This window comes from Rhodamnia argentea, chromosome 11, assembly GCF_020921035.1.
Source record: "Rhodamnia argentea isolate NSW1041297 chromosome 11, ASM2092103v1, whole genome shotgun sequence".
Lineage (NCBI taxonomy): Eukaryota > Viridiplantae > Streptophyta > Magnoliopsida > Myrtales > Myrtaceae > Rhodamnia > Rhodamnia argentea.
In genome coordinates, this window is record NC_063160.1 from 9,475,639 (window position 1) to 9,547,727 (window position 72,089).

The following is a 72,089-nucleotide window of genomic DNA, read 5'->3' on the forward strand; positions in this document are numbered from 1 at the left end:
TAAGCACTCTAGACGGTTACACTTTGTACAAGGCTATATAAGTCCGCAAGATGCTCAAAAATCAATTAGACTTATCAAATTTCTTGCAATTTTATCAATTCTTTATTTGTACACGCGATTCTTTATTCATTATCATTTTAGCAATTGTAGTCTAATAGTTTCGTCCCATATTCATCTCTTCCTTTCCGAGTCGCCATATAACATAATTCACTTTAAAAAGCTAGAAATCCATCCGGATGAAGGGTCTTTCGTCGACGATTATTTTCGGCTAAACAAATGTAGTTTTTCTCCACTTAATAGATTGAACTTTTAAATTGGACTTTCTATTCTAAGAAGTAGGTTTTTAACTGCTAACAAATGGAGAAATAAGATGACTTGAAAGCATTTGGAGGGTTCAATCAGACACATGAGACGCTGACTTAGTTACTTCACCGTCATTTTACCGGGCTAGTTAGCACTTAGCAGTTTCCACATTAATAGTTCTCGGCAACCTGTCGACTGAGATTGAGAATAAGTTGAAGAATGAGAAAAAAGTCCACAGAATTATGGTGTCATCAACCTACAAAATTCCCTAGCTCGAAGCTCTCACATGAGAATTCCAATACGTTTATTGTAAAGTAAAAATTGTACACCTAGTATTTGTGGCAATTCAGCCTATCTAGTTAATTTTGATCGAAAAATCATTGTCATGAATGCCGGTTGTCCTATATGGGACAACCGATACCGATATAGACAAATGTTACATTTTTTTAGAATATTTCTGCTAAAATTTTTAATTTTTTTTTCTTTGTTTTTTTTTCCCAACTCGGCCAACGAAGTCACTAGTCGACCATCGCTAGCCATAGGCGAGAGCTAATGACCCTCACTTGGTAGGCCAACAAGCGAGGGTGTCAACCCTCATCTAGATTTGTTAGGAATCGCGCACCAATTTCAGAATAATAATTCAAGTAACCAATTCACACTAATAGAATATAATCATAAAAAGAACAGAATCAGAAGAACACACTAGAGAATTTGTTATCGAAGTTCACCTAAACTTGGGCTATGTCTCTGTGCAGAAGCACTCTACGAATCTGCTAGTCTTCAAGAAAAGTAGGAATACAACTAATGATCTTATCACAAGATCGGGGTAAAAAAAAAATCAAGAACACTGAAGAATACCGTCACGGCCTCTCTTTTCTTTTTTCTCTCTATTCGCTATTTTGCGCTTCTCTCTCTCTCTCTCTCTCTCTCTCTTTGCTCTTATGATGGCTACTACCTTTTACGTCGTTAATATAAGAGGTATAGCTTTCAACTTAGGAGCAAAAAAGGACAAAAGACAAAAAGGTCCTTAATGAAATGTTTTGGCTTCACACGCTAACAATCTCCCACTTAAAGACAAATATATCCGATGCACCAAGCAATTTTGCATCCATCCTTTTCAAAAGACTAGTAACTCAAACTTGTGTCTTTGCGATACTCCTCATCAATTAACATGGAGTAATACCAATAGGAGTACTACAGAAAGTATGCTTCTCTCTATCTACTACATTGGTAAACATGTCAGCTGCATTTTTTGAGCCATCAATCTTTTGTAGCTTTAACTCGTTATCTTTCAATGCTGATTTCATGAAGTGATAACACTTCTTGATATGTCTAGTTCTTGAGTGATAAGCTGCATTCTTTGCTAAGTGCACTGCACTTTGACTATCACTCCATAGTATGCTCACTTGTTGCTTTCGATGTAGTTCCTCCAAGTAATCTTGTAACCACATGATTTCCTTAGACTCTTCTTGACTATCACTCCATAGTATGCTCACTGGCTGCTTTCGATGTAGTTCCTCCAAGTAATCTTGTAACCACATGATTTCCTTAGAGTCTTCCATGATCGCCATGTATTCTACTTACGTCGTTAATAGAGCCACTATTTTCTATAGTTGAGATACCCAACTCACTACTATACCGCAATCTGTAAATACATATCCAGCGATACTCTTACCACTATCTCTATCACTCGAGTGATTTGCATCCACGTAACCTTGCAATTTTAGAGATGTACCTCCATAACAAAGAGAGTAATTTGATGTACTTGCTAGATATCTCAATATCCATTTTCTTGCATGACAATGCTCTTTGCCCGAGTTTTCCAAATATTGACTCACAACTCCCACTGTTTGTACAATGTCCGGTCTCGTGCTCACCATGGCATACATCAAACTTCCCACTACCGATATGTATGGAACTATCGCCATCTCATCTTTCAAAGCTTGAGTACTCGGATACACATCCTTGAAAAGTTTGAAGTGAGTTGCTAGAGGAGTCATAATTGGCTTTGCTTTATTCATGTTGAATCTCTTCAACACCTTGTTCACATAGTCTTCCCGCGATAACCATAATTTCTTATTTTTCCTATCCTTGATGATTTTCATGCCTAAAATCTTCTTGGCCTCTCCCAAGTCTTTCATAGCAAACCGCGATGCTAACATCTTCTTTACTTCTACGATTCTCTTCATATTATAACTGGCCACTACCATGTCATCAACATATAAAGAGAGCTATACAATATCACCATCGCTATACTTTCAAAAGTAAATACAATGATTAGCCTCATAGTGTGCAAATCCTTTTTCTTCCCAAATTTTAAGTACCATTGTCGCGGGGCTTGCTTTAAGCCATACGAGCTTTTCTTCAAACGACACACCATGTGTTTTTTACCTTTGACCACAAAACCTTCAGGTTGCACCATGTATAACTCTTCATCTAGATTAGCATGCAAAAATGCTGTTTTTACATCTAATTGCTTGAGATGAAGATCCGTCGCTGCAACTATACTCAGCAAAACTCTTATTGATGTCATCTTCACTATTGGTGAAAATATCTCGGAGTAGTCGACCCCTTCTTTTTGAGAAAAGCTCTTTACTACAAGTCTCGCCTTGTATCTAATACTACCATCTGCTTCACTTTTGATCGTATACACCTACTTGTTTAACAAAGACTTTTTACCAATGCGCAACTCGGTCAACTCCCAAGTTTTGTTTCGTAGTAATAAGCTCATCTCGTCTTTCATAGCACGCACCCACTACATGTGAGATGTATCTTTCTTTGCCTCATCATAAGTCTCCGGCTCTCCCGAATCTGTATATAAGATATGGCTCGGAACAATATTAGCTGATGGATCAAAAATTACCTTTGGCTTTCTTACAGGTGTAGATCTCCTCAAAACAGATACTTCGGGGTTGTTAGTTTGTTTTGGATCACTACATTCCTCTTAAACTGCCTGCTCATTGATAATATGTTCATCTTGAACCTCCCCTTTAGGTGCACTCTGATCTGTTCGAATCATCTTCACAAGAATGTGTCTAGCTCAACATATTCTAGTTCTACCGTGGTCTCATGCTCTATCCGACGATCTTTGTACATCTTTTCTTCGGGGAACGCCACATTCTGACTTCGAATGACTTTGTTATTCTCATAATCCCAAAGCCTATATCCATATTCATCGCCACCATATCCAATAAAGACATACTTTTGGGACTTAGCATTAAGCTTCTTACTATTCTCTTTGCCAATCAAAGCATATGCAATGCAACCAAAAACTTTTAGATGTGAATAGTTGACCTTTTTACCCGACCACTGCTCTTACGGTATTCCTCCATCCAGCGCACTAGATGGACTCTTATTAATTAAATATATAGCTGCATCAACTATAGCATCCCATAAGTGTAATGGGAGACCCGCTTGTAGTCTCATGCATCTTGCACACTTCAAAATAGTTTTGTTCATCCTCTCGGCTATGCCATTCTCTTGAGGAGTTCTAGGAACAATCTTCAATTCATGTATGCCTTCTCGGCTCAAATATTCTGCAAATTCATTACTTGTATATTCACCTCCATTATCGGACTTCAGAACTTTAATCCGATAACCTGTTTCTTTTTCTACCATGGTCTTCCATATTTTGAAAACCCCAAATACTTCTAATTTTTCTCTAAGAGCATAGACCCGAGTCTTTCTTATCGCATCATCAATGAAAGTGACAAAATACTTCTATTGACACCTAAATTTTGATTTTTTAGCAAATCATTTATTTAAGCATAAAATGAGAATTAGTCATAATTCTTGAAAAAATGACTTTTCATGCATTGCATATTTATTTTCTATTAGTCATACATGTCACTTGCATTTAGGATGAGTCAATTGAGTTTAATTTGGCAATGACTAGACCGGACTCGGCTTGAGAATCTCGATTATCGCAAGAGGAGGTGCCGAATTTTAATGGGCCAATGGGACTTAGTTTTGAGCTCAATTATGTCTATTCGGTCAGAATTTGATAATTAAGGTTTTCAGTTAAATGTTTGTTATTCGGAGAAATCTTAATTGGAGCCCAACAATTTGAGATGAACCCATAACGTGATTGAAAATTTCGGTCAAGGCTACCTCATGGGGACCTAATTTTAACTTCAAATTAGCCCATTCTGAACATTTAATTGAGTGAAGCCTCCAGTTAATTATCCATTTAATTAACTAGAACCCAATTAGGCCCAAAATTACACTCTAAACCCACAAAAGAGGCCATTTTCGGCTATTTCTTGCCCCATTACTCCATTTGGCCGAAAATTACATAGAGTCCTAGGAGATTTGGACTCTTCCAAACTTCAAGATTAATTACGAGTTTCATCAATTAAGGATTCTTATCTTAAAGAGTTTTATCGGATCATGGAACTTATCTAGCTAGAGTTCTAGTAGATGTGGACTCTTGTGATCCAATGGCTAATGACAAGTCCTACTCTAGCTAGGGTTAGTGATCCAATGGACCCACTTAATTCCTACTCCTACTAGGACTTCAAGGACCAAGCTCTATATAATAAGCTCTTCACATTAACGTAGGGAGGCTGGACAAACCCTAAAAAATTTCGACACGTATAGAGCAAGGGCTGAATCTTGGTGCATCCACTCATCAAATCCGTGCATTAAGGCTGCCGTTTGAAGCTCGCACGATCAGCCCCATTCAGCCTTTGTGCCGTGCCCGGTTCGTGAGTTTTTTCAAACTCATCCGAAGCCACCCGAGTCCTCCACCGTTCATCCAAGCTGCTTCCTGTTCCAGCTTTTTGTTTGGATGCAAATCAGCCCTCTTTAGTGGTAAAAGAGCTTCCTTTTATTTTGATTCTCGAGACCTCACAAAGTACCTCATATTGTGTTAGAATTTTGACGATTTCAGAGCCCGATTCGAATCAAAAGGGGACTGTTTCAAGCGGATATACAGCTTGTGCGTGTGCAGAATTTTAGCTTGGGAAAAGGTAATTTTTCTTGACCTTTGATTGCAATTTATGCTTGTTTATTTGGAAACTTGCATATATGTTCTAACACTTTGACGAACATACTTGAATTGCAATTAAAGACGAAACTTGAACCCTTTTCAATCTAGTTTTGCTCAAAATCGAAAATCACCAATGGTAGGATGAAAATCTGATTTGTTTGAGAAGATAATTCGTTCATAAGATAGGTTGAATTGTCATGATGTTCTTGAGAATTGCTTGACATCAATTAGAGAATATCTTTTCTCAAATAAAATTGTTCATCATTGTGGTGATCTAAATTGGATTGGGAAAAGATCAGATTTTTCTTTTTGTTGAATTAAAAAATCAATTTTTGGTAATAAATTCTATCATGGCCGAATGTCACACGTTGGAAGTCCTTGCTTGAAATTCCCATGTTGGTTGGTTGACTGGAACTTATCCATTGGGTGCTCGATCATAACCTCGTGTTGTTGATAGGAATTTGTGATTGTTCGACATTATCTCCTGGCGTGAATAAAGATTCGATCAAATTGAAATTTTATCTGATTTAGCTAAATTAGATAATTTTTTTTTACTCATGGATACAATTTTTTTTTAGCTAGTTGTTATCTTTAGCACATGCGAAACGATTTGGATGTTATATGTTGTTATCTTATCTTATCTCTGGTGAATTTTCTGAACACATTTGATTAGAGATAAGGTTTGGTTGGATTGGATGTCTATCTATTTTTTTTATGAGGATTATCTAAAATTAAATTTTCAAATCTTAAATATAATTTCTCAAATTAAAAATGAATTGAATTTTTGGATGAGGAAAGGTCGGTCCCCAATCTCATAATTTCGGCCACCCCTCTCTAATTTTCGAAATTTCAAGTTCAATTGATTCATTTTATTTTATTTTTGTCGTGCTTGTTTGTTTTGATTTGTTATAAAATTTGCACATCTTTAAACAAACATGCCCATAATATATGCTCCCTATGTGCCTAGACCCTTCAGAAAAATTAAATCACACGCCTTAGCCACGATTTTGTGGAATGGGATATGATTTAGTACAAAAATTCGTGTTCTACCATTTGGCGAGAAGGGACGTTGTTTTTCTATACATATATCCGCATACCGGCTCGAATCCTCAAGGATGTAGCGGATAAAATCTCGCTCTAGCCCGGATCTTTGGGAATGAGATGATTTTCAAAAAAATCGGAAGCTAAAAGGTATATTATGGGTGTTTTTGTTTATTTTTGTTCAAATTTTTGATTGCTTGTGAATGTTTTATTTTATTACCAAAAATACCAAAAAAAAATCATCCTCTGGGCGCTTAATATATGGTCTTCATGTCACAATTTTCCAATTAATCATCGGATTCACATCGATCAATCGGAAGGGCTTTTTCATGAAATTGGTATCGAAAGGGCGTTAATTTTTCAATTAGCGTAACCAAGTTCCCGGACTCATTTTCTTTGGTTCGTAGAAATAAAATAGTTCTCCCTCTATTTTATTAAAGTTTCTGATCAATCTTCCGTAAATGATTAGTGGCAGCTCCGATTAAATATTTTTTCATGAATAAACCTACGTTGCGATTCGGTAGGACTTGGGAGGGTCCGAATTAGGTTAGTTGATTTAATTAACCCGATAATCCGTTAGCCTAAATTTTAGGTCGCGACAACCTCTTACCACAATAAGAGAGTTCTTGAGTTGGTCCGCACATATCGGTATGGATCAACTCTAGCTTTTGGCCTTTATTCTGTCGCCCATTTAATTGAAAACTAATAGCCTTTTGTTTTCCATAAATGCAACTTTTATAGAAATCTAATTCAATTTTCTGTAAATCTGGAAGCAATTTTCTTGAGTGTAACTGCTTTACACCCTTTTCACCAAGATGTCCCAAATGATAATACCAAAGAATAGACACATTACCTGTGGCCACTATAGTTGCAACCATATCACCGATATTGTTTCCCTGGAGAAGGTAAAGTGTACCCGTACGCTTTCCCTTTGCTACTACTCTTGCCCCCTGAGATTATCTTCCACTCTCCATATTCCAAAGTTGTTACCATGCCTTCTTAGTCAAGTTTACTAGTTGAAAACAGATTTTTCTTCAACTCGGGAATATGTTTAGTTTCACACAAAATTAGATGTCTTTCACCCGATATGCTCACAATCACAGTTCCTTTTCCTACAATTGGACATATGTGGCCGTTTCCCATAACCACTTGTCCAAAATCTCCACTAGCATAATTAGCACATATATTTTTTTGCGAGGTGCAATGAAAAAAAGCACTAGAGTCAAGAAACCACTTATCTGTTGTTAAGTCAAACACTGCGGATAAACACAAATTCTCTAGCAAAGGTTCATCGCTTAACACATTAGCTCCATGATTCTCTTATCATTGCTTCTTTTTATAGGCTTCACACTGAAATTTACAATGTCTTGTCTGCTGACAAAACCAGCACTTATCTTTTGCAACCTCTCTTTTCCCCCCGCATTGTAACCCGTCACGCCCGCTGAATTTTCCTCTGCTTTTACTTCTCCCACGGTTCTCTACTGCTAGTGCCATTGAAGATGCAGATGCCGAAAAATTATCTCTACATAAGACTTTCCTTCGCATCTCTTCATCCATGATATCGCTCACAAGCATCATTCGAGTGAAATCATCCTTCATGGTGCTCGAAATTTCCTGCACCGCAGTATTGTAACTTTCCGAAAGGGAACATAAAAACAATAAAGTTTGTAGCTTCATATCCAGATTTATGCCTGCGGATTCTAACCGACCTGTAACTTGTGTGAAACTGTTAATATGCTCTGCAATAGAACCTCTGTCGGATAATTTCATATTAACCAACTTCTTTAGCAAAAATATCTGATTTGATGTGGATGATTTCTCATAGATATTTGTTAGAATATCCATGACTTCTTTTGCAGTCTTCACTTTCGCGATGTGATATCCTAACTTTTTGGTCGGCCCTAGACGAATCGCACCTAATGCCTTTCGAACAAGAATTTTCCATCCCGATTATGCTATCGGATCTACTTCCACGAGTTCGGGTTTCCAACCCTCAAGTGGTGCATAGAGATCTTTCTGATAAAGATAGTCCTCTATTTGGAGTTTCCACCATCCGAAATCCTGCCCATCAAACTTATCGATTCTGATTTTATCTTCTACCATACTGTTTGCTTTCAATCTAATGTCACCGAAAAACCCTCAATGTTTTCGATTGGCCAACCAAGCTCTGATACTAGTTGTTAGGAATCGTGCACCAATTCCAAAATAATAATCCAAGCAAACAATCAACACTAGCAGAATATAATCATAAAAAATCAGAATCGGAAGAACATACTAGAGAATTTGTTATCGAAGTTCACCCAAACTTGGGCTACGTCCCCACACGGAGGCACTCTGCGAATCCGCTAAATTCGAGAAAAGTGGGAATACAACTAGTGATCTTCTCACAAGATCGGGGTAAAAAAGAAATTTTGAACACTAAAAAATGTTGCCACGGCCTCTCTTTTCTTTTTTCCCTCTATTCGCTACTTTGCTCCTCTCTCTCTCTCTCTCTCTCTCTCTCTCTCTCTCTCTCTTATGACAGTTGCTACCTTTTACATTGCTAATATAAGAGGTATAACTTTTAACCTAGGAGCAAAAAGGACAAAAGACAAAAAGGCTCTTAATGAAATATTTTGGCTTCACACGCCAACATGATCTGGGGGAAGCCCTCGCCTATGGCTAGCCATGGTTTGCTAGTGACATCACCGGCCCATAGTTGGGAAAAAATAAGGAAGGAAAGAAAAGAAAAGAGAAGAAGAAGGAAAAAACAAAAAAAAGGGAATAAAAAATTTAGAAAAATTAAAAAATTGTCTGCGTTAGCTGGTCATGCCACGAGGACGACCGATATCCATGTCGATGTTTATTGGCCAAAATTGATCGAATAGAATGAGATAATACAAATGTAAAAGGTATAGAACAAATTGGTCCAATTGAAAAGTTTATGACTGAATTAGTATAAATGTAATAAATTTAGGACTTTTTTGGTACATTCCATGCTGACTAGAAGACTAATAAAGATGTTAGCTCAATTGTATCCGAGTAGTAAAGGTGGTAAAATGGGTCAAGAACCTATATTCTAACCCACATGTAAATGTGTGGGTCAAATGAATTAACAAACTTAAGTGGGGCATAAATGGATCACTTAACAATTTAATGAATCTTAAATTAGTTTTAAATATGTCATAAATGGGCTACATATCTTAGCCATAAAAATGTTTTCTAATTTTTTATTTTTTAATTTTATTTATTTTTTATTTTTTATTTTTTTCGGATTAGCATGGTGAGAGTCGCTGGCAGACCCTCGCTAGTCACATACCGCTAGTCACATACAAAGGCTGGCTGACCTTTGCCAACACCAGGCGAGGAGGGCCGACAGCCCTCGCCTGGGACCGGTGAGTAGGAAGGCAAACAATGTCTACTGTCATAAAGTTGATTAACTTCTAAATATTGGACGGACTTAAAAGGTGGATGCAGGTACGGTCCAAAGGAAGAAAAAGCCTGCTTGTTGGTTGATGACTTGGTAATTACGTCTTTGGTTTTTCTTCGTCCTACTCGTATTATAATAACTAAGGTGAAGTGGAAAACAGGGCAATACATAGTTCCAACTCATGTACGCGTTTTCTTGAAAGCAACTTAATAATTAGATAATTACAAAAATTAAAATATAAAAAAATTACATAGTTGAATTCCAACCGAGAAACACATTGACACAAAAATGACATCGTTGCGAGGGGATGCTCGTAATGTGCAAATCCAATTTCTTACAAATCTATAATGCCAATTGTTTTATTTATGACATCGTGATCTTTAGCTTGAATTTTACGTGTTCATTAAAGTTATCGTGGTACTACTTATTTGCCTGGTAAAGCCCGTATCTTAAAAAAGAAGGGGCTACGGTGAAAAGATCCGACAATTTAGGGCCTGCATGGTAACCATTCTCATTCTCTGATTCTGATTCTGAGAACAAAAAAAGATGAGAATCACATTTGGTAACGCAAATAAATTTGATTTTGATTATGTTCCTAGAATCAATTTTTGAGAATCGGAATCAGTTTTAGAACAAAATCCAGAACAAAAAAAAATTGATTCTGGAAAAAAGAATCACTTTAGAGAATTATAAAACAAAATGAAATCTCATATCTCTCATTTTTCTCTTTCAGTTCTCTCATCACTTTTCTCTCAACCTAATAAAATAAAATAAAATTTAAAAAAATAACTTTTTTTTTAAAAAAATCACAAAAATTTAGAAAATCCCTAAAAATAGAATAAGCTTATATTATGCTAGTTTGACCTCATTTTCATCAATTTGGGCATAAATTTCCTAGATTTCACTCTTACGCAACAAATGTCATAGAAGATGATGGCATCCAACATGTGGATGATAACATATATACTCGTAACCGTGCATCGCAAAATGTAGACATCTGCACGTGGAGTTGAAGCTAACAGCCACTTGAATTTAGGACAAAAGCTGCAAAATGATAGTGAATGACTTGTACTTAATGACCCCTATATATTTCACGAAATCGGTTAAGTTAACGCGTTTGGATTGTACAAGCAACCCTGGGAGGAAAATTGTCCCAAAAAATCTCAAACCTATTGTAATTTTGCCAATTCAATCATATATCTTTTTTGTTTTGCCAATTGAGCCCTCACCTTTTCTACATTTTGCCAGTTCAGCCCATTTTGTTAATTTTAATCGGAAATTGCTGACGTGAATGTGTGTTGTCTTACGTGGCACGACCGGCATTGACGTTGACAATCTTTAATAATATTTTTATATTTATTTGGAAACTCTTATTTTATTTTTTTTCTTTTCTTTTCTTTTCTTTTCTTTATTTTTTGTCCTTATTGTGGTCAACGACCCTTGCCTAGATCCGGGCAAGGGTGCTTCATCCGCAGCCGTGATGGCCCTTTCCTAATCTGGATGAGGCCGAGCAAGGGTTGATGGGGCCTCGCCCATGGCCAGCGAGGGCTCGGCAATCCTCACTCGGTGGCTTGCGAGGTCCTTGCAACCCTCACCGACAACATTAAGAAAAGAAAAGAATAGAAAAAAGAAAAAAGATAATAATCAATAAAAAATTTGAAACAGATCATAATATTATTATATTCGTCCACGTCGTGATGGCCCTTTCCTAATCTGGATGAGGCTGAGCAAGGGTTGATGGGGCCTCGCCCATGGCCAGCGAGGGCTCGGCAATCCTCACTCGGTGGCTTGCGAGGTCCCCGCAACCCTCACCGACAACATTAAGAAAAGAAAAGAATAGAAAAAAGAAAAAAGATAATAATCAATAAAAAATTTGAAACAGATCATAATATTATTATATTCGTCAACGTCGGTGCCGGCTGTGCCATATAGGTTGGCGGGCATCCACGTTAGCTGTTTTCGGCTAAAATTGACTAAATGAGCTCAATTGACAAAACTTAAAAATGCTTAGGACTATTGGCAAAATCAAAATGTTTAAGATTGAATTGGCAAAAATTCAATATGTTGAAAACTTTTTGGACAATTTTCCCTGACCCTGGATCATGATACCTCGTATGCAATGGATGAAATTTGAACTTGCGATCTCTAGTTCCCATGCTGGGAAAGTCCCGACGCCTCAGCTAACTATGCCATTGTTAGGGTTTTATAGTAAATACAGATGCCTAGCAAAGTCCTCTTTCTCGTCCTAAAACAAAACAATGCACAAAGAGTAATGCTTAATACACCAAGAGCCATTTATTTTGGGTGATGCCGCAGATTATCATCTTACAACCAAAGCCTGTCTGATGGTCTTGGATACTCATTTTTGTAAACAGAGTCTAAGTGTATGCATCTACCAATTCTCGAATAAATCTCCAAAGCATTAAATGGCGATCCGTTTTCGGCTGCGACGCGATCGCATCTTTCCCAAAATCTTTTCCCTTCCCGCCACCGACAAGCCCGACTCCCACCCCAACAGTTGACATGTTTCTATGCTTTTAACAAAAGAAAAGGTTTGAATCGGACGCAACAAAGTCAAATAAACAAAGCATCTGATCGGGTGTGGAATCAAGATTCCCAGGAAAAATCCAAGTCAAACCCTGCTTAATTTAATCTTTATGAGCTGAAACTTAGGTTAAGTTAATCAAGGGTTTTGCATGAGCCTGAGTGAGCTGTGGTCCGAGGACGTAAACAGCTTGAGCTTGACCATGAAGTGCGCCGCCAAACGAGTGTCATGTGTCACGCTCGTCAATCCTACGCTTCGAGCTCAATTTTGTTAATTGCACTTGTTAAGTCTCCTCCTTCTTTGATGCAAGACTCGTTTTTATATAAAGACGTGCATAGGTTTAACTCCTGGCACTACAGACTGACCTCGCGCATCGTCGACCTCGTACCCTTTACCCCTCCATTTTCCCCTCTCCATCTGGTGGGGGAGGCTCTGATTAGTTCTCTCTACATCGGTATGTTTCGGTACTAGAGTTTCTGAGCTTCTCAGTTGCGACCTTTTCATTTTTAGTGGCTTTTCTAAGCTGCTTTGTTTTAGTAATTGATGCTGCCGTCACGACCGCCGCACATGTGTGGAATGTCATGTAAGGACCCATAACGAACATGGGTTATACTCAAAAATGTAACTTTAGGTGATGAATGCAAATTATTTCGGTGTTAACATGTATGGAAATGTCTCACTACTGCTACTGTGCAGAAATCTGAGAGCTGAGGAGACAAACGCTTGGCCAAAATGAGGCAGACTCAGTTCCTGCAAATGTTTCTTGTTGTGTCCTTGGCATGGCTAGGCGCTTTCTTGGCCGATGCTGAAGACGCGTACAGGTACTTCACTTGGACAGTCACTTACGGAACAATTTCTCCTCTCGGTGTACCTCAACAGGTATGTTTGATTTCTCAACTTTCCAATGCAAACCCTAATGTTGTGTACTTTAGATCACGCCATGGACCGGAGCTATTTAGCCTCCACCAACACTAGGATGGGCTGTCATGAAGTCAAAATTAGACAACTATGCTCATACGAAAAATATAATATCCGATGTGAAACAGCAACATCTAACTGTGATGAGCTATCATGGGTTCGACATGGCGAGTCGAAGTTTTGCTTCGGAAAGTTGATAAGTTGGCCTTTGCTCATCAGTTTATTTGAATGGTTCGTGCAGGGCATCCTAATCAATGGTCAGTTTCCTGGGCCCCCCATTGAAGCTGTCACTAATGACAACATGGTCATAGACGTCATCAACAAACTAGATGAACCTCTCCTCCTTACCTGGTAACATAGCGATTAATCTCAAGTTTGAGTTATATCTCCACAATTGGTAAAAAAGCGACCATGACTACAATCAGGAATGGGATCCAGCAGCGGAAGAACTCGTGGCAAGACGGAGTGCTTGGGACTCAGTGCCCGATCCCGCCAGGCACGAACTGGACGTACAAGTTTCAGCTGAAGGATCAGATAGGGACCTTCATGTACTTCCCTTCGACTGCACTTCACAGAGCAGCCGGAGGTTTCGGAGCTTTGAACATCGCGCAGAGGTCGGTCATCCCCATTCCATATCCTACGCCCTTTGGAGAGTTCACTCTTCTTGTTGGTGACTGGTACAAGAGCAACCACACGGTATGTTGCTTTGTTTATACCTTTCATTCTTTTAACGGCAGAAAAATGCATGAATTGGAAGCATATGTTCCTACTCATTCCATGACATTCTAGGCCCTACGGCAAAGCCTCGACGCCGGCAATCCCCTCCCTCTTCCCGATGGTCTTCTCATCAATGGACGTCCTAATGGTTTCACCTTCACCGGTCAAAGAGGTAAAACATTTGCATCATTTGATGTTATGCACCTTTGGAAATGGAAAATATCTACTCACATCCGAGTGAAAAAGAAAGTATATGGTTGGAGTTTATGAATGTTCAATGAAAATTTCAGGGCAAACATACAAGTTTAGGGTTACCAATGTCGGAATCGCCACTTCGATCAATTTCAGAATTCAAGGCCACAATCTCACCTTGATTGAAATTGAGGGATCTCACACTTTGCAAGAGGAGTACGAATCGCTCGACGTCCATGTTGGCCAATCCGTCACTGTTTTGGTCAAATTGAACGGGTCGCCCAAGGATTACTTCGTGGCTTGCTCGTCCCGGTTCACGAAGCCGATCTTCAATGTCACCGCGTTGCTTCGTTACGACGGATCTAACATCCCGGCCTCGTTGCCTCTGCCGATTGCTCCAACCTACCAAATCCATTGGTCCATGAAACAAGCTAGGACCTGCAGGTAAATTAGTCCTCACATTTTTCTTGTGATTCCTTAGTTTGAATCATGGCAATAAGGATGCCAGGATGAAGCAAAAAGAACACCTAAAGTGTGCAAATTAGGATCCAAACGCATATATTTTGGCTAGGTTAATTATCAAATTAGGTAGCTTTAACTAGGTCAGTTTTGAGCTGGATTTCAAATTTTGGACCAGCCAGATGCTCAATTTGAACTAGCATATGTTACCCGGCCAGATTATAATAAGTAAAATGTAAAGACTTTAGTGTATCGATTTCAGGGTTAACGAATTGACAAATTGTTCATATACAAGAAGATTATGTAATGAATAAACCACCAAATTGGTGGGTGTGAACTGAAGAACCGATCTAGAGCGTTTGTTCATCTCGAGAACCATTGTTTTGAAATTGCATGGTTGGACTTCAAGCCGGCAAGCAAGTTGGTTCACGATTAAATGTAGGAATTCGATAAATACAAGTCAGTCACTCCACAAATTAATTATTTTGGATCTTGAGAATTTCAATTTCAATAGAAAGATCTTAATTGCTATCTCCGATCTGGTGCTGATATGCTTTACTTCTCCCGAGAGCTTTTCTATAATTCGCCATTAACGGAAACACGTTACTATTAACCAAAAAAAAAAATTTCAAAAACCTGCAAATCACCGCTACCATCACCGTGGTCATGTTTTTCCCAGAGTCTCAGGAAACGGCCGCCACCCCATGGTGGTCGTTGTCGCCTCAGGAGCCTCGGGTAGCACTGCTCTTGCCTTCACGGGCTTTATCCGTGTCATCAGGCGACATCGATCATGTCCTCAGGCAGCCTGCTCGTGTCCTCACGAGTAGCAGTTTAAAAATGGTGGTGGTTGTCATGCCTGCAAGTCTCTCTCTCAATTCTGCGGTCTTTCATATTTTTTTTATGTTACTGGTGTATCGTGTACTCAGTTCCGCGTAAGAAATTGGGACTTAACATAATGTTACACGTGTATTCCCACGTCGAAATCAGCTTGAAATGTTTCAACCAAAGGTCTAACACTTGACTTTTTTTTAAAAAGTAGAGGATCATTTTGAAATAAAAAGAGGGACAATTTTGAATTTTAGATGAAGTATCAAGAAACTATGTTCTCTGCACTTATATTTGGCGCGCATAACACACTGATATTTTGCTCTTGTTTGGTGTTCCTTTCTTTCTTGTGATGAAAGATTGAACTTGACAGCCAACGCGGCGAGGCCGAATCCACAGGGCTCGTACCACTACAATACGATCCAGGTGGTGAGGACGCTCGTCCTGGCCAACACAGCGACCAAAATAGATGGCAAGCTCAGGTACGCCGTGAACGGCATCTCCTACGTTGACCCGGACACTCCGCTGAAGTTGGCTGACTACTTCAACATTCCCGGGGTCTTCACGCTGAACACCATCAAGGACACTCCTCCCTCGGGGCCAGCCACGCCGGGCACCTCGGTGGTTGGGACGACGCTCCACGATTTCGTGGAGATTGTCCTCCAGAACACTGAGAATGCTATCCAGTCCTGGCACTTGGACGGCTACAGCTTCTATGCTGTCGGGTATGATGCTAAACGTGCTCACGTCCTCTATCTTGCTGTATTATGATTAAGAAATTTGGATTAGATCTTCTCATACACATAACTCAATTCAGACAATGCCTAAAATCGCAATACATGATCTAGTAGATTCACCGGGGTCATGGGTCATGATCAAACGAATTCCTACTAAGCGATTTGTACAAAATACAATTACAAAGTACTCTACTAGGGTGTCTCAATTTAATGAGCAATGTGATAGAATCAACTAGGGCATAATATATGGCCTTCCCTTTAGTTGAACATGATCGATGCATGAGTATATGTGGATGTTCTGTTTGTAACACCGTCTAATATGTTTGACACAGGTATGGTTCGGGTTCGTGGACGCCGGATATGAGGAAACGGTACAATATGGCCGATGCGATCTACAGGCACACTGTTCAGGTACAACTGCCCGCTCGAGAAACATACATCATCCGCCATTAAGCTGAGAAACAAATTGTGCGGCCTGAGTCCGAACCATTCTATCCTAGTACATCTTGAGCTTGACACGAAGCTAACTTTTGATTCACAGTCCAATCATGAAGCCAGCTTATTACCGGATCCGTTACAATCTAGGATCAAAACTAACAAAACTTTTGGCGATTACTAGGTGTACCCATTGTCGTGGAGTGCGATACTGGTGTCCTTGGACAACAAGGGGATGTGGAACTTGAGGTCGGCGATCTTGTCGAAGCGGTACTTGGGGCAGCAGCTCTACGTCCGGGTCTGGAACAATGAGAAGAGCCTCTTAACCGAGTACGACATCCCACCCGACGCATTGCTCTGCGGCAAAGCCAAGAAGACCTCCTAGAAACAATCTCTCTTCCAATTTTCAGTCCCCTTAACTGCGTTTTCTTTCTCAATTTGGTCCCGCTTTGAGTCAGATAGACTCCGCATATTCAGCTCTCAGTTACGATGGGGTGACTGTTAGTTTGGGGTAAAAAAAAAAGAATAATTAAGCAGAAGGGAAGCAGGCAAGCGTAGTTGTTGGAATTGGAAGGAGAGATATGAACATTAGTCTATTTGTAGCGATTGATTTCTCTCTAATTGTATCTCGAAAATAAATTATGTTCACATCATTTTCTCGGTGACCATCTTTGTGCATTGTGTGATACTATCTATGTCCGGACCTGTTCTTTTCCGAATGAATGTGTTCTACTATGAAGATGAAAGCAAGTCAAGCATGCTTTTAGAATCTCAAAAATAAAAAGTGGTGCGTCGTTGATTTCTATATTGCTCACTAAGAAGAAGACAATATCATTAGGAAACCCAAATAAGTGTGGCACAATCCGTAAAAAAAAAGCATAGGTAAGCCCGATATGCATAAATGCTACGATTTAATAAATTTTCTAACTTTATAAATCCGCCCAACTTTTTTTTTTTTTTTTTTTCTGATTTGGAAAAAAGAAGTTTGGAAGGTGCCCGTGAAAATCGAAGCCTATGCTGGCAATGGCATCATGAAATTCTCCACCGAGGAACCAATTTTTTTTTTTTTTTTTTGGTATGAGAGTTTGATATGTTATAGTTGTTTTAGCATCATACACTTGTTGTATTCGGCTCCATGCGAGCGTACCGGCAGGCGTAAGAGTTTTGGACAACATTGATGCGTTTGACATTCACTCATGTTTTATTAGCTTCAAGGGTTTTCCTCATGTTCAAATGGATAGCAAGAGACATTTTGTTTTGGTCCATGGAGCCGCAAGCGGAGCTTGATGTTGGTACAAGGTGGTGACGCGGCTGAAATTGGCCAGTCATCGCGCCACTGCACTAGATCTGGCCAGCACAAGCATGGAGTTGGCAGGGCCGGGCACGACCTCCACAGTATGCAACTTCGTGCTACCGCTGACGGAACTGATGGCCTCTCTTCCCTGGGACGAGAAGGTGATATTGGCAGGTCACAGCTATGGAGGGTTTTGCATTTCGCTAGCCATGGAGAGCTTTCCCGAGAAAGTCGAAGTAGCAATTTATGTTGCAGCATTCATGCCCAGGCCGGAAATCCCGCCTGCACTTCTCTTGCAAGAGGTACGATGGCACAAAGTTGTCCAATATCTTCGGCATTGTCCTATCAATAGCCCAATTTTTCCAGGAAAAAGTTTATTATTCGACATTGTTAGGGGACAGAGCTCATGGTTTTGATCCATTTTCGCAAATTACATAGGTTGAACTTTATCTATACAAGATAGGGATTCAAAAGATTTCACACATGCATATCTAATTCGCAATTTAATGCCGTTCCTTTAGGTTTGGAGTTCCTAAAAAAAAGTAAAAAAGTTCATGTCGATCAACGTGAATAATAACTTTTATGAGGGAACTGTTGTAAAAGTAAACGGCGATCTTTGGAATCAACTCAGAAACATAAAACCAACTTGAAATATGAGAGAAGAGATAAGAGAGAAGTAGGGAGCAAATGTTAACTCTTTTTCATTGTCTCAACAAGTTTACAAAAGCTTCTATTTATAGGCTAGAAGGTATATTACATTGGGAGAGGAAAAATCGCTCATGGAATGTGAAAGGTGCAACATCAATCCATATTAATGTGCATTAATGTATATCAATGTATTTGTAACATACATTGGAAGAGAAAATGGTGAAAGGTGAAGCATCCACCTATGATTAATATATTTATAACACTTCCCCTTGGATGTTCACCTTTTTATTATATCTTGTTTAAACCGCCTCATTAAAAACCTTGCTAAGAAAAATCCAGTGGGACAAAAAAAACTCGGCGAAGGGAAAAAGAGTACAGTGTGTATAATACTCCCCCTTATTTTAATAGTCATTGCACGTAGGCTACCTCATTAAAAACCTTTGGCAAGTAAAAACTCTATAGGAAAAAAAAACTTACAAAGGGAAAAAGAGTACAGCCATAAACCTTATGGGTTCCATCTTTCAAGGATGGTTAATTCGCTCCCCACGATTGAAGTAGTCGCCTAAGTCGACGCATTCCTATTCCATATACAAATTTTTCAAATGTGGAAGTAGGTAGGGATTTAGTGAACAAATCTGCAAGATTGTCACTAGAGTGAATTTGATGAATATCTATTTCACCTTTTTCTTGAAGCTCATGTGGATAAAATAACTTAGGTGAAATATGTTTAGTTTTATCACTTTTGACAAATCCATCACGCACTTGTGCAATGCAAGCCGCATTATCCTCAAAAAGTATAGTGGGGGCATCATGAACTGGGGATAAGCCACATGAATCTTGAATGTAGTGTATCAAAGTTCTTAACCAAACACATTCTTTAGCAGTTTCAAATAATGCAATAATCTCGGAATGATTTGAGGAAGTAGCAACTACACTTTATTTTATTGACTTCCATGAAATTGCCGTACCTTCACAGAGGAACACATAACCAGCCCGTGACTTGGCATTATGAGGATCGGACATATAGCCAGCATCCGAATATCCCACCAATGTTAAATCTTTGTTTCTTTGGTAAAATAAACCAAGATCAATAGCTCCTTGAATGTAACGTAGAATATGTTTAACGCCATTCCAATGTCTTCGGGTTGGATTGGCACTGTATCTAGCTAGAACATTTACAGCAAATGGAATATCGTGTCTGGTGCAATTTGCAAGATATAACAGTGCTCTTATAGCGCTAAGGTAAGGAACTTCGGGTCCCAACCTATCCTCGTTTTCCTCTTTAGGCCTAAATGGGTCTTTGTCCACTTTAAGTGAACGTACTACCATTGGTGTCTTGAGAGGATGAGATTTTTCCATGTAAAATGTCTCCAATATCTTTTTTGTATAATTAGACTAGTGCAATAAAACTTCTTCCGGGAGGTGTTCGATTTGCAGGCCAAGACAATACTTGGTTTGATCCAAGTCTTTCATTTCAAATTCCTTCTTTAGGCAAGAACGAGCTTCTTTGAGCTCTTTTGGGGTTCCAATTATATTCGGGTCATCCACATATACGGATATGATGGCAAGCCATTTGATGACCTTTTTATGAACACACAAGGATATATTACATTATTTACATATCCTTGCTTCAGGAGGTAATCACTTAACCAATTGTACCACATACGACCCGATTGTTTAAGACCATATAATAATCTTTGCAATTTGATACTGTACATGTTGCGATTTTCATTCTTTTCCATCTGGGAAATTGAAAATCCTTCGGGGACTTTCATATATATATATATATATATATATATATATATATATCGGTGTCAAGTGACCCATATAAATATGCAATCACAACATCTATTAAGTGCATATCTAGATTCATACTTATTGCCATGCTGATCAAATAACGGAACGTAATATTATCCATTACGAGAGAATAAGTGACATCAAAGTCCATACCGGGTCTCTGCGAAAACCCTTGGGCAACTAGTCTCGCTTTATATCTTACCACCTCATTCTTTTCATTGTATTTTCTTACAAACACCCATTTATATCCAACGGGGATAACATCTTTGGGTGTTCGGACAATGAGTCCAAAAACACGTTTATTAAGCGAGTCTAGTTACGTCTTAATTGGCTCCTTCCATGTATTCCAATCTGAACTCTTCTAGCATTCAAGAATGGATTTTGGTTCTGGATCCAAATTATCTTTTGAGACAGTTAGCGCTACCGAGGAGGCAAATGAGTCGTCGACGACAGTTGTAATTCTATCATATCTCACTCTCGTGTTCATATAATTTACTGCAACCTCTATATTAACATCAACCAAATCCTCATCGTTTCCCAAATCAATAGGATTTGGCCATTCCGTATTCCCGGAATTGTTATTTAGGGCAGCTGCACTAATTTCACTGGGATTGCTTTCCTCTGCGGGAGGCGCATTGGGTGACCGAATGTTTTTTCTTTTCCGCGGATTTATGTCTTTAGTCACTGTGGGTCGTCCATGCTTCCGGCGTTGACTAGGCTCATCAGACATTTTTGGTCCCAAGGGGATCTCCACTCTAGGTGGTGAGTTTTTTGCAGGAATATGGGACTTAGTCACCCCTTTGTGATCAGTAAATGCATCCGACAATTTACTTGCTAAATGTTGCAAGTCAATAATCTTTTGAACTTCAAGTTCAGTTATGCTTGTACGTGGATCAAGGTAATTCAATTGATCTTCCTTCCAGAAAATTTCACGACATTCTTTAAGCTTCAGGCTTTCTCCCCCTAAAGTAGGAAAATGTGCCTCATCAAATACACAATCAGCGAACCGGGCAGTAAACAAGTCGCCTGTCTGGGGCTCTAAGTATTTTATAATAGATGAAGATTCATATCCCACATAAATACCAAGTCGACGTTGAGGCCCCATTTTGGAACGCTGTGGAGGTGGTATAGAAACATATACGGCACAACCAAATATTCGCAGATGGGAAACATCGGGTTCACATCCATGTACAAGTTGAATCGGGGAGTATTCATGATATACAGTGGGTCGAATTCTAATCAATGATGCAGCGTGCAATATCGCATGTCCCCATAAACTAAAAGGTAATTTAGCCCTCAACAACAACGGTCTAGCAATCATTCTCGGGCGTTTGATTAAAGATTCTCCTAAGTCGTTACGTGTATGAGTATGTGGCACAAGATGCTCCACGTCTATCCCAATAGCCATACAATAGTCATTAAAGGCTTTAGACGTAAATTCACCAGCATTATCTAACCGGATCTTCTAGATCGGGTAATCAGAGAATTGTGCACGTAATTTAATTAGCTGATTGAGTAATTTTGCGAAAGCCATATTACGTGTTGACAACGGGTCAACGTATATCCATTGCGTTGAAGCATCAATCGGGACTATGAAGTACCCGAAAGGTCCACATACGGGGTGGATAGGCCCACAGATATCCCCTTGAATTCTATGCAAAAATATAGGAGATTCCATCCTTACTTTAGTATGAGACGGCCGTATAATTAATTGACCCTCAGCGCATGAATCACATACATAATCGGTAGGTGAAGAGAACCCACGATTTGTTAATGCATGTCCAACTGAATGTGTTAATATTCAACGCATCATATTCGACCCTGGGTGACCCAAACGGTCATGCCATAATTGAAAACCTTGTGGGTTTGTGAACTTCGGGTTTATCGCAACATGTTTATTACTCACATTTATGTAGGTATAATCAGACGCGGCCGGTTCGGTGGAACCGCCGGTTCCGGTTCAGGAACCGGCGGTTCCGGTTCCACGAAAAGGTGGAACCGGAACCGGCCGTGAAAAATGGCGGTTCCGGTTCCGAACCGGAACCGGCGGTTCCGGGCCGGTTCCCGGGCCGGTTCCGGCCGGTTCCGGTTCAGCCGGAACCGGCGGTTCCGGGTTCGAACCGCCGGTTCATTCCGATTCATTTTTAATAATAATTTTTAAAATAATAAATAATAAAATAAATATAATAAATTATAAATTATAAAATACAATTAAATTGTACATTGTAATAAAATATGGGAAAAAAAAAAAGAAGGAATGGGCTTGAACTTAATGAATTATCATTAAGCGACCTACATATCTTCTTGGGGATAGAAGAATCAAAGCCCATGTAGTTCTTTTTACCTTTGAGAACCCCAACTTACCTCATCGTCAATCGTCGCTACCCGTTGTGGTACCCGTGGCGGTGGTATCTCCAACATCATCGCTAAAAAATTCGTGTTCACGATCTAACTCTTGGTGTCGATATTTCGCCCTCGTCCAATCGCCGACACAAGCTTGAGCTTCCACGAGTCCGGGCTTAATCTTGAACGGCGAGAGTCCAAAATTAATCCTCCGTAACTAAATGCTTGTTCAACCGCAACCGTTGAAGAAGGGGTTGCTAATATTTGACGAGCGATGAGGGCGAGAAGCTGGATACTCGATTTGGTGACTCTTCCACCACTTCGGGATTTCGAAATCTGTACTATGTTCTCGCATCACGAAACTCAAATTGAGTGGTTAAATATTTTTCTAATTCAGAAATATTACCTGTTGCCCCTTTTTTTTTTTTTTTGCCTACTCTTAAGCATATTATACCCTCTACTAAGTGAACTACCACCTTCGCTACGTGAGGCAAGTAGATTGTAAAGATCCGTAATCACTTAAACCATATCTACTACAAAATTCTCCATATAATGCTACTATAGATTCTTTAACATGTCCTAATATATTTAAAATATCTATTGAATCATCCAAATGTAAACAATCATGATAATACACATTCAAATAATCTTGTAAACCGTCTAATTTAATACGTGGATCAAAAACAATACCAACTAAATAGACAAGAGGAATTTGCAAATAATAATGCAACCATTTTTCTCGCATTACTAAAATAGTTTGACCTAATTCGGTATCTTTTTCATATTCACTAAAAACACTACTAATATTAACACACTCTATTAAAAATAAATGCGTTGTAGGATAATAAATACCAGATAAAGTCTTAGTAGCATCATTAAAAATTTTCAAAATATCTAAAATTTTCTTGCAAACGTCCCAATGTTGAGGAAGTAAAGTAATTTCGGGAATATTTTGTGAAATAAACATACATAATAAATCTTTATATTCAAAAGTTTGCCGAAGCAACTCGTACGTAGAATTCCAACGAGTCGGAATATCTTTTGGAAATCTTCTTGGCCTTCTCCCATTTTGTTTACAAAATTTTCCCCATGATTTCATACATTGGGGACGACTCCATAAAAATTTAATTGCACTTTTTATTGGGGCGAGAGAAGTGTCAAGAGTTCGTAAACCATTTTGTACACATAAATTTAAAACATGACAAGCACATCTAATGTGAAAAAATTGTCCGCCAAAAGTGGGTTTGCAAATATTTTCTAATTCGGGAATAGAAGCGGTATTTGCGGCGGCATTATCAAAACCAATTGAAAATACTTTATTTATTAAATTATATTCTTCTAAAACTTGCCTAATTATTCTATAAATATTATGAGCCGAATGGCTTTCATCAAAAACTCGGAATGCAATAAGTCTTTTTTGAATCATCCAATTGTCATCTATCCAATGACACGTGACACCCATATAAGAATGAATTTGCCAAGGATCACTCCAAATATCGCTACCTATATGCACACGTCCATTGAATTCCGCAAAAAATTTTGCTAAAGATTTTTTTCCTTTTTTATAAAGATGAAAAACTTCCCGTTTAAGAGTATTTTTTGGAATAGTTGGCGCTTGGAACCAACGCAGTATTTATCAAATATTTCATATTAAAATTTTCACCAAGTATTAAACGGAGCATGATCAAGGGCAACATATTCACCTAATGTTTGTTTATAAAGTGCTTCAGGTGAAACGAAATAAAGGATGAGGCTTAGAAGTGGCGTACCCGGAAATTTGTTGTTGCGTATTGTCGATCCCCGCTTGCGTTGGATGTTTTTTTCGTCAAATGCCGACGGAATGTTCCGTAACCGTCTCCTTTCGTGAATTTATAAGTTTGCGAACAATATTTACATTTTACATTATACTTACCTTCGACTTCATCACGTACCTTGTCGAAGTGTAGCCACAAGTCCGATGTATTATCTCGGCCCTTCCGTTCCGGCTCATTTGCCGTTGACGTTTCTTCGACACCCGGTGGGAGGATGAAGACTTTCTTGTGTTGGGATGTGCTCGACGTTCGGAATCGGGACATAGTTGATATTATCGTCGTCGTCTTCCCAACTTGCATACTCACGAGGATCGTATTCATGAAAGGGATAGTCGGAATCTCCCATAGCCATCTTGCCCTTGTCGGCATTTTCGCTTCCACTTGCCATTTTTTGAGAGAATTGATCGGGATTGAGAGAATTGGGAGAATTTGAACGATTTGAGAGGATTTCAGAGAGAATTCGAGAGATTGTTCAGAGAATTTGTGACAAAAATGAAAGGGGAAGCATATGTATTTATAGGCAAGAATCATTTTTTTTTTTTATTATTTTTTAAAAAAAAAAAAGAAAAGCAACGCCAAATTGGCCGTTGCACAAAGCAACGGCCAATTTGGCCGTTGCACGTTGGCAACGGCCCAAAGCGGGCGGCCGCGGGGGGGGGGGGCGGGGCAGAGCCCAACGGCTCTCCGCCCGGGCCCACCATTTTTTTTTTTTTTTTCGGTTCGAACCGGCCCGAACCGCCGGTTCCGGGCCGGTTCCCGCGTTTCCGGAACCGTGGGCCCGGTCAACGGGCCGGTTCCGGGCCGGTCAACGGGCCGGTTCCGGGCCCACGGGCCCAAATGGCACTCACTAGGTATAATATAACCCGGAGGAGAATGATGGTAACTTTTCCATAATTTATTTTCCGTATCCACTCATCCGAGTTAGATACAAGTATTCTTTACCACCTTCGGTTTCGGTTTCAATGTGAAACCCATTGGAACAAATATCTTTAAAGCTGAGTAGGTTCTTTTTAGACCGTGGGCAAAATAAAGCATCATTAATAAAAATTTATGTGCCCATTGGAAATATTACACGAGCTCTTCCGGAGCCTGTAATTATGTTACTATTGCCTGAAATAGTGGTAATATTCCCTTCGCATTTTTTTAATGTCTCAAAGAACTTCCTCTGCTGGAGGATAGTATGTGTAGTACCACTGTCTACAAGACAAAAAATACCATGGTTCTCCTCGAGATAAATGCTCAGCATCATTGATGACTAACATAAAAGAATAAGAAATGAAATTATAATATTAAACGTGAATATCATTCAAAAACTAAGAGAATGCATGTGAATAAACATAAACTTATATATATTGCTTAATCTAAATCCAAAAAATGATCAATATCAAAAGATGTATTGTCAAGAGATGGTTCTTTATCCTCCATAAAGGGCTTGGTTGCAACATTGGCTTCCCTTTTTCTCTAATCTTGTTCCCTTTGATAGAGGTCAACCAGGTGCTTTGGGGTGCGACAAGTGCGATACCAATGGCCTGTAGAACCACATCTATGACAAATATTGGCACCGGCCTGGTTAGATACTTCTGGACCCTTTTTTCTTGGTGGACCATGTTTAGGTCCTTGTGAACCTCTATCTCGGCTCTTATAAGGTTGATTTTTCAAGTTAAGCTCTTTGCCCTTCCAATGCCGGTGACTCTTGTTTTTATGACGTACGACATGTGCTTCGGGCATAGGTGCAGATCCAAGAAGACGGGAATTATGATTTTGCATCAACAACTGGTTGTGCTTTTTTGCTACAAGTAGTGCAGAAATTAATTCTGAATGCTTTGAATAATTCTTTGCCCTATACCGCTGCTGGAGTACAAGCTTATTGGCATGGAATGTAGATAATGTTTTTTCCAACTTTTCAGTCTCTGTGATCCGTTGTCTACAGAGTCTTAATTGTGATACAATTCAATGAATAGCAGAATTATATTCCGCTACGGACTTAAAGTCTTGAAAGCGTAAATTGATCCATTGAAACCTGGCATGAGGAATGACCACTTCTTGTTGATGATCAAAGTGATCCTCGGGGATTGCCATAGAATTGCAGGTTCCTCCTCCGTCGGATACTCGGCCTTTAAATCTTCATGTAAATGGTGGCGAATGAAGATAAGAGCCTTAGCCTTCCGGGCCGGCGTATAATTAGATTATGGGAGAATAGATCGACTAAGATCTAATGATGTTAAGTGTATCTTGACATCAAAAACCCATGTTAGATAATTACTTCCGGTAATATCTAACGTTGCAAACTCTCTCTTGGTAATGTTTGACATACTTAAAAATAAAATGTAGAGATGTTAGATAATGAAGAGGTAAAGATGTGTTACCTCAAGTGATATCCAAGATTCTAATCGGTTCGTGCTGATAACGTGTTGTAAAAATAAACGGCGATCTTTGGAATCAACTCAGAAACATAAAACCAACTTGAAATATGAGAGAAGAGATAAGAGAGAAGTGAGGAGCAAATGTTAACACTTTTTCATTGCCTCAACAAGTTTACAAAAGCCTCTACTTATAGGCTAGAGGGTATATTACATTGGGAGAGGAAAAAGCGCTCATGGAATGTGAAAGGTGCAACATCAATCCATATCAATGTACATCAATGTATATCAATGTATTTGTAACATACATTGGAAGAGGAAATGATGAAAGGTGAAGCATCCACCTATGATTAATATATTTATAACAGGAACTTCATTAATAGGGGGAAAATTGCCAAAAAAATCACAAACCTATTATAATTATGCTAATTTGGTTCTAGACCTTTTTATTTTTGCCAATTCAGTTTTAAACATTTTGCAAGTGTGTCAAGTCAATTCATTTGGTCAGATCGCATTAAGGTGGATAATTTTTAACAGCATTTTGATATTTTTTTTCTTTTTCTTTTTTCTTTCCTTTTTTTTCTCTTTTCAATCCGACGAGTGCTTTGTAGCCCTCGCCTAGTGGCCGGTAAGCTCCAGCGGGCCCTGCCGGCCACTCCTCACCGGCAACACCGGGAAGAATAAAAAGAGAGAAGAAAAAAAATATTATTATTAATTGTCTATGTCTGTGCCGATCGGTCAAATGGACTGAATTGGCATAAATGTAAAAGTTTTATAACTAAATTGACACAATTACAATAGGTTGATGAATTTTTTGGTAATTTTCCCATTGTTAGGTATACGGATCTAGTGATGGAAGTTCCTCACACACTTTTCTTTGAATTAGTTATTCAAAGAAAGCAAACTGGAGGCCTCAATGAATGAAAATTATCCCATTGATCATAATAACCATGATCGTGGGAAGATAGATGATTGCATGACTAGGAAACTATAACAAAACCGCCAACTAGAGGAGAGACTTGCACATAACTACTCTTCTTACATATCAAATCTGTACCAACGATGTATGTTGTCACGCCCCGATTTCCGGGCCCGCAACATCTCTACCAAATCGCTTCAGGTCACGAATGATAGCCTCCCAGGTGGGCTTGTCGCGACCGTCTTCCGCCGAATGCTCTTTCTTTCTTTTCGGGGGATTGGCGAGCGGGGCTAACGAGCCGCATTTTGATCCAGTTGACAGCGAATTTCGTGCGCGGGTCCCTCCCAAGACCCATTACTCGAATCGCGATAGGAAAAAGATATAGAAATCGAGGTCGACCTTAGTGTGGTCGGGTGACATGTGTGTAGTGTACATGTATATGGAGTCGCCATCAATCAATTTTTGGAGGGTATGATCGGGAACCCTATCGAGCGGTCGAGAGAAACCGTTCGATTCTACGAAAACCAAAGAAGTGGGTCCGGGGACTTGGTTATGCCGAGATTCATATCGACGCCCTTTCGGTTACCGAAGTTGAGTGATTTTCTAACCTAGAAATTCATGCGGATGAAGTTCAAGGCGGGGTAGGCTCTAGCGATCCGAGGTATCATGCGGACGGGAATTCATTATCCTATCAGTCACAATCATAAAATAAAATGCGCAATCAAAGTAATCACGAATCAAATCAAGCAATTAGTCGGACATGGCATATATAATATGGCCTTATCGGTCCAAAGAAAAATCCACTTGAGTTTCGGGATGGTTCGGGAAATCTTTGGGGCCAAATGCCCCGAAGGGTAAAATGGTCATTTTTGAGGGTTCAGGATCGAAAATCACAAAATAGGGTCAGACTAGTTGAATGTGGCCATTTCCCATTTTTTGTGATTTTTTTTGAATTTTTTTGGAATTTCCTAATTTTTTGAATTTTTTATTAATTTTCTAAAAAGTTTAATTTTTTAATTTTTTAATTTTTTTTAGATCGGTGTAAACCGACCCTCGGAACATCAAAAAATTTTGATCCAGGCTATAGGAATCCCGAATCGACCTAAACATTTTTGAAAATTTTTTTTGGGAAAATTTGGGAATTTTTTAAAATTTTTTGTGAATTTTATGAATTTTTTGGATTTTTAGAAAAATTTTATGAAATTTTTTATTAATTTTCCGAACCGGGTCAACCCGACCCTAACCCAACTCGGACCCGCTCTCACTAAAACGACACCGTTTCTATTTTTGGGTATTTTTTTTTATTTTTTAAAACCAATTTCCTAATATCCAAAAATACAAAAAATTAACGGACGGTCACGATTAATTATGGAACTAATCTCGCCTATTCACAATCTCGAACCTACATGCGCTTCGCCACATCTGATCACACCTACCCCATGTATCAAAACAACGTTGGATCAAGACTGAACGAACGGCCACGATTAAACCTAGATTTGATCTCGATCGTCGGCTCACCCTAGATCAAAACGATGCTGCATCCGACTCTCTCCCTAAACAACGTCGTACACCTACTAACCTAAACAGCGCCGTTTCTTTTCTTTTTTTTTTATACCAAATATACAAATTATCTAAAATTCTAAATTCTAATCTAATGGCTCAGGATCAAACTAGCCTATTTATTACGACCGTCGGATCTAATCCGACTCACCTATTTCGCGCCAACGGCTACGCCGACCGGACATTGACTTGGACCACTCACGGCTCGCTACCTCAAACATTGACCTGTTGACCGGGCCACGTCGCCTCGTCTTCAACTTCTCGCCGCCGACTCAACGAACGGCCAAGAGCCTCCGATGACGATCCAAAGGTGAGATCTTAACTAAAACTCGCAAAACCACATCCTATCGACTCACCTTAACCTCTAGATTAACATACTCAAAAATCAAACAATTTCGTCGGTTAAATCACAAGCTATGAACTACGCACAATGTCGAAGTCGCAGAACTCAATCGCATGATTCATAGCACAATAGGTCAATTCAATCACAGGAATCACTCAAATGAAGTTTAGAAACCTTACCCGCAAGTCCGATTGACCTGGTTTGGCCTAGGATTGCCTAGACGGGCTTCGACGGTGACCGGTAATGGAGGTTGAAGTTCACGGATTCAATTGAAGGTTTTTATGCAAAATCGAAACAAAACGAAGATGCGGATGTGGTGAGTGATGTTCGAGGATCAAAATGCACACACTAATTCAACCGATTAGGCCTGTAATAGTGCGATGCCATGAACGCGCAGAGTAGAGTTCGAGAGATCGACTCATCGATTTTAGAGGTTGCGGGTCAATCGAGTTGGCGCGATTGCTTCCCGGAGCTCGCACAAAGCTTCTCGACTTGATCACGATCTCCGATTTGGTCCGGATTGAGTGAATGAACTATTCACGGTTTGAGCTCAAGCTCTCGACTACGAGGGCAGGAGAACGAGCTCTCTCTCTCTCTCTCTCTCTCTCTCTCTCTCTCTCTCTCTCTCTCTCTCTCTCTATTCCGTTCGTCCGCGTGATCACGAATGAGCCTCCTCTTTCGCGAAGCTTCCCGAGTCCTTTTATGCCAGTTTTGAAAATTGGCGTGTCGGGAGGAGCTTCGCCGACCTTCCTTCGCACGAGCCCAAACGTGCAAAGAGGTCCAAACGGCGTCGAGGACATAATACAATTTCGTTCAACTCCATTTGACACTCCGATAATCGCAAAATGGGCTTGAATTTGTGCATTCTGTGAAGGTTGACTTCCTCGGACCATCGTGGCTTTGACCGGCTGTTCCGCCGTGCTTCGGTGGTCATTGGCCGTGAGATCGGGGGCAATTGACGCATCTCGGACTGTCGGACAAAACGCTTCCACGATCTCGCTCAATTATAGTTGATTGGTCATTCAATTTGATCTTCAAAATTCATCATTCAATTCTGCAAAATGGTATGAGCTTGGGGAAGATGATGACACCATTCTGGACCGGTTAGACCGGTCCGACCGGCTATCAGACCGGTCTGAACCGGTTCCGACTTACAATTTTTGAAATTAATCCAAATATGTGGGGAATTTTTGCAATTAAACCTCAAAATTGAATTCGGGGGCTCAAATACTATCTAGAAATGTGATTTTATCCAAAAATTTTAACCAATTTCTATAAAACCCCAAAATTTTCTAAAATTGCAAATCGGGGAAAAGTTTAATCAAATGCCCAAATGATCAAAGTGGATCAAATTACCCCTACCAATGGATTCAGAACATATAAAAACCTTGGGTGGCAGTTCAATTTTGTTGTGAAAGTCCCTGGATTAAAAGTAATTTTAAAAATTGAAAATTCCAGGGACTAAATTGCAAAGAATAATTGGGTATTTTACCTAATCCGTGCAATTCGTACAATTGAGGGCGAAATTGGTCAAATTGAAACTGCAGAGGACCATAATTGGATGTCTTGACTCAAAACATGCAAAAGTTGCAAATAAAAAACTCAAATTGTATTTTTTAGGCAAATTCAACTCTCGGTGTTGTGAAGAAACACCTAAAATTGAATTCAATTTTCAATTTTTCTTGAGGTCAATGTGAAAAGGGAATTAAAATAAAAATATGGAACATTTGTCTATATTTTTCTGACCTCAGGAAGTATTTTTTTGCGAATTTTCTTGTATTTTTCTATTTTTCGAAAATATTCAAAAATGAGAAAAATATGAAAAATTCTTTTTTATTCAAAAATGGCCCTTATGCTTGGCCAAGGCTACCAAACATGATTTTTTTAACTTTTTGACTTTTTATGAATTTTTATAAAACTAAAAAAACTTTGATAAAAAATCGGATGTCAACAAGGCTATCGACTTACAAAATTACGGCGCATGTGGAACGTGCAACTCTCCGAAACAAATAAGATCAGCGGGATAGAATAGTAGGAAAATCACCATAATCATATCACAAAGACAATTTCATTGATAAAGCAAGAGCAGATGAATTTTAACTCTATGGAGCTACAGTAAACATATACAATCCCATGCTTTAGGGTTGCTCACTAGGACTTCAAAAAGACACACGATAGGGTTAGGTTAGACCCTCATCTACTCCCAAAAATCCTACAACGACCCTTGCCTTAATATCTACGGCCTCCATCACTGCTTGAAAAAGGTTAACAACGATGGGGTGAGAAATTAATCTCGGTTAGTCAAAGCCTAAGCCCGACTAGGGCGTTGATTCGCTTAGACGTCCTAATAAACAATCACGTCAACAAAGAGCAGATATTTCAACCACTATAAGCTTACCCTCGGGTCATACATAATGCAATATAGACTCGATTCAACAGTCAAACCAACCAAACCAAATCAATCCATTGGCAAAGCATCACAGCACTTGCATGTACATGACACAACACGTAGTCCATTTATTATCAGCAACGACCCGTAAGTCCAGTACACTAGTCGGTTGGTACTCTCTTGGTATGACCAGGCATCGTCCCTTACTTCCGGCGACGGCTTCTGATAGTCCATGTGACTCTGCTCGACCAACTAGAAGACAATGACTGTCGACACAACATGGAGCTAACGGGAATCCTTAAAAGGCTTCGGTCCTTCACAAGCTGCGACCGGCAAATAAACAGCCATAAGACAATGGCCGTAGTACATCCAGCAACCGGAAGACAATGATTGGTAGGACCGATCAACCAGAATACGATGATCGTCAGAATTATCTCATTATGTGACCACTCAAGCACTTCGACAACCAGCCAGTTCATTTCTTGGAATTAGGTCGAATGCTCATACTCGCATGTTCAAATACTTGGTCCAATGTTGTTTTCGTGCAAAACCATATAATTTGATCTCATACGTGGTCACGTGAACATGCAATTATATCAATTGACGAATCAAGCAATTTGGGGCGTTGAACCTCTAATCGGACCCCCACGGCAATCGCCAGTCAAATTCAGCATTCACATCCAACAATTCAAGAATCAATTCATCAATTGCGGCCGGTCGATTATTAATCACAATTTCAATTCCAATTGACCGGTAATTGCGCTCTCGTCTCTGACCTATGCTCACTTGCGATCAATCAACACAACCGATCAAATCAATCGGTTCTACTAATCATTTAGCCACAGACAACCTATCTAATCGGCTAATCTTAATTAATTATGATCATTTAGCCTAAACTACATTTCTATCTAGTCCGACTGTAATTAATCTACTAAACATCCTATTTAGCTAATTAAACTAATTCCGATCACAATTAGGGTCCTAATCGAGAGTTAGGAGCTAACTTACAATTAAAATTAGCTCGGGCGATCTCAACTCGGGCGACGACGACACGAACTTGGCCCGACCCTCGGTGATGACTAATGGCGACTTGCGACCCAAATCGACCTTTAGGCTCCAACTCGATTAAGGATGGCCCGAAATACTTGGCGACACCTCGGGACAGTGGCACGAGGCTCGAGGGTGGTGGTCGATGATGGAGCGGGTGGAACAGCTTGTTGGGTAGAGGAAAACAGGGGAGAACAGGAGGTATCAGGCTGTTTTGGAGAGGTTTCGGGTGGTTCAAGCTAGGGGAAGGGTTGGCCAAGGTCGGGGAGTCTCCCGGGTGGTAGTAGGTGGTGCTAGTGGCGGCATAACAACCGCTCGGGTTAAAAATAGGGTAGGGACGACGCTAAAATAGGGGAGGCTGGCCGAGGTGGTTTCCGAGCTCCACGGGCGGCGACCGGCTTCCAGTGGCCTTCGGGGACGACGTGAGGTCGAGGGTGGTCGCTCGGGGTGGGCGGCGAGCGGCGGAGATGGCTGGAATAGAGGCGGTGGTCGGGTGACGTAGAGACGGGGGACGACGGCGTTGTGGGCCGTTCACGGTGATCCGGTGGGCAACGGGGGGCGGGCTGAGGTCGAGAGGTTCGTGGTAGTGGCAGAGGACAATGACACGGCGGCTGGTGGCGATCTAGGGCGACGACAGGAGCGGTTGAAGCTCGAGCAGCCCTTGGACGCAAAATAGAGCGATCCGGCGCCGGGGGTGTTCTAGAGCTTCACGGTGGCGCGGGCGGCTGTCGGAGGCGGTGGAGCGATGATGGGGGAGGCTGGTGGTCACTCAACAAAGACCAAGGAAGGAGGAGGAGAGGTCTGTTCGGGAGGGGGGCTACTCGCGCGAACAAGGGAGGGGGAAGTAGTGTGTATGAGAGAGAGAGAGTTGACCAAATTTGACTGGTGGTTGGGAGAAATTAATGGCAAGTGGGGCTCACGGGTCTCATCAAATTTAATGTTTTTGTTATCTCATATACATAATATCCGAGGGTGAAACGGTCTTTTGATAAATCGAGACCGATCGAATTTTTGGCTCAACCGATTGAGAATAAAATTTGAATTTTCACGAAATCTTAAGTCGCGGCGAATGAGATTTCGAGACCTAATCGAAATTAAACGACATTTCGGGAATCATCCAAAATTTGTCACTTAATTCCTTATGATCTAAAATTTTCCCAACTGGAATACAATAATAATTCTTCCTTTTATTGAATTCGGGTAATTTACTGATTCCGAATTTCCCAGGCGTTACAACTCTCTCAACCTTAGGAAATTTCGTCCTCGAAATTACAGTACAATCACGATTCTTCAAAAAGATACGGATAGCTACTCTTCATAACTTCCTCGTTCTCCCGGGTAGCTCCTTCGGTTCCATGGTGTTGCTGAACCACTTTAACCAACTAAATCGTCTTGCTCTGGAGCACTTGTTCTTTTTTATCCACGATCCCGATCGGACGTTCCACGCACACAGCTCACTCATCTAGCTCGATTCTTCATAACTTAGCACATGAGCGTGGTCCGGTTTGTACTTTCTTAACATTGACACGTCATGCACTTAAGCCGGTCTCGGCGGCGGTGCAAGACGATAAGCTAAATTTCCTATCCGCTCGGAGATCTCAAAAGGCCCGACATACCTAGGGCTTAGCTTCCCTTTCTTGCCAAAACGAGATTTCCATCTCATAAGCGACACCTTCAAAAAGACATGATCGCCCACTTGGAATTCCAGAGGTTTACGCTCCTATCTCGCATAGCTCTTTTGACGACTTTGAGCTGTCTTCGCTCCGTCTCTTATAACCTTGATAGCTTCCATAGACTGCTCTACTAATTCGGGATTAGTGATTTTCCTTTCACCTACTTCGTCCCAACAGATCGGCGTTTGGCATGCTCTACCATACAGTGCTTCAAATGGTGCCATCTTAATACTTGCTAGAAACCGTTGTTATAGGCGAACTCAACCAAATGCTATCGCTCTTCCCAACTGCCGTTGAAATCCAAGACACAGGCTCTCAGCATATCCTCTAGTGTCTAAATCGTTCTTTCGGACCGGCCATCTGTCTGCGGGTGATAGGCCGTATCGAATCGCAGTTTCATTCCTAGAGTAGTATACAGACTTTTCCAAAATGTGGTAGTGAACTTTGGATCACGATCCGAGGTGATCGTCACCGGCACTCCATGCGATCTCACGATGTGCCTCACATACAAATCTGCATATCCGTCCAAGGAGAAGTCTTTTCTTACTGGAATGAAGTGCGCCGAGTTCGTCAATCTGTTGACTACAACCTAGATTGAATCGTGTTCTCTCTGACTTCTTGGCAATCGTACCACAAAGCCCATCGTGATATGCTCTCATTTTCACTCCGGAATCTCCAAAGGCTGCAGTAGTCCTCTAGGTTTACAGTGCTACGCTTTGACCTATTGATGTGTCAAACACTTAGCCATATGCTTGGCTATATCTACCTTCATACCATTCCACCAAGTAGTGTTGCTTCGATTCTAATACATCTTTGTACTTCCAGGGTGGATACTATAACTACTACGATGTGCCTCCGATAAGATATCCTCCCTTAGACTTTCATCGACTAGACGTCCTCTAAAGTTCAGTATCCCATCCTCGGCCACTTGAAAATCGACCATTAGTTTAGCTGAGTCCATTCTCAATAATGGGGTCCATCGATTGTAGGGTATTTATTCTAGTCCGCACTTCCGGCTCAATTCTCAATGTAGCAACTAGACTTGACAGACGACTTATCTCCAATTTGAAGTCCGAGTCTCTCACTTGCTCAAGCAAATGCCATTCACTCACACGTAATTGAGCAATCGCTGATTTTCTACTCAGGGCATCCGCAACCTTATTCGCCTTGCCCGGATGATACAATATCTCAAAATCATAATTCTTGAGCAACTCCATCCATTGACGTTGCCTTATGTTTAACTCTTTCTGAGAGAACAGGTACTTCGAGCTCTGATGATCGGTATACACCTGAAAACTCTCTTCGATCAAATAATGCCTCCAAGTATTCAAGGCGAACACGACCGCAGCTAACTCCGTGTCATGCGTTTGATAGTTCAACTCATGGGGTTTCAATCGGCAAGATGCATACGCTATTACCCTTTCATGTTGCATCAAAACACAATCCGGACCTTTGAGAGATGCGTCACCGTAGATCTCCAACCCTCCAACACCGGATGGAATCGTCAACATAGGAGCCGCAGTCAGTTTATGCTTAAGCTCTTGAAAACTACGCTTGTATTTGTTTGTCCAGTCATACTTCACATCCTTCTTCAACGGCTTAGTCATAGGGGAGGCTATAGCGGTGAACTTCTCCACGAATAGTCTATAATACCCGCCAAATCCAAAAAGCTTCTGATCCCAAGAATCGTCGTTGGTCTTGGCTAGTCCATGGCTGCCTTAATCTTGGACGGATCCACAGCAATTCTCTCACTAGAAACTACGTGGCCTAAGAACGCTACACGGGCCAACCAAAACTCATACTTACCGAGCTTGGCGAAAAGCCGATGCATTCTCAAAGCCTCCAACACTATCCTCGGGTGTTGTTTATAGTCCTCAGAGCTCTTCGAGTATACCAAGATATCGTCTATGAATACTATGACGAATCTATCCAAGTATTCCTTGAATATTTTGTTCATTAGATTCATAAAGGCGGTAGGAGCATTCATCAAACTAAACGGCATTACGGTGAACTCGTAGTGTCCATAACGAGTCCTAAAGGCCATCTTGGGTATATCTTCCTTCCCGATCCTCAATTGATGGTATCCCATCTGTAGGTCAATCTTAGAAAACACCGATGCTCCCCGTAGCCGATCAAACAAGTCGTCAATCCTCGATAGTGGGTACTTGTTCTTGATCGTCACTTGGTTCAACTGCCCGTAGTCTATATACAACCTCATAGACCCGTTCTTCTTTTTGATGAATAACACAAGTGCTCCCCATGGTGACGCACTAGGGCGGATAAATCCTTTATCCAACGGATCTTGCATTCGAACCTTGAGTTCCTTCAAGATCGACAATACCATTCGATACGGCGCCTTAGAGATCGCCTCCGCCCCGGGAGCTAACTCTATGATGAACTCTTTTTCTCTTTCAGGTGGCAATCTAAGCGGTTCTTCGGAAAAAACGTCTGGAAACTTACATACTACAACAATATCTTCCAACTTAATTTCCTCAACAGACGTGTCCACTATCGCAGCCAAATAACCTTGACAACCACTTTCCAACAAACGAGTCGCCTCTAGCGACGAGATTACTACGATCGAGGTTCCTCCTCGATTTCTCACAAATTCAAAACTAGCCCCATCCAATGGCCTAAATTGAATTGCCTTATGATAGCGATCCATTGTGGCCCTTTACTCCGTTAACCGTGCCATTCCCATGATCATATCAAAATCGTACATCTCCGGTACAACTAAATCTATCTTACTCTTATGACCATCCGTCACTAGTCTACAACCAGGACAACCTACCGTAGATACCACACTATCCTTTAAAGGTGTAGACACCTTGACAACCACATCTAATGGTACCACATTTAATCAAGGCAATCTGACAAATTGATCCACAACAAAAGAATGCGTAGCACTACGGTCAAACAAAGCATAAACTATGTTATTCTGTAAAAGGACCATACCTATGACGGTTGGCGAATCCTTCGTCTCATTTCGGGTGATAATAAACATCTGTCCTTGCGCCTAGGGTCTATTATGGTAATTTGGTAGTGCGATCCTTCCAACTTGGCCTTCCAGCAGCCCGGCTTGTTGCTTCTGTGGGCGGTCCCTCACAAGATGGCCATGCTGGCCACATCTAAAGCGATCTCCACGCATCGGACACGAAGAAGACCCATGCCTCTATTAAATAGGCAGCAGACATCATCTCGGCGAGGCATGGATTTACTAATCACTCCTAGATGATTGGGCGGGATATTGAATCCGTTACCTTACATTGGCCTCTTCCTTTGCATCTTATCAAACATACTCGAGGGCGTGAACCACGATCCAAAAGCGGCAGCCCTTTCAGCCAAATCTTGCTCTATCATAGAGATCATTGTAGTCCTTCAGATTGAATGGCACCAATACGTTCCTCGTCTCGGGTTTCAGCCCATCTCTAAACCTTTTGGCCTTATCCATAGGGTCTTCCACCAATCTCGGGGCGTACTTAGATAGTTCAGCAAATTTGGCTTCATACCGATTGACTGTCATCCGGTTCTGACGTAGGTGAAAGAACTCTGCCATCTTTTGCTCTCTCGTGGTGTCCGAGAATTATTTTCCATTAAAAGCCTCCACGAAAGAATCCCACGTCGGGGCCATACCTACGGGAAAAACTCTATCCTTCGAAGCTCTCCACCATGTACTTATGTTTCCTTGTAATCGGTAAATGGCCAGGGTGACCTTATCCTCATTGGTACACCTTGGCGGGTCAAAAGTCTTCTCCGGCTCCTCGATCTACGAAGTGGCAGCTTCGGGATCTTTGATCCCAGCGAACTTGAGCGATTTTAACTTAAGAAATTGTTCCACCAACCTTTGAGCCAGGTACCTATCGTTTGCGGCTCTAGCTAGCCGATTCACAAGTGGGGCTTTAGTAGTAGCGGCGGAAGCAGCGTTTTGATTCCTCACTTGCTGTCCCATCAGATTTCCAATAGGTCCCAAAGCCCGTAGAATCCCAGCCATGGTCGGCTATTGCCTAATCGGCTCAAGGTGCGCGACACTCTATCTTCCTCCAGTATTTCCTACATTGGCCCGACAGGCCTAGTCCGGGGTCCTCGGGGTGCTCTTTTGCCACGTTCGCTCATTTTACGGGTAAATTACGAAGTCCCGCACATCCCATAGTAAAGTGCGGTCGGAAGACGGCCCCACAACTTAAATTCATAGAAACAATCACATGCACAACGATTATTAACCCACTAAATATCCCAATTTCTATCACTTCTTATTATTCCAGGCCAATGATCGGATGGATCAGGCCGACCTTGCTCTGATACTATCTTGAGCGGGGATGTCATGCCCCGATCCCCGGGCTCGCAACATCCCTACCAAATCATCTCGAGTCACGAATGATAGTGTCATAGGTAGGCTATCGACCTATGAAATTATGGCGCATACGGAACGTGCAACTGTCCCAAACAAATAAGATCAGCGAGATAGAATAGTAGGAAAATCAACATGATTATTTCACAAAGATAATTTCATTCATAAAGCAAGAGTAGATGAATTTTAACCCTACGGAGCTATAGTAAACATATATAACCCCATGCTTCGGGGCGGCTCACTAGGACTTCAAAAAGACACACGGTCGGATTAGGTTAAACCCTCATCTACTCCCAAAAATCCTACAACGACCTTCGCCTTAATGTCTATGGCCTTCATCACCGCCCGAAAATGATTAATAACGACGGGGTGAGAAATTAATCTCATTGAGTCAATGCTTAAGCCCAGCTAGGGCGTTGATTCACTCAAATGTCATAATAAACAACCACGTCAACAAAGAGCAGATATTTCAACCACATGTAAGCTTATCCTCAAGCCACACATAATGCGATGCAAACCGGACTCAACAATCAAACCGGCCAAACCAAATCAATCCATTAGCAAAGCATCATAGCATTTGCATGCATATGACACCACACGTAGTCCATTTATTATTAACAATGACCCATAGGTCCAACACACTAGTCGGTTGGTACTCTCCTGCCAGGACCGGATATCATCCGTTACTTCCGGCGACGATTTCTGATAGTCCATGTGACTCCGCTCGGCCAACTAGAAAATAATGATTGTCGACACGACACGGAGTTAATATGAATCCTTAAAAGGCTTCGATCCTTCACAAGTTGCGACCGGCAAACGAACAACCGTAAGATAATGATTGGCGGGATCGATCGACCGTAAGACAATGATCGTCAGAATTATCCCATTATGTGACCACATAAGCGGTTCGACAACTAGCCAATTCATTTCTTGGAATTAGGTCGAATGCTCATACTCGCATGTTCAAATACTTGGCCCAAGGCCTTTTTCATGCAAAACCATGCAATTTGATCTCATACGTGGTCACATGAATGTACAATTATATCGATTGACGAATCAAGCAACTGCGGGCGATGAACCTCTAATTGGACCCCCACGGCAATTAGCAATCAAATCCAGCATTCACATCCAACAATTTAAGAATCAATTCATCAATTGCAGCCGGTCGATTATTAATCACAATTTCAATTTCAATTGATCGGCAATCGTGCGCTCGTCTCTCGACTGTCGCTCACTCGCGATCAATCAACACAACTAGTCAAATCAATCAATTCTACTCACCAATAGCTACAGACAACCTAGCTAATCGACTAATCTTAACTATTTACGGTCATTTAGCCTAAATCACGTTTTTATCTAGCTCGACCGTAATTAATCTACCTAAACACTCTAATTAGCTAATTAAACTAATTTCGAACGCAATTAGCGTCCTAACCGGGAGTTTGGGGCTAACTCACGGTTAAAATTAGCTCGATCGATCTTAACTAAGAGTTTAGGCGACGACACGAACTCGGCTTGGCCCGCGGCGACGACTAATGGCAACTCGCGGCCCAAATTGAGTTTTGGATTCCAACATGGTCAAGGATAGCCCGAAAGACTTGGCGATACCTTGGGATAGCGGTATGAGGCTCGGGGGTGGTGGTTGCTAATAGCTAAAACAGTGGCGGCCAGCAACAGAGCAAGGCGAAACAGAGGTTGGACATAGGAAAGCATGGGAGAGAAGGTGGTATTAGGCTGTTTTGGAGAGGTTTCGGGATGTTCAAGGCTGGGGGAAAGGTTGGCCGGGGTCGGAGAGTCTCCGGGGTGGTAGTAGGTGGCGTTAGTGGCGGCGGCGGACGGCCAAAGGCGGTATAATAGCTATTGAGAAAAAATCCCTAAACGGTTTTGAAGTTGACAAAATAATCCTAGTACTCTTGTATTTTGAGATAATGCTGTGATTTACTTGTTTTGCAGATTATCCTTTGGTGTGGGGATGCACAAGATTAAATCTAGCAAAAGGATTTAGCTCGAGATGTTGTTTCGAGAGTCTCAAATGCTGGTTCGAGCTCGGACATTGAGTGGGGATAACTCAGACGTTGGAATGACGCTCAAGCTCCGAGAGAAGTACTTCACTAGCATGAATCAGAATTTCAAGAGGAATACTAATTGAGCTTAATTGATGCATATCAACGGACGCCATCGAGCTGGATCATCCTTGAAGATTCTCATCGATTGAGATCAATCAAGAATGCGGAACCAAGAAGACAAATCAAGACTTTCTAAATGGAAGAAACCATATATGGAAACCCGGGATCATAATTGTATGGGCGATTTGATTCAAACGGGGAAGACTTTCCTTTGGCGATCCCCAACGGCTAAGAGATCTTCTTTTTGCAAACATCTCGTCCAAAAGGGTAGATTTGGAGAGATCTCTTCCGGATGCCTTGCAACGGCTAGATTGGAGGCGGAAGATTATAAAAGACATCTCGAAGATGAAGGGAAAACAGATCGGCATAAAGAGGGAAAAGTGTTCATAATTCATAGATAAAATGTACTCCATTTTAAACACACTTCTTGATCCATCCATTGTAATTGTGAGGAGGCGTACACAAGAGTGTTGAACACTAGGTGTGAAGTCCTGCGTGTAAAGGAGATAACCGATCCGTAACCTCCGAGCAGATTAATAGTGGAATCCAGCCGATTGGGCGTCAGCCGAAGAAGTGGACGTAGGCTTAACCAAAGCCGAACCACTATAATCCCTCTGTGCAGTTTTCCTTATCTCTTACTCTGATCACTCTAAATACTTTGTGATAGCTAAACCGCACACGGACAATACGCATCGATCCTATTACATATCTTGCATTAATTGAATTGTTTGAGCATCCGAGATTTCTATTTTACACCGTGTGATTTGAATTCCGCAATAAAATCTTAAAATCACACGTTATCACCAATTCACCCCCTCTAGGTGAATTCACTAGCCACCAACAATTGGTATCAGAGCAAGGTGCTCGTATTTTGTAAAGTATTTTTTTACTTCTGAGCTAACGATCTTTTTGGCTAGCAATTTCTCTACTTCTTGGATCGAAGGTGGAAGCAACAACAGGCCACCATAATTTGAAGGAAAAGATTATAGCGATCGGCGTAACAAATTTAAAGCATTTCTCGGATGCCGGGATCCTCAAATTTGGGATGTCGTACAAAGAGGAGTAAATCCAATGACAGAGACTACAAGTGCAAAGGATAACACGATGGCTGCTCTAACCGCAACAGAGATAACCAAGAGAGATGCTCTTGATGCAAAGTCCATTTATTCATTTTATAGTGCACTATCTCCTACCGAATATAGACGTATTGCAGATTGCCTGTCATCAAAAGAAATTTGGGATATGCTTCACGTCACCTATGAAGGAACATACAGAGTAAATGAGACAAAAGTCAACTTTCTACTCGGACAATATGAAGCATTCAAAATGAAGCCCGATGAGACAGTGAAAGAGATGTTTGACACGTTCACCGAAATAGTGAATGGTCTCACATATCACGGGCAACCGGTTTCTGGACCTATGAGAATCAACAAGCTACTACGAGCTCTTACAAAGGAATGGGACAATGTTAAAACTTCCATTCGAGAGACTCAAAGAATATCTCCCTTGTCAATGGATGAGCTCATTGGAACTCTTCAATCTTATGAAGAAGAAAGGATCAATGATGAAACCACAACTAGAGGTAAGAAGTCAATTGCCTTAAAATCTAATGTTGATTCTAATATTTCAGATTCTAAAGTCGAAGATGATGAAGAGTTAGCGCTCATGGTTAAAAGATTTAGACGAATGGCCAAACAAGGCAGGAACTTCAAAAACAGAAAGGATCTCGGACGATTCAATTAGAGAAGATCATTTGAGACCAAAAATGAAGGCCAAGAAGTCATTTGCTTCGAATGTAAGAAAAGAGGACACATCAAACCCAATTGCCCTCTGTTAAAGAAGAAAGACAATGATGAAAAATCCAACAAAGCTTTGAAAGAAGAAACTTGGAGTGACACCGAATGTGAAAGTGATGAAGAATACGCAAATGTTTGTCTAATGGCGTATTCGGATGATGATATCGAGGTAACTCACCCAAACATCTCTCCCGAAATATCTGTGTATATAGATGAGTTATGTTTAGAATACAAAGCTACTCTTAAGAAACTTTCTGAATTGAAAAAAGAAGTTGCCGTCTTTAGACAGAAGGATATTTCGCAAAAAGATAAAATCAGCTTTCTCGAAAAGGAATTTTGTCAACTAAATGAGAAATCCGATTCTATATCTTGCGAAAATTCGCAATTGAAATCAAGGATAGAATTTCTCGAAAAAGAAAATGATTTCTTGAAAAGGGAAAGAAATCATTTTGAAAAGGAGAACATTTATCCGAAAAAGGAAAAAGATACTTTCGGAAAAGAGAATTCTATTTTGAAAAAGGAAGTTTTAGAGATACACAAAAAATTCTCATCCAGTTCAAAAAATTTGCAACATATACTTTCCATACAAGCTCCCTACTATAACAAGTCAGGACTTGGTTTTCAAAAGGAAAGTGATGGGAAAAATTATTTTCCAAAAGTAAAAGAAAGACTCAAGCGGCGACCTTCCAAACACGCTTATCAAAGTTCTTTTAGGAAACAATTTGTAAGATTTGAAGGACAACACCCCTCGGGATGTTTAAATTGTAGTGATCCGAAACACTCTAGGAGCTACTACTCAAAGATCAATCGATCAACACTTGACATTCTTAGATACACTTCTACGACTAACCTCAAAGGACCCAAACAAATTTGGGTACCAAAGAAAAAGTGAGAATCTTTGATCATTGCAGGTACCAAACAAAAAAAGAAACAAATGATACCTTGATAGCGGGTGCTCTAGACATATGACTGGTGACTCATCCATGTTCATTGATCTCGAAAAATTTGATGGAGGAAACGTGTCCTTTGGAGGCAACAACAAAGGAACGATTATCGGCAAAGGAACCGTGAAGATTGGCAATCTACTCATCAAAGATGTTTTATTAGTCAAGGGTTTGAACTTCAATCTTGTTAGTATTAGCCAATTATGCGATATTGGATACAAAGTTTCTTTTGTAGAAAATAAGTGCTCAGGTATAAGCCAAGACAACAAGTCATCATTTATCGGACGAAGATATGGAACATGTATCTTCTGGACACGTCATCTAAAAGTGAAAAATGTCTTCTATCCGTCAAAGATGATCCAGAACTATGGTATAGAAAGCTGGGACATATAAGCTTCAAGCAAATAAACAAGCTCTCCAAAAAGAAGCTGGTGAGAGGACTTCCAAATGCCAAATTTAAAAAGACAAAACTTTGTGAAGCATGCACACTCGGAAAGCAAGTAAGAAATTCTTACAAACCCATTAATGAAGTCATCACTACCCATGCTCTGCAACTATTGCACATGGATATCTTCGGACCCATTCGAACACGGAGTATTTGAGGTAAAAAGTATTATTTTGTTATTGTAGATGACTATACAAGATTCACTTGGGTATTCTTTCTCACTCACAAGAGTGATGCATTCTCATTCTTTAAAACCTTTTCTAGAAAAGTCCAAAATGAAAAAGGTTATTCAATTACAAGTATCAAAACCGATTATGGAGGAGAATTTGAAAATAACTACTTTGCTGATTTCTGTGATCAAAATGGTTTTCAACACAATTTTTCTTCTCCATATACTCCTCAACAAAATGGAGTTGTTGAAAGGAAAAATAGATCTTTACAAGAAATGGCACAAACTTTTTTTAATTGAAAGTAAAGCTCCACCTCATTTCCGGGTTGAAGCAGTTTCGATTGCATGTTATATAATCAATCGTGTTTTCCTCGGACTATTGATTGAGAAAACTCCCTATGAACTCTACAAAGGAAGAAAACCAAAAATTTCATATTTTCATGCGTTTGGTAGTAAATGTTATATTCTTAAGAATGCAAGTGATAAGACTGGTAAGTTTGATGAAAGATTGGATGAAGGTGTATTCTTAGGTTACTCCACTACTAGTAAAGCATACCGAGTCTTCAATAAGAACTCTCGGACAGTTGAAGAATCAATGAATGTGAAATTTGAAGAAGGGCGGATTACTCGGACGATGGATTCTCAAGAAACAACAAGATCTGAAATTCGGAACACATCATCTGAAAAAGAAAAACCATCATCCGAAGACGCAGAACTAGTCGAAACGTTTCAGAACATGGAAAACACCTTGCAAGGCACATCATCTGAAGGATCAAATGATGAAGACCTCATTGAGATTGAACATGACAAATCAAATAGAAGTTGGAAATACAGATCAAGTCATCCCGCAAATCAGGTTATTGGGAATATAGATGAAGGAGTCAGAACCAGATCTAGACTCAAGGATACAATAAATGCATTTGCTCTAGTTTCTAAAGTTGAACCCAAAAGAATTGAAGAAGCTCTCGAAGATGAAAGCTGGATCGAAGCTATGCAACAAGAGTTACAACAATTCGGACCGAGTGAAGTTTGGGAACTTGTACCCAAACCAAAGAATCATCCTGTCATTGGAACCAAATGGGTTTTTCGGAATAAGTTGGATGACAAAGGAAAAGTAGTCGAGAACAAAGCAAGGCTTGTTGCACAAGGTTACTCACGGGAAGAAGGGATTGATTATGATGAAACCTATGCACTAGTGGCAAGACTGGAAGCTATCAGGTTGCTACTTGCTTACGCTTGCCATCATGACTTCAAGTTGTACCGGATGGATGTTAAAAGCGCATTTCTCAATGGGTATATCAAGGAGGAAGTTTATGTCAAACAACCTCTAGGTTTTGAAGATCCAAAGAACTCGGATCATGTGTACAAACCGAAGAAGGCTCTTTACGGGCTGAAGCAAGCACCTCGAGCTTGGTATGAAAGGTTAAGTAATTTTCTAACTGAAAAACGTTTCGAAAAAGGTAAAGTCGATACAACCCTTTTTATCAGAAAGGAAGGTAAAGACATTCTGTTTATCCGGATATATGTTGATGATATTAACTTTGGCTCATCTAACCAACATCTTTGTGAGAACTTCTCTCGGAACATGCAGAATGAGTTCGAGATGAGCATGATGGGAGAACTTAAATTCTTCCTAGGGCTATAAGTAAATCGGACTAATCAGGGCACATTCATACATCAAGAAAAATATGCCTCGGAACTAGTGAAGAAGTTTGGTCAAAATAATTGCAAGAAAACAGAATCACCAATGTCTACCTCATCCAAACTAGATAAGGATGAACATGGCAAATAGGTTGATCGGAAGCTATACAAGAGCATGATTGGTTCTTTGTTATATCTTACTACATCTCGACTCGATACTATATTTAGTGTATGCATGTATGCGAGATTTCAATATGATCCTAAAGAATCTCATATGTCTGCTGTCAAAAGAATCATCAAGTATATAGGAACTAATCCAAACCTAGGATTATGGTATCCCAAAACATCAGATCTTATATTACATGGCTATTCGGATGATGATCTTGCAGGGTTAAGTTGGTTAGAAAAAGTACTTCGGGCACATGTCAACTTCTGGGATTAATGCTGGTGTCTTGGTTCTCCAAGAAACAGAACACCATAGCTCTATCAACTGCGGAAGCTGAATATGTGGCACTAGGAAGTCGTTGCACTCAAATACTATAGATGAAGCAACAACTGAAGGACTTTGGTGTTGAAGCTCACAATGTGGAAATCAAATGTGACAAGTGCTATCAACCTCACAAAGAATCCAATTCTGCACTCACGAGCTAAGCATATTGAAATCAAGCATCATTTTATTCGTGATCATGTGCATAACTGTGACGTCAACATTAAATTTGTTGATTCTAAACATCAATTAGCTGACATATTCACTAAGGCACTCGATAAAAATACATTTGAGTACATTAGACAAGAGTTGGGTATTACCATGATTCCTATTTGAGCTGAGATCTAGATAGGAGAAATTTCCTCGGAACTTGGAAAGTATCATCCGAAGACCTTCAGCAGCTCCAGAGCTTGGAAACATCTTCTGAAGGAACTTACGGATCTCGGAACTTGGAAAATCATCTGTAGACAATATCTTCGAGCGAGATACGACAAAAGATTTGATCATTCGAAATCTTGGCACGTAAGTCGTTTTTATTTTTGGCAACAAATAAGGTACGCATCAATACAATCTTCCTAAATATTCGGCAAATATTATGTGATTGTGTTGATTGCTCTGATTGAATATTTGATTGCCTTGATTGAAATTAAATTGGTTGAGTTAAAATATTCTCAAAATATTATCAAAAGAATTTCCTATTTTATCAAGATTAAGATCATCTTTTACGTAATCCTTCTTTCTAAATCGAAGTCATTTCTTCATATTTAAAAGGGGTGGTTTTCACACTTGTTTTTCCCAAAACCTTCTTTCATAATCTCAGTCTCCTAAAACTATCAACGCCCTACAATCCTCATGGAACCCAAAAACATCCTATCCTCAACAAACTACCTTGATCTTTTTCAAAGTGATCTAGAGAATGATGATCATCTTTCCCTCAACGAATTCGTTGAAAAAGTCAGAAAGGAAAGAACAGCGATCATAAAAGCAAAACATGGAATTCTGGAAGTAGAAGACATCTATCATAAAGAGATGTTGGCAGAATACCATGACGCTCTGGTTGAGAACCGCGAAGAAGAAACTATTGACCCAACGCAATTGTCCGTAAGCCAAGGAGAAAAATCCCTGGGGGAGGACATGGAAATAGAACCAAGCATTAAAGAAGAAGAAATGAATCAGAATAATGACTACGGCCTGTTGGAGGATGTATTGTACTACCAGATCGAGATGAAGTACCAAATCACCGGAATGTACAATTTGCTCTTTCAAGAGATAGGAGAAATGAGAGAAAGGCTGATGGAAGAGTTCAATGCATTGGCACGAGAACTCTCAGAGAAAGCAAGACAAATTCTCTTCAAAACTAACAGATTAATCAAGATGGTGGGTACACTTCAGGAATCCATCAACCAAAGGTTGGAAGAATTCTTAAAACTAATGCCGATGAAATTCCCACAAGACTTCATACTATCCACAGCACTACAGAGCTCCTTACAACCAATAAGGAAGGAAACTAACCAGCATTCTGAATTGGTAAAGTCTCTCACCGCCAAAAGAGCTGCCTTTTATCTTGAAAGGAAAATAAGATTGGCCAAAGTTGTTAGAAAGACAATTCTTATAGCTCGACGTAAAGAAGATGAAGAGGAATCCGTGAAAGCCATGATAAGGCATAATGGGTTCGTCTCTGAGCAAGAAGTGATCGAATATGCAACCAAGCCAACCGAGGAAGAATTGAAGAAGGCTTCCCCGCAAGGAGTTCAAACCGACAACAAGTTGAATCCGAACGATTTCCACATTCATGATCTTCTTTGCTTTTGCAAGGAAAATGAGCAAGACTTTGCTCGAGCGGAATGTGCAAGAGCAGTGGTGGAAGAACGGAAATTGGATCCAAGCTACATTTTGACCGGAATACAGGCTCTTGAAAAGCTATCTACAGAGATAAAACAAGGATATCGTCCAAAAGATTCAACAGGATAAATATGATCACACTCGGGGAGATTGGTGTCACTGTTGGGACACAAAGAAACTAGAAATCTCTGACACGGACAAGCTATGGGATATTCTGTTTAAGCGGGGTAAATGCAAAGATAACCTGAGGAAGTTCAGCAGAGAATTCAACATTGAAATGACTGCAATCAAAGATCGCTTGAGTTTGAAGGGACAGACCCTCAAAGAAAATATGAACAATAAATACCATCTCACGTGCTTCGAGCTCGAACATGCTAAAAAGAATCTGCACAAGCTAGCAAATGCAGTCAATAAAAAGCTGTCTCACATGACACGAGCCGTTGTATTTCAAATCTACTAAAGCTCTCTTCCAACTTATTTCAGTCTTAACCTCGTTGCACTAAATAAGAACCTCATCCGTCACACTCTTCGCTTCTTTGATTGAATGATTGATTGAATTGAATGCCATCATGATTTGATTGAATGATTCATTATTTTTTGAATGCTAGTATGTTTTGAGTAGATCGCATAAATGACCCGAATAGGCATTGAATTCAGGGGGAGCAATGTTTTATCACTATCTGACTATGCAGGATACTCCATTTTGCTGATGACAAAAAGGGGGAGAAAAATGGCATATAATTGAGACATATTTGTGATAATGTTTTGATGGTGTTATGATTCAATTGAGATATATTTGTGATAATGTTTTTATGGTGTCATGATAAACACCTCATAATTGTGTTTTGATGGTGTTATGATTCAATTGAGATATATTTGTGATAATGTTTTGATGGTGTCATGATATACACTTCATAATTGTATATGATTGTATGAATGGATCGTGTGAGATCAATTTGTTATATGCGTGTGTATTCTGGCAAGTATCTTTTAAATACGGGATTTCAGCATGTTCTGCGGAATACAAAAGCATGAACTTTGGAGACATCATCTGAGAAACATCTTCTCTTAACCAGAATAGGTGAACAAGTTCCACTTTTTCAAAATCACATATTTGAAAGCTCTGACTAAACAGGACAAGTTCTGAGCATTAACAAAGCGTGATGATTTGAGGAGTTACAATACTTGTTCGTATTTGAAACCGTTTAATATCTCAAAGCACTTAGAATACAAACTTATCGATTAAGATAACACAAGTTCTGAAGATTGCTCATCATAGCATATAAATGCATTCTTTCTTAGAACTTATTCTTGCTAAAAGTACAAGGAACGACACTCCATAATTATTACTTAGCAAGATTATCACTAGACTAACTTTGTTGAAGTTGCTCGTCATTTTCTAAACTCAATTTTTCATTCATATAGTGGATCGTTTTGTCATCATCAAAAAGGGGGAGATTGTTGAGAAAAAATCCCTAGACGGTTTTGAAGTTGACAAAACAATCCTAGTACTCTTGTATTTTGAGATAATGCTGTGATTTACTTGTTTTGCATATTATCCTTTGGTGCGGGGATGCACAGGATTGAATCTAGCAAAAGGATTTGGCTCGGATGTTGTTTCTGAGAGTCTTCGATGCTGGTTCGAGCTCGGACGTTGAGTGGGGATAGCTTAGACGTTGGAATGACGCTCAAGCTCCGAGAGAAGTACTTCACTAGCTGTAATCAGAATTTCAAGAGGAATACTAATTGAGCTTAATTGATGCATATCAACGGACGCCATCGAGCTGGATCATCCTTGAAGATTCTCATCGATTGAGATCAATCAAGAATGCGGAACCAAGAAGACAAATCAAGACTTTCTAAATGGAAGAAACCATATATGGAAACCCGGGATCATAATTGTATGGGCGATTTGATCCAAATGGGGAAGACTTTCCTTTGGCGATCCCCAACGGCTAAGAGATCTTCTTTTTGCAAATATCTCGTCCAAAAGGGTAGATTTGAAGAGATCTCTTCTGGATGCCTTGCAACGGCTAGATTAGAGGCGGAAGAGTATAAAAGACATATCGAAGACGAAGGGAAAACAGATCGGCGTAAAGAGGGAAAAGTGTTCATAATTCCTAGATAGAGTGTACTCCATTTTAAACATACTTCTTGATCCATCCATTGTAATTGTGAGGAGGTGTACACAAGAGTATTGAACGCTAGGTGTAAAGTCCTGCGTGTCAAGGAGATCACCGATCCGTAACCTCCGAGCAGATTAATAGTGGAATCCGGCCGATTGGGCGTCAGCCGAAGAAGTGGACGTGGGCTTAACCAAAGCCGAACCACTATAATCCCTCCGTGCAGTTTTCCTTATCACTTACTCTGATCACTCTAAATATTTTGTGATAGCTAAACCGCACACGGACAATACGCATCGATCCTATTACATATCTTGCATTAATTGAATTGCTTGAGCATCCGAGATTTCTGTTTTACACCGTGTGATTTGAATTCCGCAATAAAATCTTAAAATCACACGTTATCACCAATTCACCCCCCTCTAGGTGAATTCACTAGCCACCAACAACGGTTGCTCGGGTCGAAATAGGGCAGGAGCAACGCCAAAATAGGGGAGGCTGGCTAGGGTGGTTTTCAAGCTCCACAGGCAGCGGCTAGCTTCCGATGGCCTTGGACGATGACGTGAAGTCGAGGGTGGTCTCTTGTGGAGACTCTAAGTTATTCTAAACCTTTTTCTTGTAACCTTGACGGCTTCTAACGATCGTTGTACCAACTTGAAACTAGTGATCTTCATTTCGCCCACTTCATCCCAATACACAAGCGTCCTACAAGGTCCGCCATATAACGCTTCGAAAGGTGCCATCCTAATGCTCGGCTGATAGCTATTATTATAGGCAAACTTGACCGGATGCAACTGTTCCTCCGAATTGCCCTTGAAATTCGAGACACAAGTTCGCAACATATCCTAAAGCATCCGAAGTATCCTTTCGGACTAGCTATCTGTTTGTGGATGATAAGCCGTATCGAACTGCAGTTTCATTTTTAGTGCATTTTATAGGCTTTTCCAAAATGTGGCATTGAACTTGGGACCACAATCCGAAGTGATCGTCACTGGCACTCCATGAAGTCACATTATGTGTCGTACATACAATTTTGGATATTTGTTTAAGGCAAAATTCTTCCTTATCGCAATGAAATGCGTTGACTTCGTTAATTTATCCACTACGACCCAAATCAAATCATTTCCTCTCCAATTTCTCGACAAACCCATCAAAAAATCCATCATGATATGCTCCCACTTCCACTATTGAATTTCTAATGGCTGCAGCAATCATCCCGAGTTACAATGTTGCGCCCTGACCTACCGGCACATCAAACATTTCTCCACATGCTTGGCTATGTCTACCTTAATACCGCTCCACCAATAGTGTTGCTTAAAATTTTGATACATCTTCGTACTATCCGAATGAATATCAGAATCGCTATGATGCGCTTTTGACAAAATCTCCTTCCTTAGATCTTATCTACGGGTACACATAAACGTCCTCGAAACCTCGGTATTCGATCCTCGGTTACTTGAAAGTCGACCCTTCTCTTAGCTGAGCCCTCTTGAAAGATCTTTTGAATGGTGGGGTCTGTCGACCGCAAAGCCTTAACCTTAACCCGTACTTCTAGCTCTATCCACAAAGTAGCTACGAAACTCGACAAATAGCTTACTTGTAACTTGAAATCTAAATCTCTCACTTGTTCTACAAGACACCATTCCTAGACCTATAATTAAGTAATCACCGATTTTCTACTTGGCGTATCTACAACCTTGTTGGCCTTACTCGGATGGTACAAGAACTCACAATCATACTTCTTAAGCAACTCCATTCAACAACGTTGCCTCATGTTCAATTCCTTTTGAGAGAATAGATACGTCAAATTCTGATGATCGGTATACACTTAAAACCTTTCTCTAACCAACAGTATCTCCAAATCTCAAGGGCGAAAACCACTCTTGCTAATTTCAGATCATGCGTTGGGTAATTCAACTCATATAGCCTTAACTGACGAGACGTATAAGCTACTACTCTTCCATGTTACATTAGAACACAGCCCAAACCTCTCAATGAAGCATCACTATAGATCTCGAAACCTCTAGGATCAAATAGTATTGTTAAAACAGGAGCTATAGTTAGCTTGTGCTTAAGCACTTAGAAACTACGCTCACACTTGTCCGTCCACTCAAACCTCATGTCCTTCTTCAATAGTGGCGTCAAAGGCGAGGCTATAGTAGAAAACCTTTCCATAAAACGTCCGTAATAGCATGCCGGGCCCAAGAAACTCCGAACTTCTGTTACTATCGTCGGCCTCGGCCAATCCATGACCGCTTCAATCTTATACGGGTCTACAATAATCCCTTCATTAGAAACCACATGACCTAAGAACGCCACACGAGTTAGCCAAAACTCGTACTTACCGAACTTCGTATACAACTGATACTCCCTAAGGGTTCCCAAAGCGATCTTTAAATACTGTTCATGATCCTCTAGACTCTTTGAATACATCAGAATATTGTCTATGAATACGATAACAAACTGATCTAAGTACTCCTTGAACACCCTATTCATCATATCCATAAAAGCAGTAATAGCATTGTTAGACCAAACGGTATCACTGTAAACTCAAAATGTTCATAACGCGTCCTAAATGCTGTTTTCGGTATATCCTCCTTCTTAATCATCAACTGGTGATATCCCCTCAGTAGATTGATCTTAGAAAATACTGAAGCTCTATGCAGCTAGTCAAACAAATCGTCTATTCTTGGCAACGGGTACTTGTTCTTGACTGTTACTTGGTTAAGTTGCCTATAATTGTTACACAACCACAACAATCTGTCATTTTTCCTTACAAACAACACAGGTGCTCCCCATGGCCACGTATTGGGGCGAAAAAATCCTTTATCCAATAACTCTTGCATTTGCACTTTAAGCTCCTTTTAATTCTGACAGCTCCATCCTATACGACACCTTAAAGATCGGCTCGGTCCTTGGGGCTAACTCAACAATAAATTCTATTTTCCTTTTCGATGGCAGCCCTAGCAACTCCTATGGAAAGACATCGGAAAAGTCACATACTACGATAATGTTCTCCATCCTTGGTTCCTCAACCGACATGTTAACTACGGTCGTCATGTAACCTTAGCAACCACTCTCTAACAAATGAATCACTTCTAGCGATGAAACCAATAGAGTCAAGGCTCCTCCTCGACCTCTACAAATTCAAAGCTAACTTCATTTAATAGGTTAAATTGGATCACCTTACAAGAACAATCCATCGTGGCCCTTTGCTTTGTAAGCCAACCCATACCAATAATTAGATCAAAATCAAATATCTCTAGCACAATCAAATCTATTCTATCATCATGACCACCTATCACCAACTTATAGTCAAGATAACCTATCATAGCCACTACGCTATCCTTTAACGGGGTAGAAATCCCGAAACCAGTTCCGAACGGTTCCGAACTCAAACCATCTACCTCAACAAATTGCTCAACAACAAAAGAATGTGTAGCTCCAAGATCAAACAAAGCATAGCAACTTGGTCATCCAAGAGGACCGTACCTATAATGGTTGGCGAATGCTTCGTCTCTTTACGAGTGACAGCAAACACCCTTCCTTGCACTGGGAGCTCATTTTGGTTATTTTGGGGCGTAACTTTTCTCGGCTGACCTCCCTACTATGGCGGCGCTGCCTCAACATTTACCTTTGTATACGGCCCCTCACTTGTGGCCGTACTAGCCACACTCAAAGCAGGTTCCTCCATGAAATGGGCCTGGAATAGACCTATGCCTCTAATGGCATAAATGGCACACTTCTTCTCGGTCGGGCACCGGCTTACTAATGACTCCTCTTCGGTTAGGTAGAATGGGGTGCTTCCCTCCCGATATCGGCCTCTTCCCAAATTTCTTGTCACTCTTGCCTAAGAGCACAAATCACAATCCAGATGCAATAACTCTTTCTATCGAGCTTCGCTCCACCAAATAAGCTCTCTCGCAGAGCTCATTATAGTCCTTCAGATTCGGTGGCACTAGTAAGTCCTTGATCTCGGGCTTCAACCCATCCCTAAACCTCATTGCCCTATCAATAGGGTCTTCCACCATCCTTGGCGCGTACGTTGATAACTCCACAAACTTGGCTTCGTATTGATGCACAGTCAATCGATTTTAACGCAGACGAGGAACTTTGCCAGCTTCTATTCCATTGCGCAATCCGACAAGTACTTGCTATTAAAGGCTTCCACGAAGATATCCCACACCAGAGCCATATCCTCGAGGAAAATCCTACCCCGGAAGGCTTCCCACTAATTGTTGGCATTCCCCTACAGCTGGTACACGACCAGCTGTTACGACCCTTCCTCCGTTTTTCGGGCGAAGTTGAGCGAAGGTTAACGAGCCACGCTTCCGACCCAATTGACGGTGGATCTTCGGCGCGCGGGTCTCTCCCAAGACCCATTACTCGAATCGCGATGTGAAATTTTTTTTATCGGGGTCGACTTTAGTGTGGTCGGGTGACATGTGCATGGTGTACATGCATGTGGAATCACCACCGATCAATTTTTAGAGGGTATGATCGGGAACCCTATCGAGCGGTTGGGAGAAACTGTTCGATTTTGCGAGAACTAGAGATTTCGGTCCGGGGACTTAGTTACGCCGAGATTTACATCGACCCCCTTTCGGTTACCGAAGTTGAGTGAGTTTCTAACCTAAGAATTCATGCAGATGAAATTTTGGGTGAGGTAGGTTCCAACGATCTAAGATAGCATGCAGACGGGAATTTTCTAACCTATCGGACACAATTAAGAATTTAAATGTGCAATCAAAGTAATTGCAATCAAATCAATCAATCAAGACAAACATGTTTAGAATAGCCATATCGGCCCATCGAAAAATCCAATCAAACATCGGGATGGTTCGGGAAAATTTTGGGGAGAAAGGCCCAAAAGGGTAAAATGGTCATTTTGGGGGTTCGGGACCCGTAAATCACAAAATAGGGTCGGGCCAGTTGAATGTGGCCATTTCACATTTTTTTGTGATTTTTTAGAATTTTTTGAAATTTTTCTAATTTTTTATAGAATTTTCATTTATTTTCTAAAAGTCAAGAATTTTCCGGATCGGTATAGACCGACCCTCAAAACTTCAAAATTTCTCAATTCAGACTATAAGAGTCCCGAATTGACCTAAACATTTTTTAAAAATTTTTTGGAAAAATTTGGGAATTTTTTATGAATTTTCCATGAATTTTAAAAAAAATTTGGATTTTTTTAGAAATTTTTATGTATTTTTTAATAGTATTTTCGAACAGGGTCAACGGGTCGGCGGCCGGTCAACCCAACCCCGAACCGGACCAGACTCGCTGAACACTAAACGGCGATGTTTCCTATTTATTTCTATATATTTCTTTTTTTTTTTAATTTTCGAAACCAATTTCCTAATATTCGAATATACCAAAATGAATGGACGGCCGAGATTAGATCTGGAATTAATCTCAGCCGTCGACACGCTCAGAATAAAACGACAACGCATCAAATATACTGTACAAAAATGACGCCGGATCGCTCCAATGCACGAACGATCACGATTAGTTCGGGACCCGATCGGGGCCGTTCAATCCTCTATGACCTAAACGACACCACATCAATTAAATACATGAACGGTCACGATCTAACCCGAGACTCGATCCGGGCCGTTCATTCCCTCTAAGCCCAAAAACGACGACGCATGTGCTCGGGGTTCTAAACGACGTCGCTTGCTACTAATCAAAACGGTGTTGTTTATGATTTAATGTATTTTCTATTTAATGAAACTAATATTCGAAAAATAAAAAAAAATGATCCAACGGCCCAAAATTAAACTCATCTAATTATCACCACCATTGGATCAAATCTGACTTAGTCTATTCGCGTCAACGACTAGGCCGAGTCGGCGACGACCTGGACCAATCATAGCGCGACACATCATCCGGTTAACCGCCGACCGGCCAAGTCAACTTCATCGTCTACCTCTCGCCAGCGGCGTAACGAATGGCCAGAATCGCTCCGGCGAGATCTAACGGTGAGACTCACCAGAATGACTTGAAACCGACACCGATCGACTCGTCTAATCATCTAGGTTAACATATCTCAGAATCAAACATTTCTATCGGCTAAATCACGAATAACAAGTTTGCACAAGTATAAATGTCACGAGTTCAATCACATGATATAGAGCATAACAGTTCGATTCAATCACGGGATTCACTCGGATGAAGTTTAGAAACCTTACCCGGCAGTCAGATTGACCTGGTTTGGTCTAGGATTTCCTAGACAAGCTTCGACAGAGATCGGTGATGGAGGTTGGATTTCATAGACTCGATTGGAGGTATTTATGCAAAATCAAAGCAAAACGAAGATGCAGAGATGGTGAGTGAGGTTCGAGGAACAAAACGCACACGCCAATTTCAATGATTATGCTCGAAATAGGAAGATGCCATGATAGCACAATAGAGGGATTGGAAGCTCGACTCACCTATTTTGGAGTTCGCAAGTTGATTGAGCTGGCGCGATCGACTCCTAGCGGTGCGAGCAAGCTTCTGGAAGTGAAGGCGAGCTTTGATCTGCTCTAGATTGGTTTGGCGAGGAGCTCACGGTTTGAGCTCGAAGCTTTGGCAATGGCGTCGCCCGAGAGCCTCTCTCTCTATTCCTCTCTTTCTCTCTCTATTCTGGTATATCCGGCGAGCACAATGAGCCTCTTCCCCCTCGCGAATCTTCCTCGGGTGCTTTTATACTTGATTTAAAAATTGGCGCGTTGGGAGCTTGAGTCGGTGACGTCCACACGTGTTAATCACGTGATTTTTGGTCGCCGGACGTTGACGGAATCGGTTAGGATTTCGTCCAAGACCGTTTGGTCCACCGTCGAGCTAAAACGAGCATGAATTCACTTTTCTAGGCACTGGAACTTTGATCGGCTCGCCGGAGCTCCTCCGGCGAGCATTGGTCATGCTGTTGGTCCCAATCGACGCGGCTTGACTTGAGGAACAAAACCCCTACATGAATTGATTCAATTGGTTTCGAATTGGTCTTCAATTTGATCGTTGAATTTTGGCCTTCAAACCTGCAACTTGCGCAGCTCGATTAGGGAAGACGACAATGTTTGGACCGGTCCGATCCGCGGTCGACCGGTTTGAACCGGTTCGAGATATTGAATTTTCAAAATTAATCCAGATATGTGGGGAATTTTCACAAATAAACCTCAAAATTGAACTTAGGGACTCGAATTCTATTTAGAAATGTGTTTTTCCCCAAAAGTTCTTATCAATTTCTGCAAAAGCCCCAAATTTTCCTAAAATCCCAAATTGGGGAAAACTTCAATTGGACGCTTAATTGATCAAATTGGACCAAGCCACCCCCGCCAATCGATTCGGAATGTATGAAAACCTAAGGGAGCAGTCCAATTTGGCCACAAAAGTCCCTCAATTAAAAGTAATTTCAAAAATTAGAAAGTTGAGGGACCAAATTGCAAGAATTTTAGGAATTTTTGCCCAATTCGTGCAATTCGTGCAATTGAGAGTGCAATTGATCAAATTGAAGCTACAAAGGGCTGAAATTGAATGTCTAAACTCAAAATGTGCAAAAATTGCAAATAAAAAGACTCAATTTGTATTTTTTATGCAAATTCAACCCATGTGTTGTGAAGAAACACCTAAAATTGAATTCAATTTTCAATTTTTCTTGAGGTCAAAATGAAAAGGGAATTAAAATAAAGATATGTAATATTTTTCTGTATTTTTGTGACCTCGGGAAGTATTTTTTATGAATTTTCTAGTATTTTCCTATTTTTCGAAAATATTAAAAAACATGAAAAATATGAAAAGTTGTTTTTTGTTCAAAATTGGTTCCTTATGCTTGGCCAAGGCTACCAAACTTGATTTTTCAATTTTTTGATTTTTTATGAATTTTTGGGAATTTTTGTAAAATAAAACTAATGAAAACTTAATTAAAAATTAGGTGTCAACAGCTACCCCTCTTTGAAAGTAATCTTGGTTAGAGGTTACTTTCAAAGACAAGGTGACACCTGCATCTTTAATCGACTCTGCTGGGGAGAAATTTTAAAGAAAATAAGTCTCGGTATTCAATCACTTTACCTTTGCCATTGAAGTCCAAGATTCCGAGGAGGGATTATTTAGGATCATCTTTATGCCAAAGAGGAACGATGAGAGAGAGAATTATCCGTAGCTCACCTGTCCATGGTCCGAAGACCGTCGGTCCGATGTCGCAAGGACGAGTGTATAGAATTACCTTTGAGTGATTTGCGAGATTCCATAATGATCGGCGTCCGTCCGATGTCGAGCGGTGGTTTGAAGATTGGAAGAAAGGTTTACCCATTTAAAATGAGATTGGCTATCCCGTATGAAGGAGTTCGCCGTTTTAAAAGGGGTTGGTTATCCTGTAGGAAGAAGTTCGCCGATTAAAAGGGTTGGCTATCCCGTAGGAAGGAGTTCGGCGATTAAAAGGGTTGGCTATCCCGTAGGAAGGAATTCACCATTTAGAATGAGATTGGCTATCCCGTAGGAAGGAATTCGTCGTTTTAAAAGGGGTTGGCTATCCCGTAGGAAGGAGTTCGCATATTAAAATGAGGTTGGCTATCCTGTAGGAAGGAGTTCGCCGATCAAAAGGGGTTGGCTATCCCGTAGGAAGGAGTTTGCCGATTAAAAGGGTTTGGCTATCTACTGGGGATTCACCTATCAAAAGGGGTTGGCTATCCCGTATGAAAGAGTTCACCAATTAAAAGGGAAGGGTGCCATTCTGAGGACCTAGGACTACTAGTGTACCTACAGAAGCTCAAACCCGATTTTCAAATTTAAAAGGTGATGGTGCCATTCTAAGGACCTAGGATTACTAGTGTACCTATAGAAGCTCAAACCCGATTTTTAAATTTAAAAGGTGAGGGTGCCATTTCGAGGACCTAGGATTGCTAGTGAATCTACAGAAGCTCAAAACCCTATTTATAGATTTAAAAGGTGAGGATGCCATTCTGAGGACCTAGGATTGCTAATGTACCTACAGAAGCTCAAACCCGATTTTCAACTTTAAAAGGTGAGGGTGCCATTCCGAGGACCTAGGATTGCTAGTGTACCTACAGAAGCTCAAACCCGGTTTTCAGATTTAAAAGGTGAGGGTGCCATTCTGAGGACCTAGGATTACTAGTGTACCTATAGAAGCTCAAACCCTATTTTCGGATTTTAAAGGTGAGGGGATCCGAGGATCCGGGAATACGGGAAGACCTGCGGAAAATCAAAATTAGTCGGATCTTAAAAAGTGTAGTTATTTCGAGGCTTTGTGGACACCGGGGAACCTGCAGAAATTCAACTTGACATCATTAGAGTTATTTTCTGAGCAATTCGGTGGGTTGAGACCCTTGAATTATGATAGAAAGGAGGTGATCCTAAGTTTCGGGGAGAAACTTAGGAATTCTAAAATTGCATTTGTGAAGGAAGCGTGTCCAAACACGAGTTCAAATTTCCACTGGGGATGAATTTTGAATATCACAACCTGAGTATTCTTCAAAAGGGTTGTTTTAAAAAGTTTTTTCAAAAGGATTTCCTTCATCCAAGAGGGCTTCTCACCATTTGGGAAAGCTTTCTCAAAACTCGAATCTGCTCTCAAAAAACCTAACATTGAGGTTTCGGGATCATTCGAGATGCATACAATCCGACCGATCAAAGAAGGCATTTAAAAGGAACGTAATTCGGGCCAAAGCCAAAGGTTTATCAAGGGATATTCATTTTGAGGCTAAGAAATGAACCTTGATTTGAAATAGCTTCTTCGGGTCTACAAGTCAAGAATCTTGAAGATATGATAAGACAGGATTGTACTTACCTCTTTAAGCGGTAGCTTCCTGTGTGATCTCTTGCATTAACCCGAGACGCCTCTAGAAAAGAAAAGTTTTTGGTGACAGGTTGTATCTTGGCTTAAGGTAGGCTTTTCAAGAAAGGCCATATTTTCAAGAGAGGGGTGAACTTGGGTGATCATCTTGATATTTTACCAGCAGTCATTTGCCTTAAGGAAGATTTATGAACATCTTTTTTCCGCTGATTTTGAGGATTTTTCTCTTTGTATCTTGATTTTTCAAACTTTGTCCCTTTTCGAGAGGCTTTTTCATGAGCTTTAGCCTTGCTTTTACCAGGCACTTTGCTTTTTCTAACCCCTTTGTCTCTTGTCATTTTCACATTGATCGGCTCTTTTCGAGGCCGGGATTGCAAATTCGTCCGATTATGCTCTTGACTTATTGCTGGTAATTCCTTTGTTTTGCCCAAGTATAGGGAGGTGATCACCAACAATGGTTTTGAAATGAAGATTAAAGCTCAAATTGGCTCATCAAAGGGTAAAGTGTTTGGGGATATAGAAAGGAAGTGCTTTTCTTCACTTTGAGGTGTTCCAAGCCTTTGCAAGAAATCACCCGAAGCTATCATAGAAAGATTGATGCAAGTTAGCACAATAAAGTCTTACCTTGATCTTTTCTCCAAGGGATCAACCATCGAACCTTCAAATATGCCCTAGTGTGGGGTGGTTCTTGACAGGGTTTTATCCAGAAAAAATTCTCCTCTTTTGGTTCAGAATGGTTGTCAATGGATATAAGTGTGTATACATAATTTTGAAATGCAAATACCTTTCATCATTTCAATCCATGTAATCACCGCGAATGATCCCTACGCCCCAAGATTAAGCTCTTTCGCTCCGCCACTCTCACTCATCACTCAAGTGTATCGGGGACGTGTTTGAGGATAAGGTTTGCCTCTTTTCATTTAAAAGATCATTCTCTTGAAAATCTTTCAAAACATACCCTTTCATAATCCCTCAGGGCGTTGTCATCAGAATTCACTCTTTGCGAAGATTTTCATTCAAAAGATGTATTCAAAAGTGATTGTGAAACTTTAAAAGGGGTGTTTCTTTAAAAAGGCCATATGGCTTTGCAAGTTAAAATCTTGGATGTTAAGCACAATAATACTTCTAAATGGAAGTGAGCATTCTTCAAAAAGAGAACCCAAACCTGTCTCCTTCGGACACCGGCTTCTATGTCCCGCATAAACAAAAGGAATCGATTAGCTAAAGATATTCAAAATTTTAAATCCAAAATGACTGCCTTGTTTGATCAATTGCTCTGTAGGATTCATCATGACTCCGAATCCCCCTGCAAAATACAAACATATGCGAATGCATGTATGCAGATGACATGTAGATGCAAACTTTATGCGACTCAGATTTGCTCGTCAATCACTTCAAAGCTTGATTTTATTTCGGGGATAGTATCTCTTCACAGCATCTGCATTGACTGGATTTGCTAATTCTTCTCCATCCATATTTACAAGGATAAGAGCTCCCCCGGATAAAACTTTCTGAATCACATAGGGACCTTCATAGTTTGGCGTAAACTTGCCTCCCGGGTGTTGAGCATTTGGGAGTATTTTCTTCACAACTAGCATCCCCGCTTCAAAATTCCTGGCCTTGACTTTCTTGTTAAAAGCTCTGGCCACTTCCTTCTGATAGCTTTGACCATGGCAAATGACCCTTAGTCGCTTTTCATCAATCAGATTTAATTGTTCATGCCTCTGTTGATTCCACTCATCCTTTGAGAGTTCAGGCTGAGAAAGGATCCTTAAAGAGGGGATTTCAATTTCTATTGGTAGGATTGCCACCATATCATATACCAATGAGTAGGGAGTTGCCCCGATTGAAGTACGAATTGAAGTTCGATAGGCCATGAGAGCATATGGCAATCTTTCATGCCGGTCTCGATATTTCTCAACGGTTTTGGCCAATATCTTCTTGATGTTCTTGTTTGCCGCTTCCACAGCTCCATTCATTTGTGGGCGGTAAGGTGAAGAATTAAGGTGTCGTATCTTAAATTGATCCAATAAGTGATCGACTACCTTGTTGTTCGGATTGGAGCCATTGTCTATAATGATGGCTCTTGGAACTCCGTATCTTGAGATGATATCCCGCTTGATGAATTTGGCTACCTTGTTTGTAGTGACGTTGGCATATGAGCTGGCCCCAATCTACTTGGTGAAGTAATCAATGGCCACCAGAATAAAACGGTGTCCATTCGAGGCCTTTGGGTTGATAGGGCCAATCATATTAATCCCCCACATAGAAACAGCCAAGGGTCCGACATCCGATGAAGTTCATTTGGAGGCGCATTTATCTTATCGCCATATACTCGGCATCGATGACAAGATCCGACATGTTGATTGCAATCGGATTCAATAGTCATCCAAGAATATCCGAGCCTCATGATCTTCTTGGCGAGGAGATGATCATTCATATGCGGCCCGCATTCCCCTTCATGGATCTCTTTCATAATGAGATTCGTTTCTTTGGCGTTTATGCACCTCGGCAGGATTGAATCAAAGGACATCTTGTATAGGATCTGTCAACTAAGGAAGAATTTAGAAGACATCTTGATGATGTACTTTTTATCTTTCGGTTGGTCGCTTTGTGGGAATTCGCCCTTCAAGAGGTAATTTTTAATGTCATGATACCATGGTTTTTCATCGGGTTCTTCTTCGACGACCATGCGGTATGCGAGCTGCTCAAGGATGTCAATCCTTAATGGCTCAATCTCAAGGCCATTTTGTACCTATAACATAGCTGATAATGTGGCCAAAGCATCAACAAAATGATTTTGACTTCTTGGTAGATACTCGAAAGGGATCTCCTCAAAATGTTGGATCGGCTCTTCGAGGAATTTATGATAAGGGATAAGCTTAGGATCTTTCGTTTTCCATTCTCCCCGGGTTTGTAGGATGATGAGCATGGAGTCTCCATACACCAGCAGCTTCTTCACTTTCAATGAGACGGCCAATTGTAATCCGAGGATGCAGGCTTCATATTCGGAAATATTGTTGGTGCACGGGAACACCAACTTGGCCGAAACGGGATAATATTGATCCTCAAGGGATATCAAGATTGCCCCGCTACCCGATCCAACAAGATTTACCGCACCATCAAAGTACATTGTCCATTTGTCTTTAGATATATTCAAAATTTGACCTCCCCCATTTCGCTCCGGGGTGTCCTTAGGAGGATTTTCAGCCAATATGTCTGTGATCGCTCTTCCCTTAACAAATTTTTGGGGAGAAGTTTTGATGTCGAATTCCGAAAGGAGTACTTGCCATTTGGCCATCTTTATAAAGCTGGTTTTTCCAGAAGGTACTTGATAGGGTCATTTTCAATGACCAACTGGATATGATAATGCAAGGTATATTGCCTCGGTCTGTAGAGGACCCAAACTAGTGCTACGCAAGTTCTTTCCATCGATGAGTATTTAGCTTCGGACGTGGTGAACTTTTTGCTCAAATAATAGATGGCTCGTTCCTTTCGATTCTTGGGGTTTGTTTGGGCAAGTAAAGCTCCCAAGGACTCATCATGAACTGTCGGATATAACGTCAAAGGAATGTTAGGGAAAGGAGGTACCAGTCTTGGATGTTGTACCAAATATTCCTTGATCTTCTCGAATGCTTGTTGACATTCGGAATCCCATTTCACTTTCGCACCTTTCTTTAGGAGTTTGAAGAAGGGTTTCGCCGTTTCGACGATTTGTGATATAAATCTGGATATGTAATTCAATCTTCCAAGTAGATCTCTTACTTCTTTAATAGTAGAGGGAGTCCCAATTTCCCATATGGCTTTGATCTTGGAGGGGTCGATCTCGATACCACGATCGCTTACGATAAATCCAAGTAGTTTTCCGGATACGGCGCCGAATTCGCATTTTACGGGATTCAACTTGAGTTTGTATTTCCTCGGCCGCTCGAATAACTTTCTCAACACTAGAACATGATCTTCTCCAAGGTTGGATTTGGCGATCATATCTTCCACATAAACTTCCACCTCTTTGTGTATCATGTCGTGAAAGAGGGTCACCATAGCCCTTTGATATGTTGCCCCCGCATTTTTCAATCAGAAAGGCATGACTTTATAACAGAAAATCTCCCATTGGGTAACGAATGAGGTCTTGATCTTGTTCTCTTCTTTCAGCATGATTTGATTATACCTTGAAAAGCCATCCATGAAGGAGAATAATTCAAAACCCGCGGTGCTATCAACGAGTACGTCAATGTGCGGTAGAGGGAAGTCATCCTTGGGACCGGCTTTGTTTAGATCTCGGTAATCCACGCATATTCGGATTCTCCCATCCTTTTTCTTAATCGGCACAATGTTAGCGACCCAATCAGCCTATGGAACAGCTCCGATGAACCCTACTTTGAGAAGCTTCATGACTTTTTCTTTAATCTTATCTGCCATCTCGGGGTTCATTCTTCTGCATGGTTGGTTAACCGGTTTGCACGCGAGATCCGTAGGCAACGCATGTTCTACAATGTCTCGGTCAAACCCCGGCATGTCAGCATATGACCAAGCAAAAATATCTTGGTATTCTTTGAGTAATGCTGTCATTCTTGAAATGTCGATTGCAGATAAATGTCCTCCTATTTTCACCTCTTTAATGCAAACCGAGTTTCCCGGATTAATAGTAATGGGTTCTTCTGAGATTGGAGGTTTAGATTCTTCAAAACAATTCCATTCCTTCATGATATCACTCACATTGGCTTCTTCTTCATCAATCTCACATGAATAATCAGCGAGCTTATCTGAGTCACATATTAACCTGTTATGCATGGGTGGGATGACATGCCCGAAATGCATCATGAAAGGTTAGTATATCAAAAAGTTGAGATTATAGAATGCATGATCCATTTTAATGGGAAAACATTTTCGAATTCGCTTTTTGAAGAAAAAGGAAAAAAGAACTAGTCCTCGATCTTCCGGACATCCTCCCAGTTCTCAAAATGCTATTTTAAAACCCAAGATCATATGGCGAATCGGGCCTCAAGTTTCATAGTAAAGGCAATTGTCATCATCGGACCAATCTGTTGTTCCATATGTCTTTAATAAAACTGGAGATGGTTTTTATTGATAGATGCAACTAATAGCAATAGAATACTGCACTTCTTGAATCATGATACGAGATCCAAAGGGTGCTAAAAAGAAGAAGCAGAAAAAAAGCTTTAGCTATAAAAACAAATGCAGTAATCGAAATGCATTGAAAGGTAAAGTTCAGAAAGAGCTTTTTACTCGGGGGTGGGAAAGTCGTCATTGAGCCACTCAATGATCACATTCACTCAATTGTCTAGGAACGGGTTGAATAAATCAAGCTCATAAAGCATCGAAATATCTTCATCCTCAAGCTATTTACCTCCCTTGGAGAATACTTGAGACAAGGGATTTCGAACATCTTCCCTTTAGCTTTCCGGATATCGGTGCTAATGAAGCGATTACCTCGGTGTCCATGGCGTCCATGGTCTCCATAACATTTGTTTCGACCTCGACCTCAACCTGGATCGTACTTCATCATTCCCTTATATGCCGGACCAACCTTGTGGTCATTCGAGTCAAGATTTAAGGGGTTACGGATTCCTTGGCCACATTTCCCTAGTCCAGTGCCGGGAATAAAACCGTTAGTAAGGAGTATTTTTCCCGCCATAGTTGCAGGTTTTGACAGCTTTGGAACAACTATTTTCGTATCGGATGGCACGTACATTACATATACGATGTCAAAGGTATGATAGCTCAGCTTGTCCTCCTTTAAAGGTTCAATGTATAGAACCATTCTTTTTAACGAAGCACGATGTCCTGTTTCACCGTGGATAATGATCAGCCGGCCTCTGACCACAAATTTAACCTTCTGACGTAGGGAAGAAGGTACTACCCCAAATACGTGAATCAACGGTCTTCCAAGAAGCAGAGTGAAGGCACTAGGAATATCCAGTACTTGGAACGGTATGGAGAAGGTTACCGGTTCGATAGAAACGTCCGGTTCAATTTCTCCCACCACATTCTTGGAAACTCCGTCAAATGACCATATGGTCGCTTTGGACGTTTTGACAAACTCCTCATTTACCCCTAAGCTCTTTAGAGTGCTCGGAGGACAGAGGACATAGATTAAAAGCAGAGCCATTGTCAATTAAGACATGAGGTACCTCCGTTTCATGGCACCTTACAACGATATAAATGGCCTTGTTGTGAACACGCCCTTCCCTCGGAAAATCTTCATCCGAGAAAGAGATCCGGTCCTTCAAAAGGATGGCACCCACGAAGTCTCCCAGCTGAACTTCGTTAATGGTCTCCGGAACATGAACTTCATCTAGCACCTTCGGGAGGGCATTCTTATGTTTCTCTGAATTCTTAAAGAGATCTAGCAAAGAGATTTGTGCGGGCATCTTCCGAAGTTGTTCTACGACTTCGTACTCACCGGTTCTCACAATGGATTGCAGCTTTTTAACTTCTTCTGCGGTTGGTGTTTTCTTCTCGGATTCCGTCTCCCTCGAAGGATAACATCTTCCAAATCTCATGACGGCATCAATCTCGCCCGTTCCGTAATCCCAATGTACTGCCTTTGGGTCATATTCCTCCACAGGTGGCAGTTTGATCTTTACCGGCTTAATCCCATTGTCTCGGCCTTTCGGGACTCCCTTTACTTCCTTATAGGGTGAATCTAGTGTCGGCGGTTTCTCCGAAACTGACGCTTCCCAATTATCCACCTTATTCAGATCAATCACAAAACGGATCGGGAGATCCACCATTCCAATCATTTCATCTTCATGGACGCTTTTAGGATCATGTTCGGGACACGGCCTCGCAGGTGTTGCATTAGCGAAGTGTTCTTCATCAAAGCACCTTGTCTTTCCCTTTCGACTCTCATGATTATGCCCTCAATTCTCATACCGATATCCACCATGTGTCAGAAGGAGGAATACGTGTATGCGTACATACGGTCAAAATATTGTGTCGATAGTAACTTGAGCATGAACTCCAGCATTTCCCTTTCTGATAGTGGTGGTTGCACCATCATAGCATGCTTTTTCCACCTTCTGACGAAGAGCTCAAAACTCTCGTCTTCACCTTTTTTAATATTCAGCAAGTTGGCTTTGGTGAAATACCCTCCGATTCCAGCTTCAAAATGCCGTATGAAGTGTTCTGATAGCTCTTCCCCGCTTGGAACCCAATCTAGGTCAATTGATTGGAACCAGGCCAAGGAAAGGCCAGTCAAGCTATGTTTAAAATTCAGGATTAGTGTCTCGTCATCTTTATGATGGCCAACCATTTGGCGGAAGTAATACGAGATATGTGCCATAGGACACCCAGCACCATCATACTTCACGCGAAAAATCACCTTCGGGTTCACGCCTTGGGGCAGATTTTTTCTAGCTTGGGTGATTGGCAAGATTAAATCTTTCAGTTCATCTACTTTCTTTGAAATATCGTCGCCTTGTTCTTGCAACAGAGCGATCCTTCGGTTTTGTGTTTCCATAGCCTGCCGTATTTCTAGAATCTGTATATTCTCCTCTACCACCGTGGTATTGTTTTTGACCACCGATCGTGACAACTCCGCCACCATGTTCGTTAAATGACGTATATGGGTCTCCAAATTAGAAAGCCGCATATCGACCTCCCGATTTCCCCATTCATTTTGAGGAACTTCTTGATTCTTAGCTTCATTAATTGTTCCTACGAATTCTTCACTTTCGGGGTCATCCATGCCACCCCAACCGTCGGGAACTATACCTCCGTAATCAATGAAAAAGCTCGGCGGCGCAGAATATAAGACTTTGAAGTTGTACCTACGCTATCTTATCCTAGATTATCAACTATTTTGCCTCTTCCAAGGGCTTTCTGCATGAATCTTCTGTCACCTCGGTGAGCTTTGTCTAGACGAACTTCATACTCGTCTTGCTCTTCCATTTCTTCAACATCTCGGACGTTCATCAAGTATCCTAAAGGAACTCTCCAGGTCTTTCCTCTCGTGGCTCTCATCGTAAATTCTTCTGCCGCCATGTTTATGGTCACATAAGTCCCTTTAAAAGCGACGTCTTCCATTCTTCCGATGACGCCTAAATCAATTAGTCGCTTCAAACATGCCTCCTTTTGCTCCCGAGAAATACTCTCTCCTTCGGGGTATTGTGTAGCCAGGGTCGGGATGTATCGCATTCGGTCTACATCCATTATGAATTCCAAGACCTCTTCTGGATTGTCTTCAAATATCGCGTTCACCTCGCGATGTTCGAGTAGAGGGTTACATTGCACATTCGGTTCAGTCCTATCAAATTCCATGACCTTACCGTCGATCAAGGATTGCACCTTATACTTGAGAGCGAGACAGTTGTCCACATTATGTCCCCTTTCTCCCATGTGATACACACAAGTCTGGGTCTCATCAAACCCAACGAACCGAGGAGGATTTTCTCTAGGAGGTTCCTTCGTCACCAATCGGTTTTCCAGTAGCATGGGTAACAATTTAGACAAAGGTCGGGGTAGTGGGGTAAAAACAGGTTGGTTCCTTTTCCTTGGTTCGGGCGGTTTACGAGCGGTCCGAGAAGAAGCTCCTTAGGTATGGGTAGAAGGTGAAAAATTTTTGGGTTTAGGTAGGTTAGGGACAAATGCAACATCGCCGGTTGCTCTCCTATCTCTCCTTACGGGATATTGGCATCCGAAAGGTGATTCGGGTATCTTCTTCTCCCGCAACGCCCATTCATGACGTTCCGCCACTTTGATTAAGTGCGCGAACGTTTGACACCCAGAGGTGTTTAACTTGTCGAAGTACTTAAAGGGTAATGCCTTGAGGAAGAAATGTGATGCAAATGCACTAACCAAATTCCATGTCATCTTTCGGTAACATGAGGGTAAACTACTCCCATTTGACCCAAATAAACCAAACGGGGTAGTTATGGATCAAATCTCACCCAAAGATGGCATGTAATTGATTAGGATCGTTTAACCGCAATCGGGGTAGAAAGTCACTATTACATCTTTAAATTTGACAACCCAAGAAATTCACAAGTCTAGTACAAGATAAAAACGTCTAGAAATGTTCGAGCAGTACATGTCAAAGGAAAACACACAAATGACTCAAAGGGAATGTAATAAACCCTAGAAATGCCCCAAAGTCTAACTAGTCGAGGAAACGTCTTCATCTGATGATATATCTATCAACTCAAGAGGATTCACTTCTTCTTCATCGTCGGAGGATATGACGACGATTTCCCTCTTCTTAATTGGAGAATGACTCGGGGCCATTTTGATTGCACGAGGTCGACTCATCAATTTCGCATATAGTTCTTGGATCCTCTCTTTTCCCCGCTTGAGCTCCAAATGGCGTGCACAACGCGTATAATCACAGCTTTCACCACGGGTGCGGTTTCGTCCATTGAGTTCCCTTCCATGGACAAATTCGAAGACTTGGAAGGTGGCGAGTGCATGATCCTTGCGTTGAATGGTCCTCCACTCCCATACGAATACATCGGGGACATGGGTCCGACCTTGGGGCGTCATCTATCCTAGAAAGGAAAATTGACCTTCGACCCTAATCACTTAAACGATCTTACAAATTTTAATGATATGTTCATAAAAATGCATGATATGCAGAATTTAAATTTACAAGTTTAAAATAGAGAGGGTAAAAAGCCTTACCAACCGATGTTACTCTCTTTTTTTTTGGGTTTTTGGTTTTAGGTGTACCAACCTTCCATACGCATGCGACAAGTGAGGTTCAACTCTAAAGAAATAAAAAAGGCTCGGGTATAGACCTAAAAAGGCTCTCGCTATACGAATTGATGAGCCGCCTATACGTGCAATCAAACAACAAGTGGGTAGAATCATCAATCTCACATAGCGAGCGGGATTAAATATGGTCAACCCAAGTGCAATCAAACACAAGAGCTTCGCATACCAATCCCTTTCTATAGCGACCTAAAAAGGGTGATTCGAGGTTCGGGTTTAGGCGCTTGTGTGTGCAGTGCCGCGATCCTCGGAATATGCAATACATGCACAACAATTTATATCGAAACACCGATTCAATATGTGCATAAATAAACACTCAAAACCCGAAACACCATATCTGCACAAAATTGGTTAGCATAGACGCCACCCCTTTAACTCCCATCTACATCAACATTTAACACTTTTTGTTAGTGGACGTACCTCACCTTCAAAAGCATCTGCAGAAAATGAGGTTAGGAAGCACTCAACATTTTTTATCGGCTTAAGTCCTCTTAATGATTTTGCAACCAAATACTTCCCGGTGGAGTCGCCTGCCTGTCGCGACCCTTCCTCCGTTTTTCGGGCGAAATTGAGCGAAGGTTAACGAGCCGTGCTTCCGACCCAGTTGACGGTGGATCTTCGGCGCGCGGATCTCTCCTAAGACCTATTACTCGAATCGCGATGTGAAGAAAATTTTATCGGGGTCGACCTTAGTATGGTCGGGTGACATGTGCATGGTGTACATGCATATAGTGTCGCCACCGATCAATTTTTGGAGGGTATGATCGGGAAACCTATCGAGCGGTTGGGAGAAACCATTTGATTCTGTGAGAACCAAAGATTTGGGTCCGAGGACTTGGTTACGCCGAGATTTACATCGACCCCCTTTCGATTACCGAAGTTGAGTGATTTTCTAACCTAAGAATTCATGCAGATGAAATTTTGGGTGAGGTAGGTTCCAACGATCTAGGGTAGCATGCAGACGGGAATTTTCTAACCTATCGGACACAATCAAGAATTTAAATGCGCGATCAAAGTAATTGCAATCAAATCAATCAATCAAGACAAACATGTTTAGAATAGCCATATCGGCCTATGGAAAAATCCAATCAAACATCGGGATGGTTCGGGAAAATTTTGGGGCGAAAGGCCCGGAAGGGTAAAATGGTCATTTTAGGGGTTCGGGACCGAGAAATCACAAAATAGGGTTGGGCCAGTTGAATGTGGCCATTTCCCATTTTTTTATGATTTTTTAGAATTTTTTGAAATTTTTCTAATTTTTTATGGAATTTTCATTTATTTTCTAGAAGTTAGGAATTTTCCGGATCAGTATAGACCGACCCTCAAAACTTCGAAATTTCTCGATTCAAACTATAAGAGTCTCGAATTGACCTAAACATTTTTTTAGAAATTTTTGTTGTATTTTTTAATAATATTTTCGAACCGGGTCAAACCGGTCAACGGCCGGTCAACCCAACCCCGAACCGGACGGGACTCACTGAACACTAAACGGCGACGTTCCTATATATATATATATATATATATATATATATATATATATAATTTTAGAAATCAATTTCCTAATATTCGAATCTACCAAAATGAATGGACGGCCGAGATCGGATTTGGAATTAATCTCGGCCATCGACACGCTTCGAATAAAACGACAACGCATGAAATATACTATACAAAAACGACGCCGGATCGCTCCAATGCACGAACGGTCACGATTAGTTCTGGACCTAATGCGGGCCGTTCAATCCTCTATGACCTAAACGACGCCGCATCAATTAAATGCATGAACGGCCACGATCTAACCTGAGACTCGATCCGGGCCGTTCATTCCCTCTAAGCCCAAAAACGACGACGCATCCGCTCGGGGTTTTAAACGACGTCGCTCGCTACTAATCAA

The 72,089-nt window shown here is 40.8% G+C and overlaps 2 protein-coding genes and 1 long non-coding RNA gene across 3 annotated transcripts; 2 read left to right on the top strand and 1 right to left on the bottom strand.

The window, feature by feature from the left end:
- Positions 1-13,020: 13,020 nt before the first annotated feature.
- On the top strand, positions 13,021-17,170 carry LOC115746967 (L-ascorbate oxidase homolog). Its single transcript, XM_030682968.2, has 8 exons — positions 13,021-13,167; positions 13,448-13,557; positions 13,632-13,902; positions 13,996-14,095; positions 14,214-14,559; positions 15,759-16,124; positions 16,469-16,547; positions 16,756-17,170. Exons 1-8 carry the CDS (start codon positions 13,021-13,023, stop codon positions 16,954-16,956), a joined length of 1,620 nt encoding a protein of 539 aa, XP_030538828.1. The 3' UTR covers positions 16,957-17,170.
- Positions 17,171-17,933: 763 nt separating this feature from the next.
- Positions 17,934-26,347, top strand: LOC125312928 (methylesterase 10-like). The gene is made up of 2 exons (XM_048273014.1): positions 17,934-18,167; positions 26,195-26,347. Exons 1-2 carry the CDS (start codon positions 17,934-17,936, stop codon positions 26,345-26,347), a joined length of 387 nt encoding a protein of 128 aa, XP_048128971.1.
- A 340-nt stretch (positions 26,348-26,687) lies between these two features.
- Positions 26,688-35,540, bottom strand: LOC125312979. The gene is made up of 3 exons (XR_007197014.1): positions 35,530-35,540; positions 31,863-31,869; positions 26,688-26,895 (listed from the first exon to the last, which is right to left on the bottom strand). It is a non-coding gene; the product is annotated as an uncharacterized LOC125312979 (long non-coding RNA).
- Between the last annotated feature and the right edge of the window lie 36,549 nt (positions 35,541-72,089).

What these genes read in the sequence shown, in the direction of transcription:
- LOC125312928 (XM_048273014.1), top strand. Translation starts at nt 17,934, where the DNA reads ATGGAGTTGGCAGGGCCGGGCACGACCTCCACAGTATGCAACTTCGTG. An exon ending in CTGCACTTCTCTTGCAAGAG is followed by an intron (nt 18,168 to 26,194) that starts GTACGATGGCAC and finishes CTTCGGGCATAG; the next exon opens with GTGCAGATCCAAGAAGACGG.
- LOC115746967 (XM_030682968.2), top strand. Translation starts at nt 13,021, where the DNA reads ATGAGGCAGACTCAGTTCCTGCAAATGTTTCTTGTTGTGTCCTTGGCA. An exon ending in GGTACAAGAGCAACCACACG is followed by an intron (nt 13,903 to 13,995) that starts GTATGTTGCTTT and finishes ATGACATTCTAG; the next exon opens with GCCCTACGGCAAAGCCTCGA. An exon ending in CACCTTCACCGGTCAAAGAG is followed by an intron (nt 14,096 to 14,213) that starts GTAAAACATTTG and finishes TGAAAATTTCAG; the next exon opens with GGCAAACATACAAGTTTAGG.